Below are 72,089 nucleotides of genomic sequence, written 5' to 3'. Positions count from 1 at the left end.
GCCTAATTTGACCCCTTGCGCGTTTTTTTTTTTTACTTGTTAGTTTACTTGTCAGAACACCAAGTAAACTACTGTTATCTGAACTTGATTGTGTTTGTTATTGTGCGTTTGGGTTCAAGCCTGTCTCCAGATGTTCTGGAACTGTCACATTTGAACTGGTTTTTTCATTTACTGAGGCTCCATAGGGACTGTAGCACCCAGTGGACTGTCAGGAGGTGGAATGTAGGACATTCCAACCTGGCTTCAGCAGGGGTTGTAGGTCATGTTCATAATCAATTTTTCTATAAATGAAGAGTTCAAATGAGGTTCATATGACTTTGCTGAATGCATATGTACATGCAGACATTACCTTATATGATAATATATATATATATATATATGTAAAACTTTGTAAGTCATAGAAGAGTTTAGAAATAGGAACTAATTGTTATATTAACCGTTTAATTAATTCTTTATAGATGAATTTTAAGCCATTTAAGGGACACTCCTTCCCATGCCTTACCTATAACGGGGAGTGCTACTGTCTGTGAAAACAGATCTTCAGTCTTCTGTAGCTCTAGAAGAGTTTTGTCAAGTCTGATGACATCATCAGGGTTGTTTCACCTTGGAAACTACAATTTCTTAGAAAGCCTAAGTTACAAACTGGGGCAGAGAGTTTGAAAGATGTAGGATTTACCAGGCAGGGATGGTCTGACTTTCTAACTAATGCTATCAAGTTGCTTCATGGGAAATGAAGAATCCAATGTTTTTAGAACTTGATCTATACTTTACAAAAATCCGACTATCTCCTCCTCTTTGATTTGATTATAAAATGCTTTTTTTTTTTTACTTGATGAAAAATTAAGCTGGAACATATTCATTCAGTTTGAAGTAAGATGACAAAATCAATAAAATAAGTAGTTTGGCCCATCCCATTTTAGTTTACTTTATTAATTGTTTTTTTTTTATTACTGTTTTTAGTTTTGTTTTTGTTTTTCCTTTTCGGTGAAATCTGTTTATAAGCCCTTTTGGGTTGTTAAAATCTCACCAACTCAATCCTTTTTATTCTTTAATGCATTAGGTTTTTACTGTTTTATTACTTGTGTAATAAATAAACTGAACTAAACTATTATAGGATATGGCTAGTGATATTCTATATTTTTCATACTGTCAAGAAATCCAATAAAAAGACCAGAACTAACAATGATTTTGTTGGTTGTTCCTCAGTACTTTGTGATTTCCCTACCCTGTCTGTGGCTCTCAGCTCCAAATGCATTGGTTTCTACTTAAGATGTAAACATTTCTGTAATAATAGTTTTTTTGTTTGTTTGTTTGTTTGATTTTTTTTTTTTTTTGTGTTTCTGGCCACTCGGAGGCAGCTGAAGGAAGTTGTGAACACATAATTGACATATTATCAATTTTTAAGTTGGTGAACTTGTTAGCAAACACTTGGTTATTTTTCAAGCACTTAGGGAGCAACATTATCAATCATTTGAAGTTGTGTTTGTGTCCACCCGGTGACTCTAAGTCCAATATTCACTCTCTTTTAGCTCCATTTTTGGTCACCACCTACTCCTGAGGGAAATATCTGGCTCTTCAGCTTCTAAATGCGCCAGTATGTCTACCATCTAGTCCGTAACTGTGCCTGTCTGCTATTGTTGCTGAGAAGGTAGTGTACAGTGTGTTTTCAGAGGTTTTTCACTGAAATCAGCTGCCTGCTGTGGCCAAAAACAACACTATGAGAGCAGTTAGAGTGAACCACAACAGCAAAGTCATTTTTTAGCCAAACGGCTAAACAATGAGCTGAAACTCACTCTAAAGATCTGTACAGCCGAGGGGAGCTGCAGCTTCAGCTGATAATTCTCTGTAGTTCTTTAGAAACTATGAGTGACCCCTTTCACATTGTCATATTGTTGTCACATTTTCATTTGATACATTGTCATTATAAAAATATTTATTATAGCCCCTTTAAAAATCGCTCATAAATATATAGTTTAATTTTTTTAAAAGTATAAGTAATTTCCTAAAACATCTGGGTACTGTAGTTATTAGCAAACGTTTTCTCAAACATAAGGAAATAGTGAATGTGTTGGGGACAATTTTCAGCGATGCATTAATCCACCTATGGTGGTCCATCGAGGATTTGGGGCAACAGGATGGTGTATGTGGTGTTTGGTCAAAATAAACTACAGTCTTTGTGTTTATAGTAATGAAGGAACATGTCACCCAGTGCAACCGTGTGGCTCAGTGATGTGTTTTTAATGTTTTTTTTGGACAACTATGGCAGCTCAGTGGCACAGAGGCATAAGATTTTTGATATACAGATTCTTGCGAATAAGAAAAATTAACTGCACATAGAATATCATCACATGTATTAAAGTCCAAGGTAAATCACGTTTAGTCATCCATTTTTTTTAGTCTAAAGTATTCTCTCTAAATTGTTAATAGTTTTGTATTATTAAAATGAAGAAACAAGGTATTTGGGGAGAAGTCAGAAATGCTTTGTTTCATTTAAGCTGGCTGGAGGGACGTGTTGGCATCTGTGTTTGACTGACAGCAGCGTATTTCTTGACAATGTCATAGATTTGTCAGTTTTTTACCCCAGAGGGTACGACCTGGCAAGGAAAGTTGTTCACATTAATGACTTATTACTGATGTATAAAGCATAAGTAAATAATTTATCGACCATTAGTCATTATTTACAAATTATAAACCCTTTATAAAGGCTGCGTTATTAAAAAAGTGGTACCCATCTTAGTTTACTGTCTTTGGCCTGTTGTCTTTCTTGTGTGCTGTGCAACATATAAATAGGACAAAAATGAATTGTCCTGGGATCATAATGGCCAAAACCATGTCCTTTGATCAAAGATTGTGGGTTGTCTGTTTTTAAGCAAGTTATGCTGCAATGATTGTATTCTGTAAAAGACACACACACACACACACACACACACACACACACACACACACACACACACACACACACACACACACACACACACACACACACAGTGTAGATTCCATTCACTTTGCAGCTGTGGGAGCCATCCTGCTTCCCTGTGCCAACAGTCAGTGTCACAGAGCGATGGCAGTTGTGGTGGGTTCTGAATTAAAACTATGGCTCGGGGCACTTTGTTAACTTATTATGGAGAACAGAGGCCTCACCAATGCCCTCTCTCTCCCGCACACAAACACACCACAACACACACCCTCCTGTCTTTTGATAGAGCTTGTACCCTTGTCAACAAGCACACATTTTAATTAGTGTTGATTGTTGTTGGCATGTTCAATAGTTATTAATTAGAGCGGGGAGGGGCCCCAGTCTTGATTGCATGCCCGAAGCTGTGATGCATTGTGTTGTCTCACACTCTAGACTAACAGAGATGCTGTGAAAAATCAAGATAGGAGGGGTTAGGGTTGTAACCCTTTGGTAATGCCTTCTTAACTAAAAACAAATTATTTAACAGCAAAATGTGGAAAGGAAATATGTTACTACTCATTTGTTTTCAGCCAGTGTAAAATTAAATAGTAATAATAAATCACTGACCAGATCTGGAATGTTAAAGTGTTTGAGATTTTTTTTTTTTTCAAAGAGAGTGAATATTGGACTTACCATTCATCAGATGGCCAGAAACACAACTCTGCTTGATGTGTAAATAAGCAGCTGTGCAGTGGCTTGCTGCATTTCAAAGTTAGTAAGAGGTTGATGTGGGCCGTAAAACCAAAACAATTAGTTGAAAGATGCGCCATAGCGCTCAAGGGAACTGCAGAGTTGGTGAAAACTCTTTATGAGTTCATCACCAGTAGCAACAACTTTCATATTACATAATTTGACCCATGGTTCATATATAAATCTGATTACTGCAGCTTTAAATTGGAAAAAAATATAGAAGAATATGGTCTGATGATATTCCATGTAATATATTTTTCTTATTGTCAATAGTCTGTATATCAAAAGTCTTATTCTTCTGTGCCACTGAGCTGCCATTGTTTTCATAAAAACCAAACAGGAGACAGGCGCAGTTAGCGACTAGATGGTGAACGTAGTGGAGCATTTAGAAGCTAAAGAGCCAGATATTTCTCCAGACACCAAATGGTTGCTAATGTTGCTCCATAACTGCTTGATTTGTGAAAGTAAGCAAGTGTACAGTGGATGCTGCATTTCAAAGTTAGTAAGAGGTTGATGTGGGCTGTAAAACCAAAACAATTAGTCAAAACATATTAAATCTCTCCATGGAGCTCAAAGGAAATGAAAAGTTGGTGATAACTTTGTCTGGGTTTGTCAACACGAGCAACAACTTCCATATTACATCATTTGCCCAAGGTTTCATTTATAAATATTTATTAAAATTACAATAATTGATATCAGCTTTACATTGGAAAATTTATTCCATTGTATTCCTTGATTGCATTCTAAATAATAGTTCCTATTCAAGTCCAGTCAAGATTATTTTTAAAGCACATTTAATACAACCAGAGTTGACCAAAATGCTGTACAATAAAACAACATAAAGAGAAATAAAAAAAAGAGGAAAAAGAGAACAACATGTGGCCATGGCCTGTGTGACTGGAATCTGTACTCGTATTGACCTCCCTCTCCGTGCTCTGGGGCTGACACTTCAACAAGAGGCCTTGTGAGAGAGAGGAGTGACAAGGACCAATCCTCCCCCCTCCACCTCTTCCTCTCCGTCCTGCTCTTGACGCGCCTTTTGTTTGGTACCCCTAATGACAGCTGTGATGGAACCGTCATGCTCTGTGATCACACAGGCCCACAGCAAGTCCTCCTTTTCTGCTGCCGCCACCGCTCTGCACCTTCTCCGTCTCTATCCACTCCCTGAACCAGAGAGAGCTCTGTAGGTCAAACACAGCCTTCCATTCTCACCTCATCACCTCTGGTCTAGGATGGCATCGTATCAAATCTCATTTCAGATATCTAGGTTTTTTTGTAAAATATGCATGTGTGCATATATATATATATATTTATATATATATATATATGTAAATATATATATATAATGTTTATATATACGTCATGCTGCCATAAGATCCAGACAGGGAGGCCCAGTGGCTAAAAATATCATTTTCCCTGGCCCAGAAATTGTCTGGAGGGTTCATTGGAAACGTGCAGCTGGGTGCGTTTCCTGCTGTTTGCCTGAACACATACCCTCATTCGGAGACGGTGAGCAGCTCTGCCTATTAAAATGTAAATTCCATCTCGGTGCAGCGGCAGTAGCAGCAGCAGTGACGGCAAGCCCAGACTGGGATGCAGCAGGGAAGGAAGGGGAAGATGGTGGGGGTGAGAGGTGTACGGGCTATAGGCAGGATCTGTCTTTCACCATGCAACGGCTCCCAGATAGGCAGTGTGTGGCTGTATAATATGCTCTGCTGGCCGGGCCCTTCAGCGGATTTTAAAACCCAGGCTGGAAACAAAAGGTGACTGGGCCATTACTCTGATGCAAGCTCACTATAATAGACTTTATTTTACTGACTTTATGCCACTCTGTCACTTTGCTTATGTTTTTTCTTCAATTGTATTTCTTTAATTTCACATATATTAAAACTTGTAATTGGTTTTAATGTTGTGGATGATCCTTGTAGGTCGCTTGTCCAAATCCTCAGATATGACCCATTGGGGTTCACCAGCGGCAGGCATACCGACCCTTCTTTGTAATGGTAACAATTATAAACTTTCTTAAGGTTGCGGAATTGTTCTGTTTTGTGAACAAAAAGGTTAGGTTTCGGAAACAGTGGTGTTTTGGGTTACAATAAATACTTCCTTAAGGTTAGAGGACCTTTGTTATCATGGTTAGAATAATAAATGCTGTTAAGGTACGGTATGGAATTGCCACGGATAAAGGAAATAATACTGACTGTTGGTTTTCACAAAGAAAAAAACAGTCAGTTTTATCACAGAATGATAAAAAACAAACCAAATACTAAGCAACGACATGATTATTAGTAGGACACTAATTCATAAATACACTCATACACTAACACTCTAGCACCTACTGTATATTACAATTTAGGCGCAATAAATACACATGTAAACACGGGCATATGCACATGCACACAGTCTGTTGTACCTGTTCTGTTGTTTTTGCTTGTTGTTGAATCAGTTGTATCCATTTGTTTATTTGTAGTTTGAACCTGAATTTAAAAGCTGAACCAGGGGTGGAGACATCTGTTACATAACTTCTTCCTATCTAACAATGTCTATCTGTGTTGTCAAAAAAAAAAAAAAAGGAATCTGGAAAAAGCCCGAACTGAATCAGACAGAATATAAAATGTTATTATGTAATTGTTGCTTAGAAGACCTCTTGAAGGCATGTTTTACTTTCTTGGGAAAACACTTGAAGAAAATGAACAAAAAACAAAGACCTTATGATATATACGGTAGTAGGGATAGTGATGTTTATGTTTTTGTCAACAGTCTGTTAATATGCGTGTACATTTTTACAACCCTAAACTTTAAACTGTATTAAAATTTTATTTCTAATATTTTTATCCTGTCTAATTTCCAATGACCAAAATGATAAGAAGAAATGATGTAAATGATAGAAATTTATCGTGTAACCGTAGGCTGACTGCAAACTGTAAAGCACCTATCCATGGTTACAGCTGGCAGAATTTGCCTTGCATCATGTCTGAAGTTCTCCGTGTGGAACACTAGATGGAGCTGCAATCATACTGCAGGCAGCTCGCTCACTCACTGACTGACGGTGCAAAGGCCACTTTTCACAACCACCACTTCCATGTCCCCTACATGCTGAACGCAAGCAATACAGCTGGCCGCTACTAATGTCAGCCTCTGTGCGTGATGACTTCGTTGCTTGTATTGCATCGCATGTCGTTAAGAAACAAACAATTGGAAAAGGAAAAAAGAACAACACATGACTAAGTTTGAAACATACATGCTTACTAGACAGTGGTGTTGGCTTTTTGCTTTTCTGCAGTATCTGTGTTATCCGAATGTGTCTCAGAGACTTTGATTGCGGGGCCCCAGAGGGCTCAGAGGGTGCTGAGCCTTGCGTCAGGAGCTCATTATTCCCTGAAACAGAAAGACTTTGGTGGAATTCACCTGATGCCGTCCATTGTGTGACAATAAGCACAATTGATTTAGCAGTTACAGGCTGATTTATGTGGGACCAAATGACAGTCTAATGTCTCATGCTCCGACAGAGGCTGTGTCCTTTCTCTGCCTTTGGAGGTGATCAAACAGGATGTTTTGTGAAAAACCCAAGCGTTTTTTCTCTGTCAGAAGCTGCCTAAGTAATGTTGTGAGTTATCAAGTCACTTGCTTTAAACTTGTCTGCTAATTTCCTTAAAGGATAAGGCTGGTTTTCTCATTGTAAACAAATCAGAAGAAAACAACAGCACCAACAACAGATGAATCCTACTAACAAGTATTGTCTGTATGGCCAAAGCCTGGTACAGGTTATACACCATCCTGTTGCAGTAAACTCTGTTTTAATTACCAGCTAAATATAGTCCTCAAAAAATTTACTATGTCCTCCTGTTTGAGTAATGTTTTTTTTGGCTGGTCTGCATTAGCCAGCCCTATAAACACGAATGTCTGTGACTGACTGACTGACGGACTAAATGCGTGATAAAGTTACACCATTGGTCAGCTGAATGCCACGTGACTGAGTTCTGAGTTTCCCCGTTGACGTAACTTGACGCAAACAATTTCCTTTGCCTTTACAGGCAATGTTGCCAACTTAATGCATTTGTCGCCTGATTTACCGACTTCCGACACCCCTTTAGCAGGTTTTCTACACAAGAGCACCTAGACAAATCTAGCAACTTTTTGGCCAAACCTCAGCTACTGTCTGTAGAGTATTGCCAGTTGCGAGCACGAGGTCAAGCTTTCCCTGCGCAGGCCCGCCTCTCTATGTGTCTCATTCCACTGACCGCACGGCAGCTGACACAGACGTGAATGAAGTTCTAACTTTCTCAAGTAAATACAGCTGAAATCACAGCACAGCCTTTGTCTTTAACTTATGCTTCTGGTGATTTTGTCAGACGACGTTGCAGTTCTAAACTCAGGATTTTAGCAGAGCAGAGCAGCAGCTGGGAAATGGCTTAGAAGTGACTGCTGGTTAACATGTAGTTTTAATGGGCCACGTTTCAGTCAGTATTTCATACTTGTTCCTTTGTCTGACAACAGAAACAGAAAAAATGTAAATGAAAGCAGCTTTAATGGGAATTCAGATGGATTAAAATACAGTATATGTGAGCACAGAGGGTAGGAGAGAAGCAAACAGATAAAGGGTGGTTGAGCCATAACTAGGTTGTGGACTAATCTTGTTTTAACTACAGTGCCCACTTGTTTTTTTATTTTTTTAAATTAAATTATATATATGCCACTATCCAAAAGCAAAATGCAGTAACTACATTTTCGGTCAAAGTTGACTTAAGACCAGAATCTGAATTGTTGACATCTAACCTTAGCCATTGAAATTGTTGTACCAGCATGGAAATTTTACAAGAGTTGCAATAACTGTCTGTGTAGCCTCTGACCCTGGTGGGATCCACCTAATTTGATGCGGTTAAACCGTGTTTACATATACATATTTGCATGTATTTAATTAAATATTAATTTATTAAACAAGCTTATTAGTTCAAATGTACAGGAGAACTGCAGAAGAAACAAAACACATTTTATTTGTAGATTTGTATCCTTTTCTGCTGCCCAAACATAAAGTGTAAGAGTATCTAAATGTTTTTTAGATTTCATGTGTGTTACAATGATCAATAACCAGCAAAAAAAACATTAAAGCAAAAAATTTAATATTTGTTACACAGTGCAGCTAAAAGCCTTCAATCCTTCAAGCCCTTTTTTTTCTCTACTGTTGCTGTAGTTACTGCTGTCTGACTTTGTGAGGCAGGATGTGTGTCTAATTCTCAAAGATCATCATTTTACATCTTCAGTAGGAACCGACAGACTTGCGGCAGAGTGCCACAGCGAGGGTAGGGAAGTCGGCAAGAACTGAGAGACTGACCAGAACAGTGTTGGTTTTGGTCTCTTTATGGGATTTGTTGACAATAAAAAAACAAGGAATAACACCAGTATTATTTTTTAAATGCCTCAAAATGCACACATGTGAAATCCCACATATATACCAGATAATCCCAGTGTATTCAGAACACATTGGATTTGTTTCCAACCTTACTTGTTCAGTTTAGGCCAGTTTATGGTTTCTGTTTGCCTTCAGAGGTATGCAAACTGTGGATATGGAGCAGCACACACTTCCATTCATACTACACTTGCAGTCGGAGACGTTCCACACTTGGGCCCTTCCCGCTGTTCCCAGTCACCTGACAACCCCATACCTGCCTACTCAACTGTTCCCCATTCGCTGAATTTGCTTTGTTTAGCTACAGGTCATGTTTTTTTGGATGCTTGCGATGAGCTTTGCTGCTCACTTTGAGCCCGACATTTTGATACATACTTTGAGTCAGTGGTTTAACTGTTTATACTGACCATGGCCTCACTTTTTTTTTCTCAACAAATCTGCATTTTTGAGGTGGGTGCTGTTTTACATTATATCTTAAGGGTGGTCATAGAGAAAATGCCATAACTACACACTAGTTTTAAGACTAGTTACTTGCTTCTCTGTTCTGCTTGCTCGTTTCTCATCCTCAAATTATTACCTTGGATCCAAGGTTGCTGGATGTGGGGTGAAGGGGGCCATGGGGGGTGAGGCCAGCTGTAGTTCACCTGTGCCTTCCAGACTATAAAAACTGGTTTGTGTGACACCAAAAACAGTGCCAGTTGTTACGGCTACAGTGTCTTGCAAAACAGGAGACCCTGCTGCCAGGAACGAAACCAGGTCATTATAATTGGCTTACTACTACAATATAGTAAGTTATTAAATTTTTCATTGAGAAACTGGAGTTGAAATCTGCTGAAAAATAATTTGTAATAACAAAATGTAACTTAATACGTAGAATGGTGTTATGTTAATCGCTCTACATTTTTATTACGTGATAGGAAGGTTCTTACATCTTACACAGGTTCATCAGTTTTATTACATTTTCCCATTACATTAAATACCGTCATTAAGTTATCTGTAATTATCACATCATCTGCTACTACATTTGGAACACGTGAAGTCCTGAACTAAAGCAAAGTCTCATTCAACTGAGTCGGTTGTGTTTTAACTTGAGTAAAACGATCACACCTGTCCCGATTGCTGTATGATTCTACTTGATTTATGCAGAGAGAGAAGTCTGAGCTGTCACCCAAATAGACACACAGGGTCAGTGCGTACGTTGGCTACAGCTAACAACAGCACAGTTTACACATTGGTTGTTTTGATGCATAAAACATGGATTACAATAACAGTCAGTTGATAAATTCTTGCAAATAATGTTTGGCGAAAACTTGCTTCAACCCTACTTCCATCTCTTCTTCTGAGAGAAGACAGTAAAAAGATTCCATATATGGTGTGTACAAACTTGTATGCATTTATTAGCTGGAAAGGGTAGGCCAGAGGAGACTCCACTGGACCAGGACTGTATTGTGGTGTCTTAAATACAACTTCAGTGGTCTTCATTGCACAGCCTCCACAGTATTTCTGGCATTTGACCTTGAAGAACTCCTCACCTGTACGAAGCTGTCAATTCAGTCCACAAAATGCTCCTCTTTACGGCGAAATGGTGTATTCTCTCCCAGAGAGATTTAAAAGTTGAAAATCCTCCATCTGTCTTTTTCAGTGAAAATGAATTCCAGGTCTAACCAATTGTCAGGCCTTGTGTAATTTAAGAGATTGCTCCAAATATCTTAAGTAATGAGAAGTCATTTTTGTGGCTGTTGTTAGAACATATTGCACAAAGGCTTCCATTCTGTCTGAAATGGTACATTCAGCCACAATGAGGGGAAAAAAAGGAGCGCACCAAAGTCTGAATGACTCTATGGCCTTTTGAACCCCAAGTCAAATATCATTGTGTGAAGCCCTCCCTTGAGTGGTAGTCACCAAATACTGCTGTTAGTGCTGATTGAAAATCTGTGAGGACCTTCGTGGAAACAGCACAGTGCCCTTGAAAAATGATATCAAAAATGTCTCTGTCCTTCCTATCAAAACGTTGTATCTGACGTCTGCAGCACCTTCACTCTCAGTTCAATTTTTTCACCTGAAAAAAAGAGAAAGGCGGGAGGGAGTTCATAGACAATTTCACTTTTATTTGAAATGACTGTGACTACAGCAGTTACAATAGACTGTTAGAAACCATCAGTGCTGCTTTGGTAGAATCAGCTTTGGCCTGTCTTCCTGCTGATTTGTCACAGTTTTGTTGTTGCAGTGTTTGTTTTGAGGCACGTTGTAGTGAACACTCATATTGTCTACAGAGGAAGAGTTAGTGGCCATGATGGTAATTTATTTCCTTCAAATTCAATGTTTTTTCCATCAAGTTTTTAGCTATGATACATTTTAAATCATAAATGCAGTCAAAGTTAGAAAAAGCTAATGCTAACCTTTTCAAAAGGCCCCAACAGACCAACCCTGCACCATTACCAGTCCTTAAGCTTCTTCCGTCCCTGGCTAAAGATTTGGGGATTTTCAAGGTATTAACTATATGTTTACATGGCTATAAAGTTTATGGATATCTAGCACCAAATTATTCATGAATGTAATGTACAATGACTGTATTTCAAAAAGCTCCTTGAAATATATTATACTGTAGTACCAATATGCTATGCCCTATAGTAATAATATAGGGTGATATGAACATGGATTAGCATTAGTTACTTTTTACAAGACTTAAAATGACCTATGGTAATTCATATCCATGCCTCAACCACGGTTCACACTCAGTCTCCTAGTTTTAGTTGCCTAAACTTAACCCTAGACTTGGCAGATCAGAAAATACATATGCTTTGTTTTTCTAACCGTCATATTCTGTACATTATATTTCAACACACTGACAAACTACCTAATTACTTTTTTATCGTTGAGGTATGAGGACTTGTTAGACAGAGTGGCTGTTCTACCTCTGTAGATGTGTGTGTGTGTGTGTGTCTGTGTGTGTGTGTGTGTGTGTGTGTGTGTGTGTGTGTGTGTGTGTGGTTTTTGTGTTGCGATGTGTCCATTCACCGTGGGAGCCTCCACTTCCAATAGTCAGCTGGAGAACAGCAGCAATAGATTCCAGTATGCTACCCAAGGCACATATACTTTTAACAAGTATGTCTCAATTGTACCTGTAGCATTGCACTCTGGTGTAGGGTGCTACAGAATAATCCTAGCTCCTATTAGGAAACAGGAATAAGCTCTCCTCCTCCTTTTTCCTTGCAGTTGATGCATACATATGAATCTGTCATTAGTCCCCCCTTGTTCTTCGAGGGGGAAAGAGATGGAGAAAGATGAAACGATGAGGCGAGCCACCACACACGTGGTGGAGTTAAACACCTTGTGATTCATGGAGCTTTAATTTGGTCGAGGCCCATCCATTGTTTTGCAGCTTGTGGTGCGACGGGCTGCCCCGCTGACAGTAATTTCCCGCTAGTTGGGGAGGATTGTGTATCATGAGCTAATGGCATCCTCTTTCCCCCTGTCTCTAGAGGAGGAATTAGGTTTGTCAGTGTGTGAGGGGTTGTAAATGAGAGTTTGTGTTTGAAATCAAGTAAGAAGATAGTGGCGGAGTAGGAAACAAACAGCAGTTCCTATTTACTCTGCCAATTGCACTTGACGATGCTGTGTGTATTGAAATGAGCCGGGCTGTCTGGTGCTGGAAGAGGGTCAGGCTAGCAGTTTTGGAATAGATGGTAGCAGGTAATTACTGCAGCCCATCGGCTGATTAGAGCTGCTGTATCTGAGCCCTCCCCCTTACCCTCAGACCTCCCTCACCTCACTGTGGCCTCTCATCCTGATGGGAGCGAACAATTGAGCAAGAGTCTGTTTGATTGCTATCACACATATTTACTATATGGCGGCTTCCTGCACCCATCTAACCACGTCGTGGAGTTCAGAGACTGCAACCTGCACTCAATCTGTTTGGCTCAGTCATCATGAACACTGTGTTTATGTCCTCTCCTTGTTTATTCCTTCCTGTCTGATTTTGTTTGTTTGTTTGTTTTTTTTTAGTTCTGTGCATTAGTCCTCTTCTTTTTCAAGGGGATTACTACTTGAGTGTGTAATTGTAGTGTTGTACTTATGGGGAATAGTTTTATTGATGTATGGAGCCAATGGTAGGCTTTTGTCCTATCTTTGGTCAAAAAGATTTCTATTATTACAAATGCCACGTAATTTCCTAGAACAACTGGCCATTGTAGTTTTTTTTTCTTTTTTGAACATTGCTCAAACAGGAGGAAAATGGTGGGAGCACATAGCCAGACAAGACCATCCACATCAGATGATTCTTCAAAAATTGGGATTATCATCAATCAGTTTTTAACTCCAGTGCCAACATTTTCAAAATGCTTTCTATAATATCTGCACATGGCAACAATAGTGTGCTTAAGGTTAGGGCAAGATCATGGTTTGACTGTTAATTGCAGATCTGTGACAAGACACCAACAATAGTTTCCTGCATTAAAGTCAGACACACTACACACCCATCCACCACCCTGACCTCCATAGACTTTTTCACCTCAGTACATAAAGGACATGCACTGCTTTCTACATTGGCACTGAATATTGGTACTAGACATAAATGGTGAAGTACAAAATCCTGTATCAGTCCTGTATCTCCAGAGATGTCAAATGTCCGTCATCACTTTGGTCCTTACTGAAATACCTGAATAACTATTGGATGAATTGCAGTGAAATTTATTACAGGCATTTATGATGTCCAGACAATGAATACTTTGGAGATACTACAAATACTTTGGAGATTCCCTGACATTTCATATACAACACAAGCATGTTGATAATTGTAATTTTGAGTACATTTTCTCAGCAACTATTGAATGGATGCTGTGAAATTTGGTACACATACTCGTTGCCTAAAGAACAACTTCATTTTGTCCAATAGTTACGAAACCTACAAAACTAATGACTTCTCCATCAGCCTCAGCTGTACTTTGTGTTTAGTGCTAATTAGCAAACGTTAGCATGCGAACAATGATCGTGACCATGGTAACCATTTTTACAGTGAACTGTTAGCATGCTGATGTTGGTATCATGCACTTCCTACTGTTTCTAAAACTGACCTGAAAGTCTCTAACCTGGCTGTAGACTCTTATTCTTGTTTTTCTTGTGGGAGTAGGGATTGCATTCTAACAACACAAGAACCGTGTAACAGTGTAATTTGAACAGACCTCCCCTATACAGATGGACTCTGGTATGGTTTCTTGGTTTTGGAAAGAGTTTATGTGCTGTTCCTGTTTTCTGGAAAAAATGCCAATATGAAATATAGCAACAACAAGCATAATAGCAAAAATAATCATTATGATATTTGTTCTGTCCATCACTTGTTTTTTGTGCAGTGTAATGACCAATGCAGCCTCTTGGGGCCTCAGCATTAAACTTGCCTTGTTATCAGCGGTTGATTTGAATATTAAAATGATTGAGCAGAAGGTGTTCATTAGTTACCTAACATTATCTTATGGAAGCTGGAGGTCATCCTACCTCCCCATCTCCTTATTTGTACTGAACTACAGCTAGTTTTACTTCTCATTTCTGTCCGAGCGTACGTCTTTGCAGCAAATACAAAGCTGAATATTTGAACATGACCTTTTAAGTGCAGGAGTAACACAGTGAGGTGGAGTTGAATGAAATGATGCTTTCCTTGATGGTTAGTGAGTCTGTCCGCTTCCATATCTTTCACCTCGGGAGCTGAGCTCTGGATGTCTCTGGCGTCATTACATCATAAAAAGCAGTCATTATTAACAGTTTTAGAATAACATTCAAGGGCAAACTACTTTGAAATGGGAAACGATGTTTTTTATTTCCTCTCCTCACACCACATATTTGATTTAGCTACCTCTCAATAGTAATTCACTTTGATATGGTTTTCCACATAAACAAAGCTATGTGGCTGGAAGCAAGCTGCTGGCCGATGGAGTGTGTCGACCGTAAGATTCCATATCGCCACAGCTACAGAGCACTGTCTCCACAAAAATGGGAACAGTGTCATCAGCATTAAGGGAAGGGGCATGCCCGTGCTGATAGCTCTGTGTGTGTGTGTGTGTGTGTGTGTGTGTGTGTGTGTGTGTGTGTGTGTGTGTGTGTGTGTGTGTGTGTGTGTGTGTGTGTGAGCGTGTAAGAGAAAGTGATGGGGGAGGGAATGATTATCTGTGTTTATTGAACTGTGTGTTTGTGTTTGTGTGAATATGTGTGTGCATTCATGCTGACTAGTCTCTTGATAGCTTGGCTGTGTGGTGCGGACTGGTGCTCAAAGTGCACTCCACTAGATGGGTGACAGTGTGTGCTGCTAGCATTCCACCTTTAGGCTGCTGCAGCAGTCCGTCAGTCATTCTGTGTTTTTGTGTTTTGTTTTTTCTTGTAGAGACACAGGGTAAGTGGTTAGCGAAAGAGAAAGAGCAAGAAAAGAATGAAAGGTAAAAGATCTTCATCACTTCCCCAAAATATATCACAATTAGGGGGAAAATATGGCAAAGGAATAAAACAAAATCAAGTCACATACAGTGTGTCCCCATAAATACAGAAAATACAAGCAAACACAGAAATGATGTAAGTCCAACAAAGGAGATTTCTGGAGGACAGTAACAATGTTTTGACTTGACTGAGTGATACCGTTTTAGTGGTTTTAGTGTACTCCTGAAATTTCCTTGTGTGTAATTTGCTTTGATGTGATGTGCTTTCTTCAGTTGGTGTTCCTTTACTAAAGACTCAGCACTATGGAAATCGTACACAAAACACTGATGGGTTGAAGCATTTATATGTATTTATATGTATTTATATGTATTGCAATAAATATGGAGACAATACCTTACAGGAGTCAGAGGTCAGAAAGATATCCCTTTCTGAAGTGTTAACAGATTTCAGCATTTATATTATTCCAACAAAGACAAAATTATACACCTCTGCTGCTTACACAAGGTAGCTATGCCATGACAAATTGCTAGACCTTGGAAGAGTTGAGGTGGACATCAATAGCACCTTTTATGGCAACCTCTCCCTAACAAAAGACTTTAAGAAACCCTAACCCTAGCCCCTCTCCAGGAATGGCCTAAGAATGTATACACAGCTCGCATGTGGTATTTCTAAAACAACACAGTTACAGAGGCACACATCCAGAGAGGGATCTCAGAGGCACTTACAGAGTGAACAAATGATAAACTTATAGCTTTATGTTATTTTACTTTCACAGTTGCGGTGCATTGAGTTACCTCAGCCATTGTAATATTTCAGCCTGGAAGCTGAAATATCAAATTAATGGTTCTATAAGTAAACCACATAAAATTTTAACTACATCGATTTATTATATTAATGTATATTATCCATCCATTCATTTGCTGTATCTGCTAATCCTGGCGCCAGCTGACATTCGGCAAGGAGCAGGATACACCCCGGACAGGAAGCCAGTCAATCACAGGGCTTACACAGAGAGAAAGACAACTAGTCACATTAACCTGCATGTCTTTGAACTGTGGGAAGAAACCAGAGTACAAGGAGGAAACACATGCAGGCACAGGGAGAACGTACAAATATTATGTTATAATTAGATTCATAGATACATGTAAGCCTCTTGAGTGATACAGTATACATATTTACATTATAAGTATAAATCTACTTCAAAATATTTTTTCCCTGGAATCCAAAATCTCCAAGATATCTACAACATATCCAAGTGTGTGTTGATATGCATGACATTCACAAACAAAATATTCACTTTGACCAGCTGTGTACCCTCAATATAATTTCCATAATCTAATGATCCACCCAAATATAACTCAACCCCTGTTCCATTTTTGAAAAATAGGAGGGGTCGGGATGATGTTAGTTCATTAAATATTAATCCCACATGTTCCTAAAATGGTTAATATTGGGACTGATCACAGAACAGCTAAGCTGTTACTTCACTACACTTTGGTTCTTCTTAAAAAAAGATCTATCCTTTGCTTTTGGGGGGGCATTTTTGCCTGGTAATAAAATTTGATAAAATGACGAGGAATAACCACAAATTAGCTCACACCTTATGCCAAATGTTTAAATATTATGTCCGTACTGATACATAGACCTTTTAAATTTGCAATATTTGAAATGTTTATTTGCTTCAAACCACCGTCCATTTATCATTATCCCCGTTCGGATACCACTACTACTGCCAGTGCTATAGCCAGCTGACAGTGCACAGTATAACAGGTTGCCAGATTATCAGGTTAGGTATCCCCCATGTCTTGTTTTTTCATCCTTCATCAAAATAGTTCGCATTTTGCTGGAAACACACAAACCCGGCAGCTCTGCATATCTCACCGGTAACACTGTGTTTACATCAGTAGAAATACTGGTAGGGACAATTCAGTAGTGTCCCCACCATCCATACCCAAGACTATGCCTAGGACATACTCCAAAACATTTTGAGTGGGTAATGGCCTGAACCCCCTCTGTCATTTGTCATTTTAGCAATCAGACTCTCCTGCACTGACAGAAGTTAAATAGTCATAGATATTGTACATTTAACGTAGATAATGCAAGCATTGATATGAAGACCTGCTGTAGTGAATGAATGCATTACAGCATGAAGTTGCTCAAGGCTATAAACTCAAGGCATTAATACTGTACATTCATGCTTCTCAATATTCATCCAATCCTAGTGGAATTCTTATTCTGAACAGTCCTTAGTTGGTGCACAGGTCCAGGCAAGGTCTGTGGCTGCAGCTGACTTCCTCACTCTTCACTATTCCTGTTGTTAATGGACACAGTTAAAGAACTGTAGTAGCAAGAGAAAAACCAGTTTACAACTGTACTCCATCCTATCTAACACTAGCCCATCCAAATCCTGCGATGCACTGTATTTGGGAGTGATATATACTGGCATAGTGCAGTTCACAGCCAACAAGGTGATAAAACTCTTTACATTTGGGAACCTCGGTGGAAACTCAGGTTTTTGGGGGGCGCAGAAAAAGCCGTAATTCCCTTATCACTTTGTACATGTATGCTATTATGTCTTGTAACACTATTTTAAGTTGCATTAGCAACTCGGGCAGCCCCTTCAGCCCCACAAAAGGCAAAGCTTCAGTGGAAAGGCCCAGCCCACCGTTTATAAAAGCATTCAAAAAAGCCCCACATTTTAAAGAGTGCCACCTCCGAGAAAGCTGTAAGCACTGATCCCAGCTGTGTGTATTTGCAAGGCCTCCAGAATTAATCCTGAGCAATTTTTCTGCACCACTTGTGCCTGTGATAAAGGAAGCCTGAGCATTCAAATGGGCTGGGTCCCTGGTGGCATTAAGTTCTTACTATACTGGGCTGCAGTCAGGCCTGCAGTGTGAAGAGGGGACTGGGGCTAACCACTGAGCCTTGCTAGGCTTAAAACTCTATACCACTATATCTCTCCTTCTCTCTCAGTCTGTCTCTTTTCTAACCAATCTTCCTATCTCACAGATACGAAAACAAACTAAGCAAGTGAGGAGGGAAGTAGTTTCCTCTCTTGCAATCAATACTAGTGTAAAATCTGCTCAGTTATTGTGTTGTACACATGCATTTACCTTCTTACCTGCACTAAACTAATTAAAGGCAAGTGAGTTCAAGTAGTATAATCTTTTGCGGCCTTTTAAGACTTTTTGTAACTTAGTCGCCCTATTTCAATTTCACAGCTTGCCTCACCAATTTGAAGCTACTTATAGCATTTAGCATGGCTGTATTTTTAACCTCATCAAACCCACTGACCCACTGACTGGACCAGTCTTTTCAAACTCACGCTGTGCTGCCAAACTTTGGTCATTCTACTTTAAATTCTAGTGGATGTCCCAGTGTTTCCAAAGATACCAAATACTATACATATACAGTAAGTCCATGGCTGGAATCCCAACTGGGGAAACCCTGAGGTTTTGTCCTCAATTGATTATGAGTGAACAGGACACCTACTCCTGTCACCTACTCCTTTCTCCTGCATGAAACTCCACCTCACTACATAAAGGACACATTTTACTGATACTTTCAGTAACAACATATTTGCGCCTTGCCAGTTACGTAAATTAACAACGTATTCTCATTCTAATAACATTAATTCTCCTTTTTTACTGGGTCTTAAGTACGTAATATTGCCATGTGCTGCATGTAGCTTTTACTTGGGTTAATTTATACATTAATATGTCAGGCTTTTGAGGAAATATGTTTAAAATGATGCAGAAGACATGTGGAGCATTTCCAAATCATGGAATGGAACACTTTATTCAGCATAAACATCATAAAGCTTCAGCGAAGAGCTAGAACTGTCTAGAAGATGATTTTCTTCAACCTTAAACCTACTTAAGAGGTAAATTAAAGGGGAAAACTGGATTTAAAGGGGTTAAGGAGAAGGGTGGTGTGTTGCTGAGGTGGGATTTGGACACTCAGGGCAACAGCCTCTGTGTTTTTTTGTGTGTCTGTGTATTTTGGAGACTCAGGGCTTGAGGTTTCCTGTGGTAGATCTAAAATGTAATCACAGCAGCCCTCGCATATGCCTCAGCTCTATAAGCTACTGTTTTCACAGATAGTTGATGGGAGGCCAGAGAGCCAGTGAGAGATTGAGTCTTGGCCTGGTTTTGATAGATAGAGCTCTTTATTCAGATGGGGAAAAAAGGGGAGAGTGTGGGTGGGGGCTCTGCTGAAAATCAGCAGAGGCTAGAGAGGAGAGAAGAGGCAGCATCGCGGCTGAGGTGAACAGTTTTTGGAGAGTGGGGACAATAGCCTATCACAGACAACCTGCTGCTGCAACAATCACACTGGTGGAGAATAGAGAGATGCAATGGCGCTCAACCAGACAGAAACGTATAAAACTCTCCAGCCAGCCCTATTATACCCACTGTAATAAAGCCCAATAGTCTGATAGCGCCGCTCCTCTCACTTTCAAGCTATAAAAGTCACCACTGAATGCTGCCATGGCTGCAGGAAATTTATGTCACGCTGTTTATTTTTTCTTCCACACACTTGGTAAAGAATCGGCTCCCTTTTAATGCTGTTTGATTCTGGGGTAGCACCAGACAGAGACTGATTTTTCCTCTGTTGTCTGCAAAAAAATGTACTTTTTTCTGTATATGTGCAGACTGAACACATTATACTACTGTACAACAAAACTGACTACACTCCTGTGCACTATCATTGGAATGTTAAATGATTTAAAATTGTACCATCTTACGGGAATCTTACTACAGTGAAAACATGGACCCCAAATTACAACCTTAATGCAACAAAAGTGATGACACCTGTGATTTCTACTTAGGGCTTATTGGATAAATGAGGTTATAAAAGAACATGTAAACGGCACGACTTTCTCAGTTTTGACCTGGGTTATGTCTAATGGCTCCACTTGGTAAGGAAGAGAAACCAGATTTTAAGACTGCATAAATATGAGAGAGGGTACAAGAGCATCAGTAGGTTACTGAACATAAGCTGAACCAAAGTTACATTAGTGGTTAGGAGGTACAGGAAGAGCCATACTACCAGTAATAGAAGGTGCAGTGGCTGTCCTCGATAAATGACCCACACACAAATCGCTGCGTATGCAACCTTGCATTAAAAAACAGACATGTAAGTGCTTCTGCAATGACACAACGATTATCTGTGGAAACTGGTGTTTCAGTGACTGATCAGACAGTGTCGAGGACATTGCATGAAGGCAACCCCTATGGACTACGTCCAAGAAGAAAACCACTGCTCACATAATGGCAAAAAATGCAAGATTAAACTTTGCAAAAGAACATGAAAAGAAACCTGATGAATATTAGTGGCACCTTCTTATGTTTGGTCTGGCCAGGACCACCACAGTGACTGCATAGTGCCAATGGTGAGACATGGAGGTGGGAGTGTGCTGATATGGGGCTGTATAAGAGCAAACGTTGTAGAGGAGATGACATTTATGGACGGCACCATTAATGCAAGTTTGTTTACCCAGACACTGAATGAAAAGAGGATTCTCAGTCTCAAGAAGTTTAGCAGGAGAGGAATTTTCCAACATGACAATGATCCCAAACACAAAAAAAATCACAGAGGGGTTTTCATATACATATATATATATATGTGTGTGTGTGTGTGTGTGTGTGTGTGTTTGTGTATGTATATATAAACTATAGAATCTCACTAATGAAGGGTATACTAACTTTTGTTGCAGTTGGTTCAACACGGACCTCTCAATATGTTTGATTAGTCAAACATTTCTGTTTTTCAAATTATTTGGCTTCATTTTTCTTGGATTTTGGCTAAAAATAATTAGAATTCCAGTAAATGGACAGGATTTATAATTATTTAACATATTTGTGATACTGACCAGAGGATTACTCAGGTTTGTAAATACATTATGTTAGAAAGTCATGGACGTTGAACAGCAAATGGCTCAAAAAGATGAGCAACATTACTGTCGCTGCCTCCCCGATAATGATAATAATGATAATTTAAGTGATGAAGTAATGCTGGTCAACAGGCTCATCACTCCTCCATTGAACCTGGAGGGAATACAAAATTTGCTCATTCAGTGACAGTAGGAACTGTTCATTTATTAGTTTCAAGCATGACGTGGCAGTAATATCGGTTTAAATGATGAATCGCTGTCTTATGCTTACTGTAAAATTTGGCAGTCGCTAATTTTACTTTGTCGCATGCACTCGAATGCACTGGCTTAAACATGAAGGTGATTTTTAAGGTTAAAATCAGGTACACCATCCTGATTTCTTGATATACTGTACTGCTTTTAGTTGTTAATGGTGAAACAAGTTAGGCCAAATGAACAATTGAGAGATGTGGAGGAAATGTTCGGGTGTAGGGGTGCTCTGATCTGAACTCCCAGATCAGTATCAGAGCTGATACTGCTGATTAAGCAGTGTAAAAACTGAAACCACCAGACAAAGGACTCACAAACATGACTCAAAAGACAAAAACCGAGTTCCAAAAATCAGGGTCTTCACTGAAAAACAGGTCAGTACACAGGTAGGTGAAACACTCAGGAAGACAAAACCAAAAGGAATGTGTCAAAGGCGAGGTCCAAAAAAACAAGCAAGGGCAAAAACTACCAGGAAGACAATACACAAGGAAAAAAGGCTGGAAAACTTGTCCCAGGGGAACGAAGACTAACTGGCACAGAGGGAAAGGAGAAAAGAGTGGGGAGACAATGAGACACAGGTGCAACACATTAGCGCGGGCAGACAGTGGCAGGAAACACACAAGGGCAGGAAGTAGAATCTGCAACGAGAGAGACAGATAGTGAAACCAAAATAAAAAAGGGTAAACAACACTCAGGTTCTTTCTTTAAATCACAGGGGGCTGCTGACTTAGTTTTTAGTGCTACAGCCATTAATGGCCTCATGTTACCTTACATACAGACAATCCCAATAAGTATCACACTGTGAGGTATACGGAGTTTAATCAGGCGAAAACAGAGCCTTAGTATCAAGTTGGTTCTCAGTATTGGCAGATACCCTGAGTTGAGGTATAGAATTGCTCTCGAGAAAGAAAAAGTTGGATCAGTGCATTCATATTCAGAACTTTTATTTAAGTGAAAGTAGAAATACAGGTGTAAAAATACACAAAGTACTCTATGGAGCATGTCATAATCTTATTGTTAGTGTTATTATATATTACTGGACTATTATTAATGAAGCATCCACACAAATTGATAACATAATTTTAACATGGTTCGGTCAGCTTAAAGTTAATTGTAACTACTTAGATCCCGTAAGGTCTAGATTAACCTATAAGATTGCATCATATTTTATCATTTGACCAAATGATCAGATGATCTGCTAAGTAACATTACTTGAGTAGCTGAATATTTGGTTGGTTGCAGGTTTTTTCTACATCAGTTGTTAGACCAGGGTTCACATCCTTACTCCCATCTGTGGTTAGGTTTAGACAACAAAAGCACTTTGGTTAAGGTTAGGGAAGGATCGTGATTTTGGTCAAATGTTAGTGAACACATTGTGCCTCCAGTCAAAGCGAACTTTGCCTTTACAAGACCAGACCACAACCTTTCTCTAACCTTAACCAAGTCTTTTGAATGTCTAAACAGAACCATAGAAAAGTTTAATAATGCTGTGGTCACTACAAGGTATTTCAAAACCGGATATTTTGGTGGAAAACAAATGAAATACTGTGCTTTTATCAAAAAAAAATGTCCTCATTATGTTGATAGAAATATAACCTGGAGAGCAGAGTGACATGTCTCACACTTGTTACACAAAATGTCAGCACGGCATTTACAGTCCATGGATGGTTTGGTGAATGGGGGAAAGTCAAGCTGCAGTCTTATTTCAGTAAGAAGCCCTCCCGTTTTATGATCTACTCCTGTTTTAATTTGCTGTTTACGCAAACTCAAGACTTCCTCCATGTTAACCTGTTGTCTTGATAAATTAGGTATAACGCATTTTTCCACAGACACAATTCCATTAATACAACAATAGAGTCATGTTACACTCACCACTCTCCTGCTCTCACTTCCTCTGTTTTAACACACGTTCACATTCAATATTTCTTTTTCCAGTCACTTCTATTGTGATGTCTCTTGAGAATGAATAAGATACTGTCATCGAAACTCAACTCTTTGTGCAGCGATTAGTAATAGTAATAGTCAGTAATAGTTTTCCCAATTAAAAGGGCACAGTCCATCCCCACACATGGCGAGTGTTATAAGATGATGCCAGTAGTTTTACACTCAATGGGCCAAATTAATGAATGTTTTTTCTTAAGTTTGTTTATAAATAACAAAATTCTACATCTGATTCAACAAATGTAAATAGGTCTCTGATTTGTCCTTACTTATGCGCAAACCTTTATGATTCTAGGATTGTTCATAAATTGGATGTGTGTATTGGGCAATCAGTCATTAGCATGAGGAAATGCCTAAATAATCCTACATAAGGATAGGAACCCATGATATTTTAATAAAAAACAAAAATGGCCACTTCATGGCAGTGCTAGAGAAAAGGTCAGGGGATCACCAAAGTTATTCAATTTTATCCCCTACCCCTGAATGTCTGTACAAAATTGCATGGTAATCTTTCCAATGTTTGTTGAGAAATTTCGGTCTGGACCAAAGTGGAGGACTGACAGACAGACCAACCAACTCCCTGACATTGCCATTCATACAGTCATGCCGCTGGCATGGCTAAATATTCGAAGTAAAAAGTAGGACCTAGACTTTTTGCGTAAAGAAGTAAAAAGGGAATTTAGTAAAGTCTGAGCGTGATGATTAAGTGCTGACTGCAGTGACTCCTAAATGTTTAAAAATAAGAATTACAATCATGTATACCAACAATGCCCTCCCTCAGGCACTAAACTGGTAATACCAGGCCTCCAGAGGACTAAGGAGGACCTCAAATGTTTGTATGAGAATGTAGTACATGTTAATTAGTGTTTGCTTTTCCAAAACAGAGAATTCAGGGGTTGACTATAGTCTTTCTGAGTGTGTAAATAAATCTACTATATAGTGCCTCAAAAATTCCACAACACAATGAAAAAAGTAATGTCCATGGCATATACACTACTTTCTGATAACAAACCTACAATGCAAAGCTCTTCATTTTATAGACGTTACAACTATTCTTGTTCATTATTTAAATAATTAATGAATGTATCCACACTAATCCAATAAATCAAACTGGGACAGTTGTGTGTGTAAACGTGCTTGCGTATATGAATCATTGTTGCTGTGTATCGTGCCCTGGTTGTTCTCTCTGTGAAGTAAGGTGTTTGAAATTCTTAAATGAATTTTTTAACATGGTGTGTCACAAATAGTGCTAGCAGAGTTATTAAGTACACAAATGTGGACAATATAGCCAGATTTAATGAAGTCCAGTAATTTATTATCAACCAAGAGGAACAAATGCTTATGGAGTGATAAGACAGGCAAAGGTCAAAAACCAAAAAATAGGTTGTTTTCATCATATGTGATTGAAAAATATTTATAAAAATAAATTAAGGAAGCAATTTCTTTTCTGTACTGTGTTGCTGTAACTGTAGTATTTCCTGTACAACTAAAACGGTGATACATTTTCCCCTCAAAATTATTGTTTCATAATTCTTTGGGGAGGGAATACAGTCATCTTGCTCAACAACATATCTTCTCAAATCAGTTCATGTTTACGAGAGCTTATCTGTCTATGGTGGTGAGAATGATTTTATTAAGTCTTTTAATGGCTATTTTGAATATTTTGTTAAGAAGTGTATGATAAGTCACCAGTAGTCAAGACTTTTTTTGGACATGTGAGTGCCCTGAACGACACATTCACTGGCACCCCTCCCCCTGAGGGAACTGATAGTTTCATTATAACATTTTACATCGATTGTAATAATTTGATTATATTTAGTTTATTTCAACGTCAAAGCACCACTGTGCTGAAGTATAGCCTCAGTAGCCATACGACAGACTGTGGTGGTTGACAGAGTAGGTGGAGACTTTCCACACCTGTGTCTTCCACAGCTGCAGGGTAAACCTTTTGACTTTAGTTTAATTATATTGTTCAAAATCTCTCTCCAACCACCTGATCTTTCTGTGACACTTCCTTCAAGTCATGTGTGAAGGTTTTTTTCCATGTGTGCTCTGCATGAACACACTCATTCACTGTACACCACCTTGATGTGTTTTAACTTTGCTTTAAATTTAGTTAGAGTTTCCTCAGGATCACTGCTTCATGTGTTTAAGCTTTTGTTCCATCCTCAAGCTAAAAATTCACAAGATCTTTTCAGTTGCAAAGTCACAAAACAGGATATTTTCTCAGGTTGTCTTTCCGTCTGCAGACTTGAACCAACCTTGGTCTGGCGTGTTTAAATCTGCAGGTTGCTTGTTTCAAGTGAATAACATCTGTAATCAAATTTAAACACAATGATCACCAAAACCCACCTTGAATAGAGAATATCCTAAAGCACAGATGGTGTAAGCCTCAGAGCGTTCCCCCTGGTTTGTTGACAGGCTGTTGGAGTCCTTGACATTTTGAGGGAAGAATGCAATCCATCTTGATAAACACACCAGTAAAGTAAATATCAGTCAGTGTCACAAAAGTGATCTGTAAAATATTCTCTTCAACACAGTTGAAGCTTTGTGGTTGGAGAATATATTTAGAGGACAGAAATACATGAATAGCCTTCTCTGATGCAACACTCATTGGCCAGTTAAGAAGAAAAGCCATCCCTTTCAAACAATGATGAAATGCATGAGTAGGAGTTGTCTGACTGGACTGCACTGATGAAGTAACACCAGGGAAATACAGTTTATGCAGGCAGGATGTCAGCGAGGCTATCATATTTATAAATCAGAAAGGCTCTTGCAGATGGCAACTGATAATTCATAGAATTAAAACATACAAGTCCACAGCACAAAGCTCATAACATCAACACACTTAAGAAAGCGCAACTAACCTTCTTTAAATCCTTCTAAGCTAGTCACTGTTGCTATGGGATATGATATAGAATAAAAATTATACACCACACTTTCTCTCATTCATACATATTTACCTCAGCCAAGGAGGTTATGTTTTTGCCTGTGTGCGTTTATTTGTCAGCAGGATTACGAAAAAAGTACTGAATCGATTTCCAGCAAACTTGGTGGAGGGATAGCGTATGGGCCAGTGAGAAGCCCATTAAACTAAATCTCTCTCTTTAGTCTGGTGTATGTTGTTTGACGTTGGCCTTGACGGAAGTCTGCGCTCTGAGTGCGATTCTATTTATTAAAATGTTTTGAGATCTGTACATGTAAGGACCCCAAAGTCCACAGAGGCAGTGCTGTTTAACTCTCCAATCAAAACATGAATCTTCTGATTTCAGAATCTTATGATTTCAACTTTGAGGCCAAAATTTCTAAAAGAAATTTTATCAAATGTTTAAAACACTACGGATAAATCAGCTGTACTGGTAAATTACCAAAGGGCTTGGCGAGATAAGAGTGTTCTCTGCGGGGATGAGGATGGATAATGAATGGAAGCTCACCCAGCTGGCAGGTCCTCACAACTCTGTAAACATTGAAGCAAATTTCCAAATGAGTATTTTTGGTAAATCAACCACATATTTGGAATGTTAATGGTTACTTTCCCGCCTGAAAAATAAATATCAAAAGTTGAAACACAAGTGAGCTCTCAAAACAACCATAATAAAACAACTTCCGGACTTTGAATTGGAACAGTACTTGAACTGTGACCACCGTTTCCCAAATCCAAGAGAACATAAGTACAGATAAGAACACAGACTGAGGAAGGCCTAGTGATAATGGTGGAAGATCTACCATCAAGATAATTTATGAAACGACACGTCTTCAATTTCACACAGAAATAAACCAGGGAGCGGTGACTATGTTAAACTGAATCTTTTCACATTGGTTGACAAACAAAATCAAAGTGACGGGAACAGTTTGAGGGGTTATTTGAACAAGAAGTCATCGGTCCAAGGCATTAGCTGTGAGATGAGACTTCTCAAGTCTCAAGGGGAATGCTAGATTGTAGTGCCAATTCTTTGTCCAGAAAATTATCCTCTGCACCAGAATCAACTAGGGCCAGGAGAGGAAGGGAGAGCTGATTAGAACAAAGAGTTGCCTGTATTTGGAGTCTGGGTTTAGAAGGGGCCGCAGGAACAGTCTGACTCACCATTATACCTGCATTGACTGGTGAGACCTGTCTTTTGGCCGTACAGAAACTCACCCGCTCTCATTCTGCACTGTCTCTCAGCCAGAGAAATAAGTGCTCGGCCTAACTGCATGGGTTCCTCCTTAGGGCTTCCTGTTAGTGTGGGACACCTAGGGGTTGAGCTCAGGGAAGAAGAGACTCATCCTCGCAAGAAATGGTGTTGGAGAATGGGAAACTGGAGGCAGTGGAGAACGGCCAGCTCTTTCTCGGCGATGTTCTCACAGGCAATTATCTAGCCTGATAGCAAGGGAAACAAGAGAAGACAGGTTAGTGGGATCATCTTGAGAGAGTAATTCATCCTTTAGCTGCTCACTTAATCCTTTAATAAATACCCCCCAAAGTGCCTCATCATTCCAGCATGAATCCACCACCAGAGTCCAAAATATCCTGGCAGAGATTTAGCAGACAGTTAAAGGCATTTCCTAGTTGGTCAGGATGATCAAAAACAGCTTTCATCTGAGAAACAAAATCCTCATATGAAAGAGTGCTCTCAGATTGATGAGCATTAACAGCTTCAGCCCATGCCAGATCTCTGCCCCTTAACAATCCTGTGACAAAATGTGTCTTAGATTGTTCTGAATGGAAGGTTAATGCCCGCTGATGGAATACGAGGGAGCACTGGAGAAGAAAACCATAGCATCTGTCCAAATACCTAGCGAAGGGTTGTCTGTAGTGTAGGAATCTCTTGGCATGAGAGGGATAGGCAATGAAGCAGGTGGAGGCTTCTGGGGAGATTGTATGGCTGGCGGAGAACCTGTTGAGGTAGGCAGGGTGAGTAGAAACATTAGTAAAGAGACTTGATTTGTTAATTGAGTAATTTGAGTTACCATAGCCTGGTTATTGTCAGAAAGAGTCTGTAGGAGTTTATCACATTGACCGAGAAGGATTCCTTGACTGGACATAGCTCTTTGGATGTTGATTGTATCCTAGTTTGAGTGTACTGGGTCCATGTTGGTGCCAGATTGTTTGGGTAAGATTCAATAAAGACCCAAAAACATAACTCAGACACAGCGACGTTTCCACAGTTCAAAAAGGTTCTTTATGGTAAAAATTTTGTGAAGATGGATTGGGGATGGGCTGGAATGGCTGGAGAGCAGGAAAGGCAGTAGAGCAGCTAACTTAGACAGGGTTGTTGACAGAGGCTGGGCAGACTGCATGCTTGTTCTTGAGCTGGAGCTTGTAGACATGACGGTGAACTGGGTGAAGCCGGAAAACAGGAAGGCATGCAGAGGTGAACCTGAGTCACAGGCAAACAATGGGTAAACTGAGTTCAAAAGACAACACGAGATTACTCAGGCAACGATAACAGAAGTGAGATAAAGCATTGTACCACGTAGATGAACGGATGATTTGGCGAAGAGTGGCGTGATGAGCTGGGATTTAAAAACTGCAGCACCTTGTTGGGTTGATGAGAGTATTAGGTGCACCTGTGGACTGGTGAGAGAAGGAACCGGAAGGCCACGCCCAGCATACACACACACACACACACACACTGGGGACACACAAGAAACACGAGGGAGGGGAGCAAAATAGCAGAAACACAAGGGAGTCAAGGAAAGGCAGAACCGATGCCCTAACATTTCCTGCTTTGTGGACATCTTTCAGTAAGTGGTAATGAAGACTCTGACTGTATTTTTCCAACAGAAAAACAAAAGTCTTTCCATGGTCTTGAACTAAGGTTGTTGTACTTTACATTTATTGTACCAGTTGCCTTTAGATGTTTGCGTTTAGGAAACATCCTTAACTTGTGTCTTGTAACACCTTACTGTTGTCCTAATAGCAATTAACATTAACGATTTAGTTCCAGCAGAGCACAGAATTTGCCCTTGAATCGGCCGATTGGCTCCAGCCGTTTGCAGTATGCTTTTCAATGACTGGCTCATTCACAGTAGTGTAGTAACATCCAATCATATTCATTCAGATGTACATCGCAGACATTATAACCTGACACTTCCTCACCGTTACTCTGATGATCACGCTCATGCAAATTCCATTTGCTATTGCAGCTGACCTGACAGTGTAACTTCTTCTCATTTCAAAAAACTTGATTTAGGAGGGAAGGCCAGTTCATGTTTTCTGCTTGTCCTGCTTGGGCGAAGACTGGACTTGGGCAGATGACAAAGTTTTTGCCATATGGACCCTTGCAGACATACGGATGTGGAAACCAAGAATTGGTGTGCCGCACATCATCTGCTGCCCACTTCCGTGAGGTTTTTCAGTGAGTCTTCAATATGTGATGCCAGCCACATTGATGTTGAGTTTGCTGTCAGACCGCATCCACTCTGTCAGGAGGTGTAATCACTGGATTTCAACTCACCATTACACCTGGGGCTATGCTAGGTATCTGCTGCTGTGCTGCTTGTGCTTTCATTCATTGCAAATGACATGGCAGGTTTTGGCTCAGAACAGGTTGTGTTTCCTTGGCAATGCCAGGAAGCTAGCCATGGCTGCATTGCTGTTGGCTATTTCTTTCTTTCCATTTTGTTCTTGCAGTTCTGATTCAAATTATTTTATATACTATAAATTAAAGTTTAACTAACCCAATACTTAATTTACATGCACACTCATACTAGCTTACAGTACCGAATGTCTTAAGACAAAATCTACAAAATCTAAAACTAAAACACATTTGAAAAGTCATTAGTTTTTGAGTTTGTTCTCCTTTATCTTGCTACCAATGGAAGGGATTCATATTTTCTGTGTGTGTGTGTGTGTGTGTGTGTGTGTGTGTGTGTGTGTGTGTGTGTGTGTGTGTATACTTGTACTTCTGTAGTTGTGATTTTGAGTTATATACACTTACGGGATGAGGAAATTTTGGTCCTCACTTTCTGACACAACTTCTAAGACTTGGTTTTAGGGTAGAATTTGGTTTCGGTTAGGGTTAGGGTGAGGGTTGGGGTTACACATTTAGTTGTGAAGGTAAGGGTATGGGATTAGGGAATGCATTATGTCAAGGAGTGTCCACAAAAGATAGTAGTACAAGTTTGTGCTCCTGCATACATTTGTGTGTGTGTGTGTGTGTGTGTGTGTGTGTGTGTGTGTGTGTGTGTGTGTGTGTGTCTAAACCACATTTGCTGAATGTTCTGGTGAATGTCTGTTTCACTGGGGCAAGCTATTTGCTGCTTTTATGCTGGATCGCCTGTTGATCTACATCACTCCTTTGGTGTGGTATTTAAGACTCAAAAATCATAGTTCACGGTAAGAATAAAAGTTGGTGCCAGCTAATCTAGTGGGTGATGGGTTCCTCCAGGTGAGTTATGAGGTGATGTTTCTACATTTTGTGCTTGCTATCAAAAAATGGAATGCAAATCAGACATTCAAGGCTGTTGGCTCTTGAGTGCCAAGGAGCTTGAAGGGTCAAAGGTGGCACAGTCACTGTTTTGGTTAAGTGGACCTGCTGCTTTGATGTTTGCAGGTAACATTTATTGAGAAGTTTAGGATTTCACTGATGGCGTTGTTGGCCATTATTCCTGTGGCGGTTTGAGGGAAGTGCTGGTTCAGTTCAGTTCACTTGAAATGTACTGTAATGGTAGTATGACAAATTCACTAATAAAGAAATCAACTACAAAAACAAAACACTGGACTGTCCCCTCACATATGACATGGAGCAAACATCAGGAGCAAAATATTTCATATAAAATTCATTCATGTTTGGTTATATCTAGATCACTGAACATGCATTACGTCAAACAATCTGTGTTGCACATATCAGCTGTCACTGTAGACAAAAGCAGAAGAGAGACTCTGCATGTGTTGTAGCATAATCTACATGAGAAAAGACTGCTGCAGCACCTCCTCCTCCCCTTTTCCCCTTCTGCTCTTCACCCTAAACCCCCTCCCCTCCCTGTTGGCTGATAGAGGACTCCACCTGAATGACATTTACAAATTACCCGGCCCAGAGTGCTTGGTCCCCTGACCCATGAGCCTCTGCTCAGCACCCGGAGAGACTTGCCAGCGTTTTGTCATATAATTACTGCAAATCCTCTGAAAGTAGCCCCCCTACATCCACCCTCAACACTACCAGCACTACACACACACACACACACACACACACACACACACACACACACACACACACACACACACACACACACACACACACAGCAGTCCCTTCCCTAGATGTATGCAGACAGATGCATGAAGGTGCACAAGAAGAAACTGGTGGTGTTGAATGTTAATAAGTGATGAGCTGCTATCTGAGTGTCCGTCATCCTGACAGACTGCAGGTCAGGAACCATGTCAGCTGCAAATAAAGCAGAGAAGTAAAAGAATAAAACCCAACAACCATTTGATGGGCAGTGACATGTAGTTCAGGAGTCAAAAACTGCAAAATCTCATATATTATCTCATAGTATGTTAAAACTCAACACTCATTGAGGTTGCTCGGTTCCTGTATTAGGATGACCATACAAATACTGAGTAGGGCCTCCGTTTGCTCTAAAAACAGCCTTAGTTCTTCGTAGCATGGATTCGACAAAATGTTGGAAGTATTCCTTTGAGAATCTGGTCCATGTTGACATGACTGAATCACATAATTTCTGCAGATTTGTCAACTGGACATTCATGATGGAAATCACCCGTTCTACCACATCCCAAAGGTCTTCTACTAGATTCAGATCTGGTCACTGTCAATTCAATTTATTCAATTTTATTTATATAGCGCCAAATCATAACAGAGGTTATCTCAGGGCACTTTTCATATAGAGCAGGTCTAGACCATACTCTTTATAGTTATATTTACAGAGACCCAACATTCCCCTATGAGCAAGCACTTGGTGACAGCGGCAATGAAAAACTCCCTTTTAACAGTTAGAAACCTTGAACAGAACCTGGCTCATGGTGGAAAGCTGACGAATACAATTGGGTATCATCTGCATAACAATGGAAGTTTATGAAGTTTTTCCTAATAATACTGTCTAAAGGAAGCATATATAAGGTACAGAACAGAATCACAGAACCTTGTGGAACTCCATGAATTACTTTTGAGTATATGGAGGATTTAACGTGCACTAACTGAAATCAATCTGATAAATAGGACTTAAACCAGCTTAGAGCGGTTCCTTTAATGCCAATTAAATGTTCCCTTCTCTGTAATAGGATATGATGATCAGTTGTAACAAATGCAGCACTAAGATCTAACAAGACAAGTACAGAGACAAGTCTTTTGTCCGATGCAATTAGAAAGTCATTTGTAACTTTCACCAGTGTTGTCTCTGTCTTATGATGCAATCTAAGTCCTGACTGACAATCCTCAAATAAACTATTATCATGTAAAAAGTCACACAACTGGTTGGCAACAGCTTTCTCGAGGATCTTAGAGAGAAAGGGAAGTTTAGATATGGGTCATAGTTGGCTTAAACATCTGGATCAAGAGTAGGCTTTTTAAGAAGAGGTTTAATTACAGCTGTTTTAAAGGACTGTGGTACGTAGCCTCTTAATAAAGACATATTGATTATATCTAGTAAAGAGGTGCTAACTAAGGGTAAAACTTCCTTAAGCAGCCTAGTTGGGATGGGGTCTAAAAGACAAGTTGATGGTTTAGATGAAGACATTGTTGAAGTTAGTTGGCGAAGGTCAATGGGAGAAAAACTGTCTAAGTATGTATCAGTTTTTACAGCTGTTTGTAAGGTTCCTGTGTTTGAAGATAAATTGTTGATGGTTGAGGCCAGGAGCTGGTGAATTTTGTCTCTAATAGTTAGAATTTTATCATTAAGAAAGCTCATGAAATCATCACTACTTAGAGCCATGGGAATACATGGATCAATGGAGCTATGACTCTCTGTCATCCTGACTACAGTGCTGAAAAAAGAAACTTATGGTTGTTTTTATTTTCTTCTGTTAAAGATGAGTAATAGGCTGCTCTGGCATTACAAAGGGCCTTCCTATATGTTTTAAGAGTATCATGCCAGGCTAAGTGGGATTCTTCCTTTTTGGTAGAACGCCATATCCTTTCAGGTTTTCGCATATTTTGCTTTAATATGTGGGTTTGGGAGTTAAACCATGGAGCTAACCTCCGTTGTTTTATTATCTTCTTTTTTAAAGGGGCAATAGAGGCAAGTGTCATTCTCATTGAGCCTAAAGCACTATCAACAAGATGATCAATTTGGTAGGGACTAAAGTTAGTATATGAGTCCTCTGTTATATTGAAACATGGCAGTGAATTAAGTGCTGATGGAATGAGTTCCTTAAATTTAGCTACAGCGCTATCAGATAGACATCTTGTAAAGACATTTCTGCCTAATAGCGTGTAGTCCACTTATAGGAATTAAAAGGTTGCCAAACCATTGTCCGATAAAAGAGGATTCTGTGGAAAGACCATTAAATGTTCAGTTTCGATGCCATAATTCAGAATGAGGTCGAGGGTGTGGTTAAAACAGTGAGTGGGTTTATTTACATCCTGAGCAAAAGCCAATTGAGTCTAATGATGAGATAAATGCAGTTCTAAGGCTATCATTATCAGCATCCACATGAATATTGAAATGACCTACTATAATAAACTTTTTCTGTATTAAGGACTAAAATTGATAAAAATTCAGAGTATGGGCCAGGAGCGCGGTAACTATAACAAAAAGAATAGGCGTTAAAGTTTTCCATGAAGGATGTGTAAGACTAAGAACCAGGCTTTCCAAGGAGTTATAATTGAGTTTAGATTTAGGGTTGATTATTAGGCTTGAGTTAAAAATGGCTGCAACTCGATCTCCTTGGCTGGTGCCTCGAGGAATGTGAGTATTAATACGACTGGGGGGAGTGGATTCATTTAGGCTAACATATTTGTCATGACACAGGCAGGTTTCAGTGAGACTAAATATATCAATATGATGATCTGATATTAGTTCATTTACTAATACAGCTTTGGATGGGAGCAATTAAATGCTTAAGAGTCCAAATTTAATTCTCCTATTCTGTTGTACTCCTGCAGTGGTGTTCTTAATTTTTATTAGGCTTCTGTGTACAACTCCTCTTCTGTTTATTTTTGAGTTAATTAATTTAGTTGGTCGGGGGGCAGACACAGTCCCTATGGGGGTTTGGGTGGGGGACTGCTGTAATGGAAGCACTGAGAAGCATGTAAGACAGCAGCTCTGCCTCCTGGTCTCAACTCTGGGTTGTCATGGTTATGGTCTACTAATAAACTAAGCTGCTCCATCCAAAGTGGGATGTATGCCTACTCTCCTGATCAGACCAGGTGTTACCCAAAAAGTCCGCCAATTATCTACAGAGCCTACGTCATTTGCTAGACACCACCAAGACACCCAGCATTTGAATGATGACATGCGGCTATACACGTCATCGCTGGTCAGATTAGGCAGGGTCCCAGAGAAAACTATGGAGTCCAACAATGTCTTTGCATGTGTACACACCGAATCAACATTAATTTTTGTAACCTCTGATTGGTGTCGTTACCACCAACCTGAATAACAATCATACTATATGTACGTTTATCCTTAGCCAGCAGTTTCAAATAGGATTCTACGTCACCTGCTCTGGCCCCAGGAATACATCTGACTATGGTCAAAGGTGTCGCTACCTTCATGTTTCTCGAAATAAAGCTGCCAATAACCAGAATTGGTTTCTCTGGTTATTGCCTATTGGGTGTGTCGCTGAGTGGGGAGTATCACTTTGAAACATGAACTGGTTGGTGAACCATGGGCGTCTGCTTAGGGCATCGATTCTTGTTACGGACAGTCACCTAGCTGCCCTGGCTTCCTTTCCTGCTCGGGAGCTGCTGGGGGGAAAGTAGGAGCTACGGTGGGTCAGCTTGCACTGGCTACTGGGGGCTGGCTTACTACCACGTCTAACAAATTGGTTTCCATGGTGCAGAGCTGTGCTTCCAATTCACTGCCTTGCATCCATCACTGCAAATAAGCTACATTTATTACATGTACCATTATCGCTAAAGGAGGCAGAGTTGTAACTAAACAAGTCACACCGAGCAAGAGAGAGCAGGAGACTGAGAAGGAGAGACAGAAGCCATCGCTAACTGCTAAGCTAAAGTAACTGGCTGATCTGAAAAGCGTGTAAACAACTGTGAAGTAGCGAGAAAATTGCTAAAAGAAGGAGAGAGCTAAGGGTGCTTAAGCAGAACTAATGTAGATTTTAATGCACAGCTGGTAATTAGCTGCTGTAATGAAGAAAATAGCTAAATTAACTGAGTAGAGGCAGAGCAGCAAAACTTGCTACCATTCACACAGACGCCAGCAACTGGAAATGACACAATATGCTTACCTCAGTATGACACAGGGTATGGAAGTCAGAGAGTACTGATCAACCTCAGCCAGATTCATCAGACCAGGTTACATATTTCCAGTCTTCAAATGTCCAGTTTTGGTGAGCCTGTGTGAACTGCAGCCTCAGATTTCTCTTCTTGGATGACAGCAGTGGAACCCAAAATGGTCTTCTGCAGTTGTAGCCCATCCACCTCAAAGTTGGACATGCTTTGCATTCTGAGATGCTTTTCTGCTCAATTGTAAAAGGAGGTTATCTGAGTTACCATAGACTTTCTGTCGGCTCAAACCCGTCTGGCCATTCTCCTCTGACCTCTCTTATCAACAAGACCTTTCTGTCAACAGAACTGCCGCTCAATGGATGTTGTTTTTGGCACCATTCTGAGTAAACTCTAGATATTTTTGTGCATGACAATTCCAGGAGATCAGCAGTTTAAGAAATACTCAAACTAGCCTGTCTGACACCAACAATCATGCCACAATTGAAGTCACTAAGATCACATTTTTTCCCCTTTCTGTTTGATGTGAATATTAACTGAAGCTCCTGACCTGTATCTGCATAGTTTTATGGATTGCACCACCGCCACATGATTGGCTAATTGGATAATTCCATGAATAAGGAGGTATACAGGTGTTCCTAATAAAGAGGTCATTGACTGTATAATCGCATTAAAGTCTAACTGTGGCACAATATTTACATATATTAAGCATTTGACAACCACTTGAACAACATTTAACAAAAGTAAGCAGACAAACTGAGGAAAAGTGACAATGTCAAATCCATGATCAAAATTTAAGCAAAAGAAGCAGCAAGAATCAGCAGCAACTAAAAGGCATACTATATATTACAGTAGCATCTGGGTGAATTGGAGACTCACCACATGGCAAAATGGTGCAACGAAAAGATGTTAAAAATTAAACAAGGTTATACAAAAATCTACAAGCAAAGCAGACACAGAAGACAAAACTGCTAAACATCAAATTTATTTGATGAACCGGCCCATCTTGAAACTTGAAAATGTTTAAGCCCTCTAACAGAGAGGCCACTTGTACACACCTCTCCAGTGTGAGTTGGGTTTGGCTATACTGTAATTCATAGGCAGCGAAATTTCTAGAAATAGTAATTTTGTTACCATTCCTGTTAGACTTGAGTCTTGACTTGGTTGAAGGTACAGTCCAGAACTGAGCTGAGACTTGGCATTATAATGTATTATTTTATTTCAGATTAATATGTAAAAGAACAGTGCCCGAAGAACAAAAAAATTGTGACTGTCCAAACACTCAGAGTCTAGACTGTAACAGTCAACACTGTAACATGTTACTTAAAAAATGTCTTGTCAATCTTTTCTCCATAATAAGTAATATACTAGCTAATATTTACCTTTTTTACTTGAAGCAATACAGAGTACTGGCCACTGTAGCACAACAGTTTTTGTAAGAAAAGAACCTGTGGGGAACCAGGGAATGTAAGAAATGTAAGAAACACGAGCAATCAGATGATAATGCAAGTTGTAAACAAACCCTCAGGTTACCCAAACTTATTGGAAGAGAGAACAGAGACAGATTGTGACTGAATTATACTATAATGGCTCTGCGTAATGAAGACAATGCACTATCCACTTCAAAGAACCAGAAGAACTTGTGTGTGTACTTACTGAAGGCTATACACTTTCCATCATACAGATTTCTAATGATATGAAAAAGATGAATTCTATTCCATATACACAACTTTTAAGGATCTAATCATGTATTGCATGCATCATTTCAGTGATAGCTGGATGTTAACTGAATGAATATATACATTGTTCATACAAAACAAGAAATCAATTTGAGAAATTACTGCTAGTATCTAGCTATCAGTGACTCTTAGCTGCAATTGTTAAACTCTCTCTTTCAGTCTCCCTCTTTTAGTCAGTCTCTTCCTCTCTCCTCCCCTCCCTCGCTGTGTGTGTTCAGGACCATTTGTGTGTTATGTTTGCTTGTTGGTGGCTCCCTTGATGCACACAAGCACAAAAATGAAAAGAATAATCTAATTGAACAACTTTAAAGCATGTAGCCGATTTCATGTAGTCCGTTGTAACGACCCTCAATTCCTGTTCTTACCCAGCCAAGCATGAAGGTCAGTTGCCTGCCATCGACAACATGGACAAAATGTAAAATCAGGCTCTCCCTCCTTCGCTCTACTCCCTTCATTCCCTTGGCGTCTCAACCATCTTTCTTCTCTTCTTGAGCATTGATCCCAGGCCTAATCCATGCATAAACACATCCACAGACAGCTGGGTTTAAGTGTGTGTGTGTGTGTGTGTGTGTGTGTGTGTGTATGTGTGTGTGTGTGTGTGTGTGTGTGTTCATATCAGGGTTGGATCATTGTGTTTTTTGGAGGCAGGTATGAATTTTTGGTTTAGCCGATATATTTTTTGTTAAATCATGTTAAATCACTTGTTTTTGACCTTATAAACACAGATGTGTGCCTTTCTAAACTGTGTCCAATCAATTAAGTTTACCACAGATGGACTCCAGTCAAGTTCTAGACACATCTCAAGTATAATTAAAGCTAACAGGTTGCATCTTTCCGCAGTTCGGAGTGCCACAGCAAAGGGTATGATACTTTTGTAAATTAGAGATTTCAGTTTTTGATTTTAAGTAAATTTGCAACAATTAAAAAAATAATGTTTTCACTTTGTCATCACTAACTGTAGATTGATGGGCTAATATGGCAATTTTATCCAATTAAATCTACAAAACAATACAATATGCAAAAACTTTAAGAAGCCACTATATGTACTACCTGCATTGTTTTATGGAATCTGAACCTAAACAGCTTTGTGAAACCCGCTCAAAACTATGTTAGCATTAAAAGCTGTTTACTTCCCAGTTGTTGCGATTTCAGCATCAAACTTAATTCCTTTACTCACCAAGAGCTGTCTCCAGCAATAGACAGCAATGCCAATGATAACTCTTGATTTGCTTCTATTTTTATCACTTCATTTCTTTGCCAGTGAATGTGGTTTCTTGCCAGGTGGTGGTGGTGATAATGGTTGTTTGCGAAGAGCTTCAGCCATCACTGCATTTACTGTTCAGTACCTTCAACATGATTGACAATAGTTTAGAATACGCCCTCTAGGCAGTGCTGCTTCATCCTTTCATGTTTGACCAAGGGCAGACTGGACGCTACAATGACTCACTATCACCTCTTGAGGTACAAAATGGTATTACTAGATTACTAGAAGGGACAGGCCAGGGCTAGCTGGTTAGCATGCTAACTTTAGTAGAAACTGTATCTCTCCAACACAATACAATGCATTCAAAAAGTATTCAGAGCGCTTCACTTTTTTCACATTTTGTTATGTTGCAGCCTTATGCTAAAATCATTTCAATTCATTTTTCACTCATCATTCTACACTCAATCCCCCATTATGAGAAAGTGAAAACAGATTTTTAGAAATTTTTGCACATTTATTAAAAAGAGAAAACTGAAATAACACATTGACATAATTATTCAGACCCTTTGCTATGACATTTGAAATTTAGCTCAGGTGCCTCCCATTTTCCTTGATATTCTTTGAGATGTGTCTACACCTTGATTGGAGTTCACCTGTGGTAAATTCAACTGATTGAAAATGACTTGAAAAGGCACACACCTGTCTATATAAGGTCTCACAGTTAAAAATGCATATCATAGCAAAAACCAAGACATGAGGTCTGCCTGAGCTCAGAGACAGGATTGTGTTGAGGCACAATGGAAGAAGTTTGGAACAACCAGGACTCTTCCTAGATTCTTCCTGTGTGGAGATGGGAGAAACTTCCAGATGTACAGCCATCACTGCAGCACTCCACTGATCATGGCCAGACAGAAGCCTCTCCTCAGTAAAAGACACATAAGGCTGCATGGAGTTTGCAAAAAAGCACCTTAAGTAATCTCAGGCTGTTAGAAACAAGATTCTCTGGTCTGATGAAAACAAGATTGAACTGTTTGGCCTCAATTCTATGTGTCACATATTTGAAAGAAACCAGGCACTTTTCATCACCTGCCCAATATAATCCCAATGGTGGAGCATGGTGGTGGAAGCATCATGCTGCCAGCCAAAATCCAGGTGTGCAATGCTTGCCTTGTCATACACAAGAATACACGATGTAACCTCTTGCCAAAGGTGCCTCAACTAAGTACTGAGCAAAGGGTCTGGTACTTATGTCAATGGGATATTTCAGTTTTCCTTTTTAATACATTTGCAAAAAAAAATTTAAATTCTGTTTTTGTGTAGTCATTATGGGGTTATGAGACTGATGAGGGAAAAAAATGAATTTAAATCATTTTAGCATAAGGCTGCAACATATAATGTGGAAAAAGTGAAGGGGTCTGAATACTTTCTGAAAGCACTGTACATAGACATCTTTGACATAATGTCAACACTATTATTTCTTGTGTTATTTCTTTGAATGTTTAAAGCTAAAATATGTATCTAACACTTTTGGAAATAAAGGATTTTTTTCTTGCACGAATCAGAGTGTATAGAGGGTGATGTCCATTGGTCTGTCCTATAATTTGGTCCACAGCAAGACAGCTCAACAACTATTGACCAGATTTAAATAACCCCTACAGGGGACATTCACGGTCCACAGTTGACAAATCATGTTTTGTTGACCTGATGGCATAATTTTTTGTTTTTACATAAGAAATCCAATACAATGGACAGTGATAAAATAATACTTTTTCTTCCCTTCCTTCCTCAGGTTAGAATGTCAACTATTGCACACAAGTTGTATCTCATAACCTAATGGAGAGATTGCTAATAAATTTGCTGAGTACAACAAACCCTTTTGATTTTTTGATTTTAAATGTAAGGTCCACTTATTTGTCTGTTATTTGTTGTGTTATATTTTTTTGAATGTTTTAAACTAAAATACACATATATAGCAACTTTACAATATTTATCAAGAATAGCTCTCCATGCTCAAGTGTCATTATGATGTTTATTCCAGCCAACACTTTTTCTTCTGGCAGTGTAGGGTTATTAACGTTCTGTTTCTATGGTCCCCTTAGGACTTGTAGTTTATTTTTTTCAATCCATTATCTCATGTTGTTAAGGGTCACCTCTAGCCCTGTGTGGGACTGTCTCTTCCACCGCATGGAAGACCCTGATTATTCCCATTCAAAGCTCAGTGTAGAACCTGTACACTGCTATTTATATTATTTAGGTGGAGGTTAACCAGATTTACCAGCATTTACCAAACCAACCTATTAGTCTTCATCCACGAAATCTTCACACACTAAAAGCACAGATATCAATAAAACATAAATCACATTTTTGTGGGTAGTCTAAGTTTGTTTTTTTGTTTAGTGTGAAATGCGCTCATTGTTGTCTCCTCTAGTCTATGGTGGAAAAAAACACCCACTATAATGGCAGAACTCACCAACCACAGTTGCAGGGGATGTTTTCTGAGCCTGTTCTATGAGGAAGAAGGGCAGCATTAGTTGTTTCAGCAAGTGCTCAGAAATGACATACAGCTATAAGTGTAAGTTTGGGCACGCCTCGACAAATTACATTTTCTGTTGATTTAGAAGTGAAAAATCTCCCTGTGATCCTGGGAGCTGTGTTGTCGGGGGCCCCAGCCACTGGTAGGGTCCAAGGCAAATTGGTCTAGGGGAGAGGCCAGACTAACAGTGATCCATGATGACCAGAGGATGGGCAAATGTCTGGGCTGCGTCACCTCGCCTGGATCAGTGAAACTGGAGTTGGAAGCGAGGTGGAGCAGTATCAACTTGATATAGTTCGGCTGGGAATGTCTGGTGGAGGCCCCTGTCCGTGAGGTCTTTAACTCCCACCTCCGGAAGAACTTTCCATGCAGCCCGGTGGGGAGACTGGGGACATGGAATCTGGGTGGGCCATGATCAAAGCCTCCACTATGGAAGCGACTGTTTGGGGTTTTGATTGGAAAGTGTGGGAGGAGTTCAGGGAGGCCATGGAGACAGACTTTTGGTTGGCTTAAAGGAAGTTTTGGAAAACCATCCGGCGTCTCAGAAAGGGAAAGCACTGCTTGGCTCAGGCTGTTTTCAGCAGGGGAGGAAAACTGCTGACTCAAACTTGGGATATCATAGGGCAGTGGAAGGAGCACTTTGAGGTGCTCCTTCCAAATCTTCTGAGGAAGTGGCAGAGTTTGAAGACTCAGGGGAGCCGCACTCATATCTCTGGAATAGGTCTCTGAGGTAATTAAGAAGCTCCTGAGTGGCAAGGCGCCAAGAGTGTATGAGATTTGCCCTGAGATGCTGAAGGCTCCAGACATTATTGGGCTGTCTTGGCTGACATGCCTCTGAAATGTCGCTTGGAGGTGACAGTGCCTGTGGACTGGCAGACCAGGGTTGTGGTTCCCATTTTTAAAAAGGGGGATTGGAGGGTGTGCTCAAATTATGACACAGTATCACACTGCTCAGCCTCCCAGGCAAAGCTTCCAGGGTGTTCAGTAGGAGCAACCCTGGAAGTGGAACAGTGGACCACCTCTGTAACCTTGCAAGGGTGCAGAGGTGGGGTCATGGGAGGGTCATGGGAGTTTGCCTATCAAGTCTACATGTCTTTTGTGGACTTGGAGAAGGCCTACGACCAGGTTCATCGGGGGATTGTTTCGGGGGTACTGCGGAAATATAGGGTGCTGTTGCTACAAACCATTCGGTCCCTATATAACCGGAGTTAGATTTGTGGAGCAGCATTTAATTAAAAAGAACACCTTGCCAAACTAGCTTCGGAGATCTGTGGAAGCCACTGGCACAGGAAGCACTGCAAGGATAGAGGGAAGAATTGATTCCACTTAATATCAGCAAGTTATGGATGCAAATGTCATACAGACAGTCAAGAAAGTGAAAGTTAAGAGTATCACTTTTACAGAAGGACAATGATCCAAAGCATACCTCAAAGTCAACCATGAACTATTTCAAGAAATCTGTGGGTAAATCAGAAACATGTTGTGGATGCAAGAGAGCCAAAAAATATCTCAGAACTTGTGATCTGCAAGGAAGGGTGGGTGAAAATTCCTAAATCAAGAATAGAAACAGTCTTAGCTGGGTAAAATAAAAAGTAACAGTGCATTAACATTTGAAGAAAGGCTGTTACAAAAGGAAGAAGTGAGGTGAAGTTGTTATAAAGTGACGGCATAGGGAAGAGGTTGGGGTGGATAGATGGGTCACCAAAACAACTTTAACATTGGAGAAAGCTTTCTGTTTCCAGTATCAAACCAACAGTCAGTGTTGCTTTTTTAAAGTATAACATTATCTTTCCACAACCTTAACCACATGTTTATTGTGAACCTTGTCATTATACCCTGGGCTATGCTAAGTATCATCTGCTGCACTTGTTGTGTTGTGCTAAACATAAATTGTTAGCATTGATGGCTTCTGCATGCTTGCAGATGATGGTGTGCTGTTGGCTGCTCAGTTTGTTATCATGCCTCTGAATCCCTATATATCATCTACGACATATGGGTATTTATTTGCATTGGTATTATTCAAGTGAAGTTCATGTAACAGTGGAGATAATTTCTTGTGTTGTCTGGTACATGCTTACTGTAATTGCTATTACCTAAAGTGATAACTGGAATTCTCTTGTATGGGCTGAATCAGTCATAGGCATATTTTTCCCTCCTTAGGGGTTTTCTGTTAGCTCATGCATGCTATTTAGCTGATCATTTAACTTTATCCAAACTTGGTTACGGTTATTCATTTTAATTGTGGGATATTTCCCTTGCATCAAGAGACTATTAGCATTTTGCTGTATGTATGTAGGATGTATGTTTAATCAACAATGTTGAGTTACATCGCAGATGAGAATGGCTTTGCTTTTCATAGGTTAGGTACATCAGTTTAGAATATTTCCTTTGAAACACGATACTGTTACCATCCTGCTGCATGTTTATCTGAGGTATTCTGTCAAGGCTGCGTCTCAGATGAGAAGGGCTGTGCTAGCATTCAAGGAGAATTGTAAAATACTATTGCTTCACATAGGCCAGGTACATTATAGTTTAGAATATTTCCCTTGAATGAGGATACTGTTAGTATCATGCCACATGTTTATCTGAGGGGCAGCCAGGATGTTGTATGAGCTATATCTCAGATTAGAAGGGCTTTGCTTGAATTCAAGGGAAATTGCAACATGCTTGTTGCATATTCAGGATGGCAGATTGCAGTGGCTCTGTTTTGGGGGTTTTATGCACTCCCTGAATATACTTATTAAGCAGGTAGTAATTATTTTGTTTTAACTAAGATTCATGTTCATCTATGGGGGATTAGCTCTCTCAGCAGAATCTACATCGCTGCTTGGATTCAGGTAGAGCTCACTCAAAGCTTTTCCACCAAATCTAACTGTATAACCATTTGCTAGAAATGGTCACTTCCTTGATGTAAGTGTCTCTGACTGAACCATGAATCAAATGATAATATGAAAACAATGTAACCATTTGAAAGGGGTCGCCTGTAGTAATGAATTTACTGAAAGTTATCACATGAATCTGCAGCTCCCTTCAGTTTTATCACACTTTATATTGAGTTTCGGACCAAAAGAAGTGTGTGTGAGAGTAAAGATTGAAGTTACATTCATCCGGTGGCCAGAAACACGATGCCAAATTATTGATTATGTTGCTCTGTAACTTGTTTCCACTGCCCCCAAGTGGCCAAACAAATCAGTTATTGCAGGTTTACACAATCTGCCTGGTTTAACTACCATGTTTGTGTCCTTGATAAAGCAGTGACATAGGTCTAAAGATTTACGTTTACATTTGGTGATTTGGGTGAGACTTGATGATCCAGAGAACTGCTCAAGTCCAGTGAGTCACAGTCCTGTGATCCCAGCTGTGCAGTGGGAGCAGGTTTAACCATAGCATTGTTAGATCATAAAACTGATTTAATTTTCAACAGTGGTTTGTAAAGTGGTTTTGGAAGGCACAGACAAATGACGACATCCATGATGACGTGTTTTGTTATTTGCCTTTGTGTTTTGTGAGATGTTGCTGTGTTTTCCTATTTGCCGTTGTGATTCCCTATTTGTCGTTGTGATTTCCTAAATGCCGTTGTCTTTCGTGATTTATTGTTGTGTTCTCCCATTTGTCGTTGCAGTTTGCACTTCATATCCAACACACAATATTTACCAAAGCCGTTACCCTAGCCACAGCAGTCAGTGGTGTGAGATTCACAGTTTGAACGGAGAACAGACTTTAAAATAAGAGTGGTCCCAACCTTCCTGTTACAACAAATCAATAAAGGAAACATACTATGGGAATTAAAAAAACGAAAAAGATATCAGTGGTGACAAGGACCAGGAGATGTGAGGTGTGAATCAATAGAAAAACAAAATCTTGCAAAAATACAAATATGCATACTGTACCTCAGTGGGGAACCCTGTGGGCCTTCAGGGGTTTCAGTGAAAGAATATTTGTACTCGTAATAAATATGTTTTTCAATTATTTTTATACACTAAAATAATAGTATTCGTCATAAATCTTAATTCAATCACCTTTATAAACTCGGACTAATAAATCTTAACAAAAGTGGGCTAATATATAGGAATGGACCAATCCATCTGGGTGAATCAGCGTTCATTAGCTGTAACGAATGCCTTTGTAATTCAAGTCAATGTGGGCATGAATTTGATTTTGACAATTGTCTCAGCCAATCATATGTTGCTGAGTTGTGGGCAGGACAATTTTGCAACATCTTGCGGGTATTCGCAAAAATTTAATGACAAACGACAACGATTGATTTAAAAAAACAGTTGGAGTTGGCAAAGAAAAAGATGACCATGCGGCTGAATTAATCGAAAATCGACTTTCAACATTGCCTTTTCAGGAAAAACTACAAATTATCAAGAAAGGTCGACCATCACTTGCCTTGTCAGGACTGGCGTGAGCTAGCAAGCTAGCAAGAGCTACCAGAGGCATTTTCAGACTAGTCCCAATGGGGGGTAAATTAAAAGCCGCAAATATTGAATACCCACAAATCCCCTTTTGATCTCGTTTTGAGGACGCTATTTCACCCTTCCTTCTCAGGGTTATTGGTTAGACTACCTCACCCCTTATTGCCACCAGGAATTATTCGACAGCATGGGAGGTGCGTCTGGTGACTTTGTAGGGTCGGTCCACTTGGCTCCGTCCACTTCAGTAACACCCACTCAGTCTCTGGCGTTGTCGTTTTTTCCTCCTGCTCGCTCTTTCCCGCCTACTTCTCTCCTGGCTACTGAGACTAACTCATGGGGAGTGAATCCGTGCTCTGGTACCGAGCTTCTTCTATAGACATGAGCTGCTAGGGGGCGCGTAAACAGTCATGATTGGGGATGGTACACGTTCGAACTTGTGCTAAGCCCCAAGCAACTGTTCTGTTTTGCTATCTTCGCTTTGGACCGGACCGCCTCCATCCTGAATAGGCGTCGACGCGCACCAGCAGGTAGGGAAGCCCCTGGTAGCTCTCGTGTACTGCTCCTACCGCGACGCTGATCGTGTTCCCTGTTCCGCCTGTTCTACCACTGCGTCGCGGAGATCGAAATCCATTTTGATGCCTTCGTGTGTGAGCGTGAGTTTGGTGTGCTTCATATATGTATAAAAATCGTCTTGTTGGTGGTGTGTGTGAGTAAATGCGTGCAAGTTGGGTGGCGTTTTTTGTTGTCCAGCATTGTGCTGACGTACATCAGAACTCTCCTCTCTCTTTTTTTCTGGAACATAGAGGCTGCTGTAGCCAGTAAGGCCTAGGGAAGAAAGCAGTGCTGCGTGGATAATCTGACCCTTTCTCTCAAATACTACTCTGCGTGCAACTTGCAATTTCTCCTTGCTAACCTTGAATCCCTTCTTTGCAGGTGCGCGCCAACACAGGCAGTGGCCCGTCAAACAAAAGCGAGGCAGTGTCGGGCAGTCAGTAGGAGGGAGATCCCTGAATCGGCAGGTCGCAGTCTGCTAACATGTCTTTTTTACGTGATTAAAAAATCCCGTGAAAGACTCCGCAGCTAGCGGAAGGCAAAAAAAAGCTGCCAGAATAGGCGTGTTCCACTGCGAGGTGGAAGGTTCACATTCGACTAGACCCCGTCGTGTGGGTCGTTTTGCCCACAGGGTGCAGTGTCGTTACAAGGATCTGAATTTTGTAATTTTTTTTTAGTGTGCACTGGGGGCACGGGCTGAGCCCCCTATCTCTCTGTGCTAAACGGTTCTCACGCGATCGTCCCTAATTCTTTGTTGCTCGTTTGTAAGGTCAACTCCTGCTACAACCCCCTACTCTTGCCACATAAATGCAGTTAGTGTGAATAGTCGATTCATGTCCCCGATCTGTTCTTCTGAAACTGACTCTCATACCATCTCGAACTTGCCTGTCATAGAATAGGGTTAGGGGATCGTCACATAAGGGTGTAGCTGAAGAAATCAGGGCTTCCAATGGAGGTAGGGGACAGATGCCCCCCTGCTTTGCTTTTCACTCACTAAATAAACCCCGAGAGGGTAGAGGCGGTGTTTACAGTGTATCTGGCGTGTCAGGAAAAGTTACTGTCAGACCGCGTGGTGTGTGCAGAAGAGAGGCTCCCATTTCAGTCAGCAAATCCCCTTCAGGAGGTTAGGCGGGAATCTACTAGAAAGAAGCAGCGTGTGGTGTTCTCCCACAGTGACTGACAGCACCTTTCTGCCGTTAGGTACTTGTCAGGGCTCTGTGGGGCTCGTTGTGTCGTGGTTTGTTTTGCAGGGCAGAACGCGAACCCAATGTCACCATGCAGATGAAACAAGCACGATTCCCCTCCGTCTGACCCGCCCCCATGTTACCTCGAATCTCCCTCAGCCTCCTCCTCCCTCCTCTAAGGTCTACCTCCCCCTCTTTCTCCCACACGGACTCACAGCCCCAGCCCATGGGTGTTGTCACGCATTTTTGTTCACCTTTCAACACTGCCTGCCGAACCATTTCGTCTCTGAACCCCCTTACCCGGACAACAACCTGTGTGTTTACCAGTTCACAGTTCTTCATTGATTGATATATATATGGGTTCTTGTAAGTCCCCGATGGTAAACGGCTTGTACCGTCTCTGTTTGCACCGCAACTTCCTATATTTCTCTCTGTCTAGCCGCTAGCTCTCGCCCGGCGCAAATGTCTAAGGTTCCACTATTTATGTAAAAGAGGTGGGGTAGCTAAGCTGTGGTGGGTGGGTGGGGCTTTTAGGTGGGCGATGCAGTTACCGTTTTTCCTTTGTGTTTTTTGATTGTTCTCTTCGGCTTTATTCACGACCGTGTCGTTTTATTTAGCGGTATTGGTTCAATGCCTAAGCCAGAGCAGTTAGTATTGCACGGGCGAGCAACTGCCCCGGTAGCAAATATTCAATACGCAGATTTTGAATCAGGTCTGCACAAGCAGCAATACCATGATTCTGTGATTCCTGCTGATCAGTGACTAGCAGCTACAATCCCTATCGGTGGCTAATGGGCAGCCCACACACCAACAACCTGGGTGTTGTTGCTCTTCAACCCCGACAAGGGGCCTTGGTCCAGAATAGGATGTAATAACTTGAGTTGCTTAACTAAAGCAGTTCTGAGACATCACTCTAACCTCAGACACCTGCGTGCCACTGTCTCTCTGAAAAGACACATGGATTGACTTGCAGTTGAGTGAGCAACAGCACAGAGAGACCATTGCACACAATGAGAAGGTGAGTAGACCATGGGCAGAAATAAAAACTGAATTTGAATCATCTATGAATTTATTAGTTTGGAGCTGAATTGACACTGAATGTAATATTATGAAACTGAATACAGTTGCTCTGAACTTATATTTGATCCTAACTAACAATTCAATATACTCAGGGTTTCTGCCAGTGTATTGCAAGCCCCCGCCTTGCCTAAGCATCGGGTTTTTTATTTTATTTTTTACCTGGGATGTTTTTTTAAACTACAGTTAAGTTACAGTGGGGTTGCTTCTTTAGAAACATAATGGATATAATGGCTGAAAAGATACTTACTAGTAAGTGAAGGACAGAAGGTTTTTTTTAAGAGTTGTGTTGAAGAGAAGTCTTGATAATTTGAGGCACCACACTAGTGTTTCAGCTGCAGTGTGAAGGATAAGAGCTAACATTAAGCTAGTGGGGTGAGTGGGCAAGTGACATCGAGGGAGCGGCAGTGTGGCTGTTGTCAGGGCAGACAAGTGTGCTGCTTGGCGCAGAGCCGGTTGAGCAGGATAAACTATAGCTGTATTATGATCCATATTTTGTGATAAAAATAAAAATAGACTATGCAGTCCTTCAAGCAAAGCAGAGCTTTTGAATTTTGAGTGTACATTTTGCTAATTAGTTTATTCCATGGAGTAGTAAAAGGTGTCTGAGAGCATTTAAACCGCGTATAAGCAAATGATTATTTTAGATATTTTACATTCAATCCAGCTAAAGAAATATATGAATAAACCAGTGTATTGTTTCATTTATTTTCACAAAGTAATACAGGCCTAGTTGTTTACATGTTATATATAAATTTAGTGATGTCATGATAGACAGCTCTATGTGACTGCTTTTCTGGAATCACCTTTGTGTATTGTGAAGACATTTAGGGCAAATAAAACCTTTAATATGCTGAACCTCCATGTGACAGGGCTCTGGCTAGTAGTTTTACTGCTATGTTTTATTTTTTTTTATTGCCACATGTGGTCCTTTTGAAGGCCCAGGGTCCGGGGCCATGGCCGCCACTGACATACATCATCCACCTGGACGCAGGGGTGCTCCATGAGCACCCTCTTCCACTCCTATTTCCCACAGCTACAATCACTGGATGCACCAAATGTAGAAAGATTTCAGTTCTTTACATAGTGGCTTTCATTTACCTCAGAATGCTGAGCCACTGTAGTTTAATAAATAGTCTTTTGTTCTTCAGGGTAGAACCAGATGATATCACATGCCTTCTGATTTCACCATCTGTGTTGACTCTCTTTAGATTAGAGAAGGTGTGAAGGGGTTTGCAGGTGAATCATGTGCATTTGCTTTGCATCTAACTTGCTCACATTCTGTCTCCCCCTCAGCTCTTCCTGTCTGTCCCACTCTGTGTCTCTTTGCCACACACACCCCTCTACCTAGTATTTAAGTCTATTCACTATCCCTCTGAATGAGATCTCTCGCCAGAGAGAGTAAACAATGTCTGGCAGAGAGACAGAGAGGCATACAGAATGGAGGATTCACTCGCCTCTATTAGCATCTTGTCTGTCTCAGAGGGGAACAGAGAGCAGCAGAGTGGAGGATGCTGGGATAGCCTGCCTCAGCTGACAGCTTCTCCTCCAGTCAGAACTGCAGGGTTCAGGGCCTGGAGTCCCTCATTCTTTTGCTTTTCAACTTATTATCACCAAAAACAGGAACATGCCTCTCTAAGTAGAAGGTCGAGAAAAGTTGTCAGCTTTCATGTCCTTCTTAGTTTGTATGTTTGTATTTAAATATCTTTCTATACCTCTCAAGTGTACAAACTTCAGATCATGAGTTTACAACGGCCAGAGCTTGCTCTTCAATTCACAGAAATGACTCTCCGGATCTCACGAGCATGTGTGAACTCGCTGTTATCCGGAGCTCGTTTAATTTCATAATACGTTTTGAATGTGTTTTCTTTTTTCTTTTTTTATTGCTTAGATTTGAATATTTCTTTGATCTATTTATGTTCTCACTCAAACACTCTCCTCACTCAGAAAGATGAAATACTTGAAAGCAGTACAGCCAGCTAACTCCATTATTTGTTTTACATCAAAAGTTTCATTAATTATTCCATTAGCTGAAAGGCAGGGGCTGCTGGGAGAATGAGACAGAAGTGTAAGAGAAGATTTTGAAGGGGAGTATGAGCCGACTGCCTTTCCTCCTCACCTTTTTCTTTCTTTCTGAAGGAGGGACAAAGGTGAGCTTCGGGGGGAGAAACTACAGTTTGGCTGATATGTAAAAAGTAAAAGTCTTTATACACCTGCCTTTGTTTTACTTCCAAAAGTAAGGTAACTTTCTACCGTATGGTAGCATTGCTTTGTCACTGTATCTCTACAGCTGATATAATTAGCATAAGTTATATGTGAGAAAAATGTTGGCCATGAGTAGGAAATTAAGAACTGGGTTGTACAAAAACTGAATTGGCTTTTCATAACACCAGAATCATGTGACCCTAAAATGTGTATTATACTAGTAACAACACATATTTCTCCAACCTTTGTGGAATTGCATCTAAATGTGACATTAGATTTAGTTCAGTTCCAGGTTAAGGGCAAGCAGTGCAGCATTAATAAATTCTATTAAAACCCACTTGTGAGTTATTCAATTTAATAAAACGACAATATCAGCCTCATATATGGGTAAACTGGTATATGGGTGTGACTGAAGGAGAGAGTAGTTGTAATCCAGGGGAGGATAGAGAAAAGAAAAACAGAGTGGTGACAATATGAAAATGAAAATGTAAATGTGTTGAGGGAGGGTGGGGGTGTTGAGGAGGAGGGGTTAGGGGTTAGCAGTGTTTCAAACCGGCCCTAATCCTCCCTCTGCAGAGCCCAGATAGCGATCTCTAACAGGAGGCCGACACTGGAGTGCCTTTGAAATGCAGAACGGCTTGGTGTGTAAATTGGAGGCGCCCCAGCGCTGCCAAGCAGATGACACGTGGCACTGGCGACCCTCAGCTCCCATCCAGGGGCCACAATGCCACAAAAGTAAATCTTGAACATCAGACAATTTAATTTTCAGCACAGAGGGGACAAGTCGCACAATACCTGGATCCTTTCAGATGATAATGCCCCCCTCAGAAGCTAATCATCATTTAGATTTTCTTAGTCTGTCCCTTTCTGTGTTAATATGTAAACTCAGGCCTGGTCAACAACAACAGTTAGGCATATGTTGTTTTCTGGCAACACTTTCCTTGAGGAGCATTGCAGTTATGAGCCCATTAGAATCATAGATGAACATTACTTACATACATAGTCTTCACATTGATAGTATACAGATCCTTTACCTATAAGAATTACTACAATGTGGGAAAAAAAAAATTGGGAGGGCAGTTAATGCCTTAATAAGAAAGAGGGTGAGAGACAGAAAGAAAGAAAGAGAGAGAGCGAGAGAGAAATATGCAACAAAAGTCCCCACCCAGACTCGAACCAGTGAGATTGAGGTAGATGGTTTTAACTCCTAAGCCGCTGGATCACCCTGCTACAATCTAAAAATACTGTATAAGTAGTGCTGCATAAATACTAAAAGTAAAACATACTCAACCCAGTTTTTGATACCATTCATGGTTCACCTTCCCTGTGCAGGATTTTAATTGTGTATCCACACAGAAGAAATTCTCAGGATCTATGCATGTATTGGAGTGAATTGCAGTGAATTCTCTCAGCCCACAGTGTGTTCACAAATCAAACAATAAGTGAGTCCCACATTCAAAAGAAGTACAGTAGTAGAGTCTACTACTGTAGAGTCTTGCAGTTACATTCTCTAAACTTTTTGTTCAATGTTATTTAAGCTATTTTTCCTTCATTTCATTTTCCTTGGCTGGTGCTCTCTGACAAAATGCTCTCAAAAGAGGAAGTGGAAAGCCAACAGTGTTCTGTAACATTTCCATGCTATCAACAAACTATAATCCACAGCTCCCTCCCCCTTTGTCTCCCTTTTTCCACCGTGCTGCTGGCCCTGCTGAGGCTCGCTGTCACTGCAGACAAGGATAGACCGTGGCAGTTCTGCTAACTTACCAAACCAAGCCCCTCTTCCCATGTTCCACCACTCTCAACCTCCTTCTTAGTCAGTCTATTACATGGCAACTCATGTTCCAACACGAGTTCTTAGGCTTTCTTCGTCTCATTGTATTTCACACTGGCTTGCATTGGCGAAATCGCTCAACGCTAACAGTCATGAAGCTGCCTTATAATGTGCAGGTCCATGAAAATAGTATCGTGTTATTTTCCCCCTCTTGGCTTATGTAATTGGTTCACCCAACATGTGGAAATGATGGTGATGAATGCTCGAATCTAACACTGGAAAGTGAAGGGAAGGAATCCTCTTCTGCTGGAGACGGAAGAGAAGCTGAAGTCCCATGTAGCATGAGAGCTAGCATCACAACAAAAAATAAAAGGGAATTAAAGGCAAATCTGCCTTTAAATATCAGCACACCAACCAACACACACACTACTGCAAAGACAAAAGAATTAAACACAACTGGTGACAGTGTGATAAAAATGAACATTATAAATAAATAAATATTTCAGCGGGGTTACTAGCATGACTGGCAGCATCATGATGCCAAGTATGCTAAAAGGGATCTAGCTTGGACCTGAACCCCCTCCTTCTTCACCTCCACCATTCCCTGTTCCAGCTCTACCACTTGCCTGCGGCCCCCACATATAGATGGAAAGTGACACCGTGATTGTGTGCGGGGCCCGGCCACGCTCAGATGAGGGTGTCACTTCTGCCTAGCCTGATTGCCACATTCGGCGGGCATGGCGGCGAGGAGTTAAATTGAGGGAGAAAAGGTCAGGAGCCAGTGGTCATCTGCTCTCCTTCTTTCTCCCCCAAATTACTTGTCCTCCAGGACGGGAATGAAAACAGACAGGGCCCGGCCCGGGCACCTGGAGCCTGGGAGATGATCTGTGGGGCCTGCAAGCCCCTGGGAGAAGAAAGTGAACGATGGATGGGGATGAAAACTAAAAGAGGGGGAGGTGGAAGGTTGGGGGGATCAGGTGTGTGTGTGAATGAAAGAAAGAGGAGCTGTTAAAGGTGTCGGACTCAGATGAGTGCACAAAGCATGTGATGCTGCTGTAGGAAAAGAACAGAGGGTCAAGGCAAGAATGAAGTCCCAGAGATAGCGGTGGAGCTTCTGAATGTATGGTGAATGTGGCAGCATCTCGGCTGCAGAATACAGTCTGTGACATGTATCTTCAACTTCGTTTCCACATTTCATGAGGAAAATAGAACATACATTTAAAAACACAGATATGAGACACCATTGTAAGAAACTGGGGGACTAGTAGTAAGCGCCAGACTTATACAGTATGTATCCCTCTGCCATGGCTAAGAAAGGAAACAGTATGAGGAAAAAATAAATTCAAAATTTAACTTTGGAAGGTGCAGTAGCCACGATTTCTGCGTGACCAGTATGGTCAGGAAGACTGACTGCATTGACCAGTACTTTCCAATGTGATGGGAGTAATTTTATTGTTCTAACAAAAAGACGCTAACATTGAACATCAATCAAAGCTCAGGCAGGGGCAAAATGTGATTCTGAGAAAAGAACCGACTAATATGAAATAAATACTGACACAATGAAATCCAAAAATGCAGTTTTCCAAGTTCAGTTTCTGTGTCCCTGTGGTAATTGTTCAGTTATCACAAATATGTCCAAAAATGTTTTGAGCATTGTTATTGCAAAGACGCTCTCCCTTCTCAACAATAAATATTTTTGATGACTCATCCTGGACTCTAGGGTGTATACATCAATTTATCCAATTAAATGTTATTTGGAACTGTTAACCCCATCCATCATATAAATCTGCTCTTGACTGTAAGCTAGTGGGTCATATCTAGCAGAGCAATACCATAGGAGATGTGTATTTGAACAAAAACTTTGTTTACATTTCCTAAAGAGCACGAGGACTAATTTATTTATTTCTCCCACCTCCTCTTCCTGACCTAACATCACAGGTGAGAGTAGTGGTCACAGGTGGCTGTGGCTCAGGAAGTAGAGCGGGTCGGTGTCCTTGGAAAGACACTGAACCTCCTGATGGTCCAGCCAGTGCCTGCATAGTTGCTCTTTGCCATCAGTGTGCATATTGTACGTGTGTCTGGAATGGGTGAATTAGAGGCAAATTATAAAGTGTTTTTGAAAAAAGCACAATATAAATACATTCATTTACTGCTCCATATCACACTGCAGCGTATTTTCGAAGTCATGCCCACTTAAGGTGGTCTGATCAAATCTAGGGGATTTCAGTTTAAATCGCCCTGGTAACTAAACCTTACCCCTATAGAGTATTCTGTTTCACTTCGAAATAATTCACAATATAAGTGATAAAGATGCTCTGCTGTTTCACTGTGACTGTAATAACAGAAAAAAATTATGCCACATTTCTAATTCTTTAGATTCACCTGTTATCTGCCAGGTGAAAATAAATGTATATAAATAAATAGCATAAACATAGTTTTGAAACTGAACCTACACCCTTGCTGAGCAGTAACACTGTCAATGTACATCACTGGCATGTGAGTATTGTATTCAAGTTACCCTTTGGTATCTTTTGGCCTCTAGTAGCACTATGGAGCAGCATTTTCATGAGCAGCTCCCCTGGTGCGTATTTCGCGTGCACATGCATGAGGACGCATATCCGCACACACAGGCATATGCACGTGCACGTGGGTCCAGCCAATGGTTTCACACTATTCTACTGATCTACAGTGGCAGTAATACTACATGAAACAACAAAGACAGTGAAAAAGAAGACTAGTTGCTAGTAAACATGGGTGTAAGCAATGCCGGTTTCCAAGTATATCAACACCTACACCTGAGACTGCCTGTCCAGAATTACCTACACTTTCAACCACAGTGTGTATGAACTGGTAAACAGATCTGTCACATTTCACTGTAGAATGAACCTACTGCTCACACTCGACGTTATACCTAAATCCCGAAGGCTGAATCTACAGTGGCGCACTTTTTGGGGCTGAGGTTTGCTGTCATGGTATCTCTAATTGAAACTGCCGGCTGCCCTTGACTTAATTATAAATTTGCTCAACATGTAGCATTTTCTAAACCAGGATACTGTTCATCTAGGTTGGCCCTCAAATCCATTCTTGTTGTAGTAGGTCAATTCAATAAAAAATGGTTCCACAAATTTACTGTAACTTAAGCCATGTTCTTAGAATATACCCTTAAATATAAAAAAAAATGGAGAAAAACATGTAAATTACCTTCATGGCCAGCGGTGGTGGAAAGTAACTAAATAAATTTACTTAAGTGCTGTTTGTTAGTTTAAAATTTAATTTAGTTTTGAATTAGTTGTTCTTTACTTCAATATTTCCATTTTATGCTACTTGTACTTTTACTTAGTTTACAGCTGGAGCTGTAGTTACGGTAATAGTTAGATTAAGAATTTACATACAAAACATACAATCATATTATAAAATATTAAGTTTGAATAAACTACCATGGTCAATGCCATGACTCCAGTTTTTCCCTTGTGTTTCTAGTGTTTTTTCCTTTTGCTTTGTGTCTCCTGCCATCCCTTGTCTCTCTCTCTGTGTATGTGTGTGTATATGTGTCTGTGCTGTGGACGTGGCGGTCCTCACTCTCTCCCGGCTGCCTGATTGCCAATCTGTCCGCACACCTGCCATCCATCAGCTCATCAGCCCAGCAGTATTTAAACCCCGGTTCTTCATCTACTCTTTGCCAGATTGTTGCTTCAGCCAGTTTGGATCATCCGCCTGCTTCGCACGCTACCTGCTTGACTCTGCCTGCAACACTTGCCGCCGGGCTCACCGCCCCCCAAAACCTGCTCATCTCCACTGGCCTCAAGCTTCCCTCAAGCCCCAGCCTTGCCTGCCAGCACCTCAGTCATCATTCCCTGCTCTGCCCCAGCTTCCCTCAAGTCCCCGCCTCGCCTGCCAGCTCTGCCGCCCTCGCTCCCCGCTCAGCTCTGCCCTGCATTCCGCCGTTTTCCCCCCTACCCTCACTTTCGCCTGTTGGAGCCCTCAATCCCCCACCACCCATTCCAAAGCTTTTGCAATAAAGTCATTATTTGATCATCTAAACATTGAGTCTGTTTTCTGCATTTGGGTTTGCTCGTTAAACATAACAAATAGTACATTACCTTAACCACTGAAAGGGACCATTCTGGACAGTGAGTACTTTTACTTATGATATTGTATGTCTATTATGATGGTAATACATCTGTACAATTGTGAATTTAGAACTTTTAGTTGTAATGGAGTATAATTACATGTGAAATGCTACTTTTGCTAACTACAGATTATTTTCTTTTGCCCATTTTTGCTCCTTTTTTAATCAAATTTTTATGAGACATTTTCAATGATCACACCATGAAAACGTTTGGATTACAAACTGTGTTTGATAAACCAGAGCAGGAATAATCCATTGCTAAGTGAGAAATCACTTAGTATGGGTTATTTTTCTGTACGCAAAAAATCTATTTGAGATGTTCATTCAGAAACTCTTAAGTATAATGATTTAAATACAGTAAGGAAAATTGATTTCAAGAGATCTTAAAAAGTAAAAATTACTGAGATTAATACAAGGGAAATAATTATACTGTCAATGAAATTATACAATAAAAGTGCATCTACTCTTCACTATCTAGGAATGTAGTTGTTCTCTGCATATTGCATGATCTATCTATCCAAGCATCCTGCAGAGCAGACACTGCCTTCTGCAGATCCTAACAGATATGCTGTCCTCTTCTGCTCCCATTAGGTGGCGCTGTGGGCCAGCTCCTCTCTCTGAAACCATCCCATGATGATGTGCCTCACATCATATACAGTATGACACAGCTGCCAGCCTCTGGTGGTGCGTCGGTGAACACCCGTGGGGCCGCTGATGCAGAACTTGGGGCTTAAAGTACAGGCAGGCTAACAATTAAACTAAAATGGTATCCTATTGACGTCTGGCCACGCTTTTGCACCGGGGCAATTAACCTGCTAATAATACAATGAGCACGAGTTCCCCTCCTCATCCTACGCACACACACACACACACACACACACACACACACACACACACACACACACACACACACATCTTCCTTCCCTGAGCTCATAGCCCTTCAGGCCATAAGAGAGCCATTGGATTAGAGGATGCTAGCAGAGATAGTTTAACATAATGAACCATCAAGATGACGACTATTAAAGATGATTTGCAGTATTTCAGTGCAGAGAGGGGATAGGAAGAGTGACCTGAGTTTGGCTGATTGATAGTATTAACTCTTTCCTCTGTCATTGTAAGGTAGATAAAGAAGGCTCCTTTTCTTCTCAGACAGGAGGGAAATGATAAATGCAGCAAGTTGATTTACACAGTTTTGAATGTTGGGAGTAGTTTTCAGTGACGTGGCATATTAGGCCAGTAATCAGTATGTTCCCAGCATGCATCTGAGGGATGCAGATGCACAAAAAGAATCAAGTTCAGAAAAAGGAGTGCAAAAAAAAAAAAAAAACACTTTGCACTTCGCAATTCTCAGTTTTTCTTTGCGCTTCTGTTTCTCCAGAATTTGGTGATAACGGTGAATGGAAAAATGTCCCAGGGGCAGGTATTCTCTCTGCTGCTTTTCTATTAGTTCACTAAACTGTCAATCATATCCTGCAAGGAACTCTGGGAAGTGACCACAAAAACTCTGATGCGGTTAGGATTTGGGCAGTGGCACTGCCTATAAGTTGAAATGATTATTTTCACTGTAAATATTCATCGCTGATTTATAAAACATTACATCTGATATCATATAACCTTCTGGAAAATATGTTACAGTATCTACAGCACTCTGAGTTATTGGTACACTGAAACACCTAATCAGTGGGGAAAAAAGGCTAAATCTATACATGTTCTTCCTTAGTTCAGAAATCTAAAAAATGTTGATGACAGCCAACATATGTTGAGAAATGTGACAGACAGTCTCAGACAAATCCTTTAAGCACTCTCCTGATCTCCATCATCACCTATAGTGTGTTTTAGGGTAAACACAGCAGTTCAAGTCCAGTGAAAAACCTTAACCTTGGTAAAAAGGTATGCAGTAAACTTCCTGAGGTAAAACAAACTAAAAAAAAAAAAGTTAATGTGACCAAAAACTGAAAAATCATGTAAGTTTCATAGAAAACAGGCCTTCAGGATTAAGAAATTGGTTAATTTACATCTTTCCTGCAGCAATGGAAGCAAATGAAGACTTGATACTTGAGAGCAAACAATTCCTACAGGTGCCCCAACTTTTGTTTGTTACCTACAAACCCTCTGTCTGTACAAAGGCAGTGTTGGAACAAAGTGTTACTACAGATTCTAATGCATTATTTGAACAATACTGTACTGCAGGAAGTAGTTCTGTATATTACTGTCAGAATGGAGAGAACAAGACAGGTAACAAGGGAAGACAGACCGGTTGGTCAGGGCTTTATCCTATAGCAAGATAATGACCCAAAACATTAGAAGAAAAGAACTAGACGGTGGCTTCATATGATGGAAGACCAGCATAGTCTCCAGACTTAAACCCCATGGAGCTGGTTTGGTGTGAACTGGACAGGAGGTGTAAGCAAAGCAACCTGCAAGTGCGACACATTTGTCAGAATTTCTGAAACAATGTTTGGGATGAACTTTCTGAACAAAGTTTCATTTCAGTTGTAGAGAATCGCATGAGTGTGGTGGACGAGTCAAAAATTTAGTTCAAATTCAAGATTTAAAATTCCATGATTCTTTTTTTTTAAATCTTTTATGCTTTAATTTCAGAGTACACTGAGACATTACACTATGTAAATTTCAGTAACAACTGGATAAATGGAGTTGATCTAAAACTTTTGAGCAGTAGTGTAATTATTTTTCTGCTGTCAGACAACTGGATGAGCATTAACTGTGATTTGATTGTGGCCCACAAATGCTAAATAAAACCGGAAAAGTGTAGCACTTTGTATTGACTTGCTGTTAAAAAGTGCTATGCAAATAAACTCGCCTTGCCTAGCTCCTGCAATGCGGTGCTAAAACCCTGGTTAAATGATGCTGTTATTCTGTACATTCATTAAAAACAAACAATAAAACAATAAATTGAAAAAAAACAAAAAAAACCCTCTTTTCCAGGAAAATGATTATCATTAGTGAGCATTTTTCTACATACTGACAGGTTAGAGTTTGGTGATGAAACAGAAGGACTGCTGCCACTCTAGGGGGATCTTTTTGGCAGGGCACATAAGGCCTGATAAGATGACATGATTTTCATCCTAGCTACTAAGGATCTCTCAAATGTGGAATTACAACGAAGCAGTTACATTAATCAGTAGCTACAAAAAAAGTTTCCTCTGCTGAGGCCTGCTTGCATACAAATAAAACTACATCAGATGTAACAATACAAATGGACAGAAACCATGGCAGTTCCATGGTCTTTCAAAAACTATTTGCTCAGCAGTGACTAAAATCCTAATCCTGAAGCCAAGAGAATAACTAAAGTGCACTGGTGGATTACTCTTGCAGATAGTGTTTGCTATCAGTTACTGTCCTGTACACTAGCAGTCAAATATTAGAGGACACTAAAGGAGCATTTTTCTACACTGGACACCGGAGCTTTTACTGCAAATTCACCAGATTGATTTAAATACATGTGCACAATACAAAAACAATGTCATATCACTGCTGTGACAGGGTCCACCGTCTGTGTGGCAGCTTTCTGGCACCTCTACCCCCTCTCTTTGATCACACAACACAGGTGATGCTTTTAAGCTGTATTTCTGTTGATAATGTCTGACAACTTCATGTTCATAACATAGTGATTTAAACCAGCATCTCAGCACAGCAGTGCAGGAGTTATAATTTGCCTTGTTACCAGGTAATGTTAGCATTAATGAGCTACAATCAAATCACTGTTTGTGCCCATTCATTTGTCTAACAACCAAAACAGAAATATAATTGCACGAGAGCAGATAAACAGTGGGTATGCAGGGTTTTCCCTAGGTTTTCAGAGGGCTTAGGTGCTGTCTCGGTTCAAGGGGGTGGCGGTGGTTGGGGGTTTGAAATGACCGTATTTCCTGAAATAAAAACCCGTAGTCAATTAAAAGCTGGCACTCCAGTAATGGCCGGGGGTATGGTTAACATGAAGCAATAAAGGCCCAGGCCAGGGAAAAATGTGCATGCCAGTTAAGCATAATGTACATCTCTACCATGTTAATTTAATGAATTCAGCAATGTAATCATGCTATTTTCAACACTGTGTTTTCAAACTGACACAATGGTGACCTTTCATTGATTCATTCTTTGCTTTGTCGACCTATAACACTGTCCACCTGTTGTTGTATAAGGTATGCCCGCAAATGTTTCACAATACAAGCCCTGTAAAGAAATGAAAGGTTTCTGTCTACTGCTAGTCGTTCTAAATGCTGACCAGTTGTACTTATAAAACAAAGGGAATAAGAATTAAAGGCCTGCCTCAAATACAAGCCTGTTTCAAATAAAAGCCAGGTAACTTCTGCAGTTGAGGTGAATAAAGGCTCCAGTCACTATTATAATACATAATAAAAACCATATATGAAGGAAATTTTACCATATTTCAAGTTTTTTTCAAGTTTTTTTCAAACAAAATATCCTTAGCATATTTGCAAATGAAAGCTGGCAACACTAATTGTACTTATAGTCAAAAGTCTATTAATTTCACCAAATAACATTTTTGAGTTTCAATGAAAATATACGTGGATTGCCTTAACTTGTACACATAGGAAGAATAAACATGTTGAAATACGTATGTAATCATTCTCGGTTGAAAAAAGTTCAACTTCTCAGGAAAGAACGCTCTACGTCAAGCAGTTTTTGACAGCTGACCAATCACAAGAGGTGCAGTAAGACCTGTAATGTCCCATAGTAACGTCAAAACTGGAGAAGGTAGTGGTGGAGAAACATGTTATGTTCGAATCAGAGCAAAGTGAAATATGACATGACAGTTAAACAGTACTGCTGCCTTATTTTAACTCCAGGATAGTATAAGTTACGGCAACAAAGGACTTTCTCAGCTGCATTTTGGAACAGCAGTTTTTTTATGAAAAAATGCTTTGACCAGTGGTTTTCATCAGAAAAGAGACATTACATGTGAACAAAACTTTGTTTAGCTACAGAGCCACATCAGTGACTAATGTTCGTTCAGTCGAGGTATCTTTATGTAATGTCAACTAACCAGCTTTGCTGGCTAGCGCAATTTATTCAGTACATGAATATCTATGTAAGTTAGCTAGGTTAGCAATTTCTTTAGTTTTAAAGTACACTAAATTAGTTAGATCTTCTCTATCTCATATCGCTATTGATAACTTCCACAAGAATTGCTCCTTAACAACAAAAGTTTATTTCTAATTTATTCTTTGTTGAGGCTAACTGTATCGATGGCTTGCAACTTGCTCGTCCAAGTCAATGGTTGTAACTACCATCCCAAGTTGATTGCATAGAGAAATATCCATTTGTTGTGATTAGCTTGTTTGATTAGCTTGGCAATGAGCATCTGTCACTCACCAATCACGCAAACGTCCAAACACTGATTGTTGATTGGCAGGTCATCTTGTTACCAGTTTACCTTTCCACTTGACATCAAGTCACCTCTTTTTTTTTTTTTTTTCTTGTCAACACTTCAAACTCTCAACGTTACCTTTACATTCATTCTGATATGTTTTTACATTTATTTGGCTAAAGGTGCTCCGCAAAAAACACTTAGCAGTGCGTTAGCCTTTCTATGGTAGGGAAAACCCTGGGTGTTTACATTAAAACACAGTGTAGGTGGTGATGGATATCAAGAGAGGAAGTGAACGAAGGTTTAACTACATTACTCAATGCATGCTGGCTGTCATCAACAATTTGATAAACTAAGTAGGAACAAGAAAAGATTTAGCTATTTTTTCAACTGATTAAATATTTCAGTATGGAAATCTTTACCAAAACAGCGTGAAAACACAGAATTAGTTGTCTTAAGAGTGGATGTAGTTAACAAGCTAACAAGCTAATAAGCTAACTGGCACTTGCTCATAACTCAGAGTACTTTAGACTTCTGAACCTAATTTCCAGAAGTTTATCTTATGTTAGCAATGACGTTTTGTAAACTAGTGATGGAAATTGACGGTGAAATAACTTTTAGATTAGCTCTTTGGGAGTGCTACTGCCCAAATGCTAAGTGCATTGGAGTTCTGTGGTCACTTCTATATATATATATGTAACGTGTACCGTACTGAACCTGCCACGTGTTCCTTCTGTTTCTCCTGTTGTGATGCAAACCTTGTCTCTCAGCCCTTATTTACCATCAAGCAAAACAAGCACGAATGTAAAGACCGAACAGAGCCCCTCACCGCCGTCTGCAGACCTCACTCAATCTCCCAATATCTCTGCAAGCAGAGGACCAGATTGAATTTTTCTCTGGAGTCTCCCAGGATGACAGTGGACATCACTGGAGGATACTTCCCTTTCTACGCCTCCTGCTGCAGCCATATAGATGCACGCCTCAGATATTTCTCCCCAGATGGGATTGAAGGCGTCAGCTGTACTGTGGGAATGCTCCGGATTCACTTTAGATTTTAAATCTAGTCAACAGTGGGAATTCGCTGATAAACAAAGGAAAGTCCATCTGGCATGAAACGCAGCATCCTCGGAGACCAGGAGCGTGTTTTCTAGATTGGAGTTCTTATAGCTGATCCCCAATATAGTGATAGTCACACAAAAGGAACAAAGCACTCTGTGTTTGCTTCTAAATTCTTTGTTAATTTCAGAGCTAATTTTCTCTATTGTCATTCCAGCTACCACTGTGCCCTATCATTTTGGGTGTGTGTTTGTGTTAGCATGTGTGTTCTGTAAGCAGGATAGGAGAATAAATATTTACCATCTGTGTTTTTTTTTTTTCCTTGCCTCTCTCTCCACCATGCAAGATTCCAGTACTTTTTTTTTTTTTATCAGTGCTGGAGTTCAGCCATGGGCCTTTTTAATTTTCTGCTTTTGTGTTTTTAGCTGAGATTGACAGGCTGCTCTCTCCCTGGAGCATTGTTCTATTAATCTGTTTAATATGCTACAGAAACATTCGAGTGCTGGAACAGGCAGCTGGGGTAATGGAATCGCAGCAGGTAAAGGCGGGCTTGCATATCTGACGACTGGTGAGGGGGCAAGAGAGGCGCAATAGTCGGCTTGGCATGGTGCAGTAACGGTATTTGAAACCTCTCCCCACCCCCACAGCTGATGACCTTGTATGGATAGACAGGCAGATGGACAGAATGTGTCCCTTCACATATTGTTGCTCGAAAGCAAACGGCTCCCCTTGTCGTTGCTCATCACTCACCATCAGCCATCTCTCCACTTACCTGTGCAGATTCTTCATAAGATGCACAGTTAAAAGCAAGCCTCACTGACTTCTAGCATGCCATCTATAAGCACTGAACTGGAGCGGCATGGGGCTAAGAGTGAGGCATGTGCATTAAGAAGTGACCGCCAGCAGAGCACTATACATTGAAAATGGTGGGTAAATGCCAATGTATAATTGTACACCCTCTTTCTCCCTTTTTCCTCCTCCTGCCCCCTCCTGCTGAGGCAATGAGTTGTGGTTTAATTAACTCTGCCTTAATGGGTGCACAGCAAGATGAAGGTGGGGTGAGGTGGGGGTGGGGGTATTGGGGGGGGGGGCACGTGGGTGGGTTGGAGGTTGCAGGTTTGCGGCATATGGCACTCTGTAACGGCGCTGTCCTCGGGAGATAAGCTAGAAACTGTTCACTTCCCTCTGACATAAAGCTGTCCTCCAGACATCCTGCCTGGGCTAAAGACAGTGGACACTGTGCAGAGACGATGACAGTCCAACTTGTAGGCTAAAGAGTGAATAGACCGAGCAGAGCGCTAATGACATACGAGCGAGATAAGTATGAACATAAATTCATCCTCAAAGTCTTTACAGCCTTGCAGACAAGGTCTAACCTCGTTTTATCCTTCATGTAACGTGGAGAGTGTAATGTGCTGATACTCTGACTTAGGTTAAGCTTTTGATCAGGCTGTTATCCTGAACTTGCCCGGGGATGAAAAACAAAGGAGTCACAACTGGATTTTCGAAGCGCAATGACACTAAGTGCAAAGATATTCTGGGGGAAGGATTTGTCATTTTTGCTTTTTTTCTGAGCTGACAGAGGAGACCTCAAAAGAATCAAAAGCAAATGATTCCTCTAACCACCATCGCCCATCATTCTCTACAACATAATGCGCTCATTACTCATCTGGTACATGCTTGTTCAGTCATACGATAGATTTTGAAGGCAGATGAAAATGGTACTTGCATTTAGCATCAACAGAAGCTTTTAGTTCCAACTTTTAATGAGGTGAAACTTTAATCCACACTCTCCAGTCCACTCCTCTCACTCCATCCCATTGTCATAACACCATGTCCAACTCTGGGATGCGGGGAAAACGTCGCCGCCTGATATCTGATCTCTGACCTGATGAAAAGCGATTGGAAGGGAAGTTGTGAAGCTGCAAAGGGGCTCAGATCAAAGCGAGCCACCAGTAATTAGAATACATGCTGAAGAGGAGCAGACGTCGGCAGAAATCAGGATTTTAGCTGGAAAATTACCTGTTGAGCTGTTCAAATAATAAATGAGAGCCATGTCTTGGTAAAGTAGGGAGACTAAGACGCAGAGCTTTGCAAAGTCAGGCTCACCGGTCGCCTTGCTTTCCCAAGGCAGTGTGACAGACATCGAAGGGAAGGAATAATCTCACCTATTTTCAGTTTCCCCCTCTATATTTCAGCCTGGGTTTGTGGAGCTCTTTCTTTACCCCCACCCCTTCCTCCAAGGACAATTTTCTTTTATGGCTTTACTCGCATTTCGAGCATCTTTTGCTATCTGCTTTTCTGGTGTTTGAGTCTCTGCTGCCTCACACATTAGATTCACAGCTCTTTTTGACATTATCTATCATGGATGAATTTTAGTAATCAGTTAAATGTGGAAAAGGAGAACCACTGGTCACTTATATCCATCAATGCATTACTTTTAAATTAACACTGATCTCTTGATATACTTAAAAAAAAATTAACCACATGGGAGACGGTTGATAGCTGCTTTCCTAGTGGTACTGTTAGCCGTAGTGTTTCTCAAAATTAAGACCACATTTCCCATAAGTTTCAAAACATCCCTTCAGAAACTTGACAGATATCAATAAATGTTTCCTTAAACCTCTTGCTCCTTCTATCATCTGTCATTAACACAAACATTAAACGTTTAGCTTTGTTGTGCTGGTAAAGCAGCGCCCTCTCACTTTTTCATTTGCCTATTTTTCTGAGAGTGCAATGTGAAGACTGACAGCTGGAGTTCGGACATGATTAGCCTTGCTTAGCATGAAAATGGGAAATGGGAAAACAGCCAGCCTTGTTCTGTCCGAAGTGAAAAAATACTCCTACAAACACCCCTAAAGCTCCGTAATTAACATGTATTATGTTTATTTAATCCGTACACAAACAGAGAAATGACATGACTAAGAGTTCACAACCATGTTAGCGGTTCTGTGAAGTTGCGCCGCTGTGCTTTAAGGTACATGCTAATGTCAATATGCTTTTCACAGTGACAATACTAACATGCTGATGTTTAGTAGGTATAATGTTTACAGTTTTCATTATCTTAGCTTAGAGTGTCAGCAGGCTAGAATTTTCAAATAGCCCTAAATACAAAGTACAGCTGACCCTAATGGGAATGCCATTAGTTTTGCAGGTATTGCACATATTTGGTCATAAACAAAGTGAAATTTTGTTTATGACAAAACATAAACAAGTGGAAAACTCCAAGGAATCACCGAGTCATCAGGATTCATCTTGTGAAGACCATGAATATCTGTATCAAATTTCACGACATTACTTGTGTTGAGGAAAAAACCCTCTTGCTCTATGGTGAGGAACAAGAAATTACAGATGCATTAATGACACTGAGCTCAAACTCAGATTTAAAGAATTTATTACAGAGTATTGAGTCAAATTAAAATGAACAACTAACAACAGTCAGCAAACAGAGTCAGAGTCTAACTATTCGGCCGAATAGGGTGCAGTCTGTCAGCCTGGAGGCTTCAAGAAACTGACACACAAGAGGTTGAAATCACGGCCCTTAAATGCAGAAAGTCCAGGCAGCTGTCACGTACACAAGTAGGTGGTAGATGCATGTAGTGACGTAACTCGTACATAAACAGTTCAAACTCCATCTGCTGTTCTCTAATGCAGAGGCTTCAGTTTGTCTAAGACCAGTCACTGAGTACAGTACTATTTACTTAAACAGTTCATTGAAACATACACACATGCACTCTGTCTGGTCAGAGAGAACATCCTACACAATTATCACACAATTAAATACAATTTACTACACCAAATCAGAATAATAGGTTAAGAAAACATGATTTCCCTTACAACTTGTTTAGATATTTCATTCTGGACCACAATGGTGGACCGACCAACCGACTGGCATTACCATTGCTTAAGCTAAGCCCTTCTCTACTAAGGATTTATATTTTATTTTGTGCTCACAGAGGATGCATTCGTAAATAAATTTGAATTCTAGCAAATTGCAACAAACTTAATGACACTCCAGCAACCTAGTACCAGGCAGTACTGTTACAGCATTGGAGTATTGGCTGATTTCTGGTTGAACTGGCCCCCAAAGTAAATGTTTTCCATTTGTATACATGTGAATACATGTGTGCCCCCCCTGCCCTTCTCTCTCTTCCTTAACCCAGCTGGTCGGGGTAGACTGCTGCTCACCATGAGCCGGTTCTGTTCAAGGTTTCTACATGTTAAAAGGGAGTTTTTCCGTGCCGCTGTTGCCAATTGCTTGCTCATGTGGGAATGTTGAGTCTCTGTAAATATAACTATAAAGAGTCCTGGTCTAGACCTGCTCTATATGAAAAGTGCCCTGAGATAACCTCTGTTATGATTTAGCGCTATATAAATAAAATTGAATTGAATTGAATTGAACTGAATTGAAATACATACAGTATGTTTACATTTTTATTTGCATTTCTTGCATGTTAATATAACCTTTTCTGCAAAAAACTAAAGTAGAAAAATCGTGTGGTAAAGATGAAATCCTCTTAACTCGTAGATCATCTAATGTTTGGTTTCTGCTGTTGTCTGAATTTCTTTGCGGCCACACACACAGACTGGATACTTGCACTCAGAGATACTTACAGAGTATAATACATAAGAATCATGTGAAGTCATTGTTGATGTAGAAATAGGCACCAGTGCTGCTGTTTCAGAATGACTTGGCTTTGACTCCCAGGTGATGTTGTGGGTACCTGTGTGTGTGCGTGTGTGTATGCGTGTGTGTGTGTGTGTGTGTGTGTGTGTGTGTGTGCGCGCATGTGTGTGTTCATTTGTGCACAGTGTTTGCAGTGGCAGTCTGAGACTCGGCGTGCTGTAAATGTCACCCATCATCGGGCGGTTGTGCAGCACGTGTCCTTGTAGGAAGGGGAGAGTGCCGATGTTGCAGATCCCAGCCTTTGATTTAGACACGAAAGGTAGACCGGCAGCAAATGCACTGAGGCATGAAGGTAAATTCCCATAATTCACAGCTGAAAGGTTAGTCAGTGGTGCGCTTTGCTCCTCCCTCATGTTAGTCGCTTACAAATGTGACCTGATTGAAATAAGCACAGTTATACACCGATCAGCCACAACAATACAACCAGTTACCGGTTTCAGTGTTGTATATATGCAGTATATATACATTTTACATTTTGTGTGAATGAAAGAGTGTGTTTGCTGGTGCAGCTCCTCTAAAACTGATATACTGTGTTTTGTCAGAGGGTCTCATGCAGAGTAAATCTGAAGTGTTGGTCAGCCTCAGCACACCTTCAGGCAGCCAGTTCATGAACAGCACAAGGGCAGCAGGCTCACTGATACGTGTTCTCCACAGATATGAAGTGAGAGAATCCTTTACATCGAACAACACACCCCACTAATGAAGCCCAATACAGCCACCTACACAGTAGTTAGTTGCAGCAGTTTGTATTCTCCCTTTTCAATTGGGACAGTCTGCAAAGATTTCCACAATTCAAAAAATAGGTGAGTATTATGTTCATGAAATATTTCACAAAATAAACGTGATGCATCCATAGACCAATGTTAGCCTGATAATAAAACTTAAATGCTATTTCATGATATTCTGTTTAGTCTGTTTTTTAACCAATCAGTAGCAAGTGACAAACTTTTGTAATGTCAACACCATTATTAGTCAGTGAGCTGTGGTAGCAGTTGCTTTGCGCAGTTACTTAATGTTTTTTACAATGAAGACATAGGTGTATTATTTTTAGAGTTGTTATTTTCAGTAAGTCGACTTGGATCAAACCAAGGAGCTGTGCTGATCTTATTCATTTTTGTGACCATTTTTCTGGTGCCTGCAGCTAGCATGACTGTTGTGGGATATCTCCCGCATCCATGCATAAAAAATGCACAGTAAATATTGAAGGAAGTATACTTAATTTCTACTGTCTACAAGTGATACATTTGATAGCCAGAGTAAATAATCAAATCAGATTTCAAACCATTAAAGCCCTTGAAACTTTAAAATGCTGATATGTAGCTGTTGTGGTTTTACACTACCCAGAGATCTTGTCTTAGTCAGTGATCGGAGAAGTCACATTCTTTTTCTGTCCAGGTAGCCAACGCTTTTAATGATTATTAACAGAACTTTTCCTGCAAACGTTATACCTTTATGGGAGTCCCTTTAACTGCAGTACTGCTAGTGCTGCTAAGCGCTGCCTCACAAACAGGGGTAGAATGTTGCATCCTCTGTCAGAAATGGCAAAGTCAAACACTTTTATACTTAAGATGCTACAGTATCAATAGCTGCTTCTACTTCTTTTAACCTTTTTCAAAAGAGAATCCTAGTGTATTATAACTTGGGTCTTATTTTTGTAGTCTTGGTCATTGTTTCTATCAGGACTTGTCTGATGCTGTGTTCTCAGACCTCAGCAATCAATTTAGTGTCTACGATGTAATCATTGCTGATAGAAATTATGGAAAAACGGTAAAAATAGTACCCGAGTTGTAGTAAACTTGATTTGTACTTTAAGGTGTCTTGTTTGGTTCCTTGCTTGTCTGACTGAAATGAGACTCAATACACTATATATCACAGTGACTCTCTGTTGTTGCCTCTTGCTTGTCTCTCCTTCGCTCTACCAATGTGCGGTAAACAATCTGAAGCTCCAAAATGGCCCCCCAGAAATCTCTAGGTGACACCGTAAACATGTTTTCTTACAACAACAAATATCAACATTTAAACTTAACATAGATTTGGTTCACTACCGTGTTAGACAATAGGAGAAAAGAGAAAAACATGCCTTTATTTATAAGAAAATGACAGTGATAATTAGTTGACTTCTCATAGAGGAATATGCACAGAGGCAAGAGCAGTTTTTCCAATTCTGCTCCTTTTATTCTCCCGCTTGCCTCCTCCCTTTCTCTCCTGGAGTTAAATGAATATCCCCCCCACACAATTGAAAATATGGCATAAATTTTACATGACAGCCCCCTGGTTCATTACAGCCCATGAGTTATTAGCTAATTTGCGGCTGTGAAATTTCTAACCACTATGAGTGAACTGAGGTGTCAAGAGTTCGCTAAATGTGGTGTGTGAATTTGATGTTTGATGGGCACCTTCTGGAGAGGAGTGCAACGTATGTATGCGAGTATGATTGGAGAGATGCAGGGATATAGTCTAAGCATCTTTTTATTTGCAACAATACAGTCTACCACATTAAGTGATATAAATCTTTGACATTACATTCCTGCCATGCCTCATGCTATTTTGTATCAATCGGATTTAAATTATAGAAAAGAAAAATAATTAATCATGGTTAAAAAATCTCTTTTTCTGCCGATTTCGAAATCAAAGAAAATACAACAAAAAACAAACAAACAAGAACAAAAAAAACCCAACAACTTTACAGTCATAAACACTCACACACGTTTTACAACCACAAGCCTTAGACTTGTGGTTGTATCAGTAAAGAAATAAGTCAATAAAGAGATTAATCTTTATATTGTGTGTAGACCACCTGACCCCTCTTTTAGTGTCACCACCAGGCCAGTTTTCCATTTGTATCTGAGACATTTCCACTTGTTCACAAATTAATATCAAATTATTAAATAATAGGCTGCTAGCTTTTGCATGTTTTTTATGCATTTGTGTTTGTTGTATTCGTATTTGGTTTAGTGTTTGTTCATTTCACCATTACAGTATGACTGTAGTGTAAATATCTAATGTTCGATGTCTTGAATAAAAACAAACTTTGTGTTAGACACAGACCACAAAAAGTAAACCGGTGCAGTGAAGAAGAGTCATGTTCATGACTTTGTCTATAAATGTATTGTTTACTGTTATGTAAAGTTAGATTTTAGACTTTATCATTTGCATTTATACTAATACGGCATATTCAATAAATAAGGAGTCAGTCCTACTCTGAAACTTGGTTGTGAAAACTACGCTAAAGCTATCGTAAAATATTGTTATTGGAAGTGCACCAATTGAACATTGTATCTATAATTAGTACCAATTTACACAGTTCTTTCTAGGAAACTCAATAAATATTTTTTATGGTAAGAAATTACAGAGTCCATCCTTTGGCATTGTTTTCCACAGGCAATAGAAAAATGTCAAGCCTTTTCTTAGACCTTTCTTAGAAGGACTTAGGTTAACAAATTATGTTAAAGACTCCTTTACCATGTTCAATGAACACAGACAACTGTTTATTATATTGGTTATCACACAAATATTGGTGTTCTGTTGCTTTTCCCATTTCAAAACCTATACCGACTTAGATAATAGGTTTCTGTGTGCGTGTGCATGGGCCTGTGGCTTTAAGGGAGAAAAAGTACAAGTGAGTTGAGGTAAAAACCCTCCCACTCTTCCTGAGGTGAAACAAAAGAAACAGCGCTCGGTGTAGGCCCAGTGTCCCACTGTGGGAAAAACTTAGCAGCAACTCGGGTCAGCGAGGTGAGGTCTGTTCAGCTCGGCTGCAGCACAGGGCCGACCTCACTGCTACCAGCCTTCCAGGAAATTACAGCAGGGACCGAGAAGCAGCTCCCACTGCCACAGCGCCATACGCACGCGCACACACACACACACACACACACACACACACACACACACACACACACAAAATGTGTGCTGATCAGGGGCGCAGCAAAAAATCTGGTACATATACAGTCTCAGCGGGCCCCCTTGCCCGTTTAATAATCCATTGTCACGCCTGTATGAATAACTAAATCAACAAGTGAAAGCCCATACATTTGAAGTGGTTATCATGGTAATCAGCAATAGTGAAGTGTTTTAACAGATTTAAGTAAGTCTGCACAATCTAAAACCTCAGCATATTTTTTTCTTTTACTGTATTTCATGATAAAAAGTCCAATAATATCTCAGTTGAATAATTTATTATTTGCAGTATTTAGGGGAATTATTTTCCAACTAGTACTAGCCCAGTCTGTTGAAAAAATAGTAGTATAGTATATACTGTATATTAAACCAGTCTGACCCCATGATAAT

At 40.3% G+C, this 72,089-nt stretch overlaps 2 long non-coding RNA genes across 2 annotated transcripts; one reads left to right on the top strand and one right to left on the bottom strand.

The window, feature by feature from the left end:
* Nucleotides 1-27,255: 27,255 nt before the first annotated feature.
* On the bottom strand, nt 27,256-29,084 carry LOC120792365. The gene is made up of 4 exons (XR_005707794.1): nt 29,010-29,084; nt 28,507-28,916; nt 28,332-28,433; nt 27,256-27,916 (listed from the first exon to the last, which is right to left on the bottom strand). It is a non-coding gene; the product is annotated as an uncharacterized LOC120792365 (long non-coding RNA).
* An 88-nt stretch (nt 29,085-29,172) lies between these two features.
* On the top strand, nt 29,173-40,711 carry LOC120792404. Its single transcript, XR_005707802.1, has 3 exons — nt 29,173-29,283; nt 29,733-30,019; nt 40,633-40,711. It is a non-coding gene; the product is annotated as an uncharacterized LOC120792404 (long non-coding RNA).
* Nucleotides 40,712-72,089: the final 31,378 nt, after the last annotated feature.

The sequence above is a fragment of the Xiphias gladius genome, chromosome 7 (genome assembly GCF_016859285.1).
Source record: "Xiphias gladius isolate SHS-SW01 ecotype Sanya breed wild chromosome 7, ASM1685928v1, whole genome shotgun sequence".
NCBI classification, from domain to species: Eukaryota; Metazoa; Chordata; class Actinopteri; order Istiophoriformes; family Xiphiidae; genus Xiphias; species Xiphias gladius.
Note: the sequence above shows the minus strand (reverse complement) of the source record. Positions and strands in the feature narration are given on the sequence as shown.